We start from the raw sequence: 72,089 nt of genomic DNA on the forward strand, positions 1-72,089 counted from the left end.
GCTCTGGTTCAGGCTCTTCTACTGGCTCAGGCTCTGCTGGTTCAGGCTCTGCGGGCTCAGGCTCTGCTGGTTCAGGCTCTTCTACTGGCTCAGGCTCTGCTGGTTCAGGCTCTGCGGGCTCAGGCTCTGCTGGTTCAGGCTCTTCTATTGGCTCAGGCTCTGCTGGTTCAGGCTCTGCAGGCTCTGCTGGTTTAGGCTCTTCTTCTGGCTCAGGCTCTGCTGGTTCAGGCTCTTCTACTGGCTCAGGCTCTGCTGGTTCAGACTCTTCTACTGGCTCAGGCTCTGCTGGTTCAGGCTCTGCGGGCTCAGGCTCTGCTGGTTCAGGCTCTTCTATTGGCTCAGGCTCTGCTGGTTCAGGCTCTGCAGGCTCAGGCTCTGCTGGTTCAGGCTCTTCTTCTGGCCCAGGCTCTGCTGGTTCAGGCTCTTCTACTGGCTCAGGCTCTGCTGGTTCAGGCTCTTCTACTGGCTCAGGCTCTGCTGGTTCAGGCTCCCCAGGCTCTGCTGGTTCAGGCTCTGCTTGTCCAGGTTCGTCATGTTCTGCTGGTTCAGGTTCTGCTGGTTCAGACTCTACTAGTTCAGGCCCTGCTGGTTCAGGATCTGCTGGTTCAGGATCTGCTGGTTCAGGCTCCCCAGGCTCTGCTGGTTCAGGCCCTGCTTGTCCAGGATCTGCTGGTTCAGGCTCTGTTGGTTCAGGCTCCCCAGGCTCTGCTGGTTCAGACTCTGCTTGTCCAGGTTCGTCATGTTCTGCTGGTTCAGGTTCTGCTGGTTCAGGCTCTACTAGTTCAGGCTCTGCTGGTTCAGGCTCTACTTGTTCAGGCTCTGCTGATTCAGGCTCTACTGGTTTAGGCTCTACTGGTTCAGGCTCTTCAGGTTCTGCGGGTTCAGGCTCTACTGGTTCAGGCTCTACTGGTTCAGGCTCTGCTGGTTCAGGCTCCCCAGGCTCTGCTGGTTCAGACTCTGCTTGTCCAGGTTCGTCATGTTCTGCTGGTTCAGGTTCTGCTGGTTCAGGCTCTACTAGTTCAGGCTCTGCTGGTTCAGGCTCTACTGGTTCAGGCTCTGCTGATTCAGGCTCTACTGGTTCAGGCTCTGCTGGTTCAGGCTCCCCAGGCTCTGCTGGTTCAGACTCTGCTTGTCCAGGTTCGTCATGTTCTGCTGGTTCAGGTTCTGCTGGTTCAAGCTCTACTAGTTCAGGCTCTGCTGGTTCAGGCTCTACTGGTTCAGGCTCTGCTGATTCAGGCTCTACTGGTTCAGGCTCTGCTGGTTCAGACTCTGCTTGTCTAGGTTCGTCATGTTCTGCTGGTTCAGGTTCTGCTGGTTCAGGCTCTACTAGTTCAAGCTCTGCTGGTTCAGGCTCTACTGGTTCAGGCTCTACTGGTTCAGGCTCTTCAGGTTCTGCTGGTTCAGGCTCTGGTTCAAGTTCTGCTGGTTCAGGCTCTTCAGGTTCTGCTGGTTCAGGCTCTGGTTCAAGTTCTGCTGGTTCAGGCTCTACTGGTTGAAGCTGTATTGGTTCAGGCTCTGCTGGTTCAGGCTCTGGTTCAGGCTCTACTAGGTGTTCATATGAACCGCTCCCTGGTTGTCTATTGACCTCAATGATGTTCTGGATGAGGTCCGGACTGGGGAAGTCCATGCTGATTACCCCCAAGCAGTCTGGTTTATCAGAGCCTGTCTTTAGTTTACCCATAAGCTTATTGAGCTGATCATTAACCACTCTGGCCACAGTTTTAGGGCCTTTGAAAAAGCCTGTGGCGGAGGTGTCAGTCAGTGTAATTGCATGAGCACAATTATTTTGAGCTTCTTTTAGATGTTTTGTGATCGTCTTCATCTTGTTTACAACATCTTTGAACCAGTCGTCGAAAGTGACGAAAGTATCATGGTGAAGGGTTCCGACATTGAAATTGGTACTCTGCAAAAAGACGATCTTCCTTCTCGCGTCTCGCATGTGGGGGACCAACGTCTTTGTCCATACTTTATCTTCAGATTTCTTAATCAATTCCTCAATAGATTCTCTAGCTTTCTTGATGCTCATCCCTTGCAGTGTCACTCTCAAAAGCACAGTCTCACTTTCATATTTACCCAAGAACTCCCACAGAAGGTTTAGCACCTCATGGAACTTGGTATGTTTTATATGCCCATCCATGACATCAAGGGTGTTGTAGAAAATACTGGCCTCTATACGTAAATCAAAGTACCGCAATCCTGCTTTCAGCTGGTTGTCCAAGGTCCAAGCCTGACACTGTATAAGTGGTCCACCGTACAGAGTTAGGCTCTCATGAGTTCCAGGAATAGTAACAGCTGAAAGGAGTTGGTCATCAGGTATAGATTCCATCCACTTTTCCTTATAAGAGTTTTCATGAAGCATTGAGTTGTCACTAAAACCTGAACCACAAGCAGTTGTGAAAATCCTGAAAGGGAAGAGACATAAAATCACATTTATATCAACCTACATTAATATTATGTTTATGTCATGTTTATGACGAACTCCATGTGGCAAAAAAATGGTATGCAAGCAGATAACTCTTACTTACAAAGAGAGAAGATATAGGCATAGAGGGAAGCCCATGGTTGTAGTATTCCCAATGAAGCCAGTCTGGGAAAGGAAAGAGTGGATATGGAAATACAGTACACTCATCTCCTTTACTGTAGAACAATGACTACGTACTAAACTCCTTTACTGTAGAACAATGACTACATACTAAACTCCTTTACTGTAGAACAATGACTACGTACTAAACTCCTTTACTGTATAACAATGACTACGTACTAAACTCCTTTACTGTATAACAATGACTACGTACTAAACTCCTTTACTGTATAACAATGACTACGTACTAAACTCCTTTACTGTAGAACAATGACTACGTACTAAACTCCTTTACTGTAGAACAATGACTACGTACTAAACTCCTTTACTGTAGAACAATGACTACGTACTAAACTCCTTTACTGTAGAACAATGACTACGTACTAAACTCCTTTACTGTATAACAATGACTACGTACTAAACTCCTTTACTGTATAACAATGACTACGTACTAAACTCCTTTACTGTATAACAATGACTACGTACTAAACTCCTTTACTGTATAACAATGACTACGTACTAAACTCCTTTACTGTATAACAATGACTACGTACTAAACTCCTTTACTGTAGAACAATGACTACGTACTAAACTCCTTTACTGTAGAACAATGACTACGTACTAAACTCCTTTACTGTATAACAATGACTACGTACTAAACTCCTTTACTGTATAACAATGACTACGTACTAAACTCCTTTACTGTATAACAATGACTACGTACTAAACTCCTTTACTGTATAACAATGACTACGTACTAAACTCCTTTACTGTATAACAATGACTACGTACTAAACTCCTTTACTGTAGAACAATGACTACGTACTAAACTCCTTTACTGTAGAACAATGACTACGTACTAAACTCCTTTACTGTAGAACAATGACTACATACTAAATTTACAAACCCATGGAATGCAATAGCTAAACTCAGATTGTGAGAATTGTTTTAGCTATTTTAAAAACTCAAACCTTATCCTCCCTCAAAAGCCAAATAATCACAGAATTGAAAGTGATCTGAGAGTTAAAAAACAATACATTGAAGATATTTCCTTACCTCTAAAGGTGTTGTATAGTATAGTAGAGGATAGTATTCTAATCCCCCAGTTGGTAGGAGCGGTTAACTATGATCAAGTTCGTGGAACCATCTCTGTGGCTCACAAATTTACATAAAAGATACAGTAGAAGGAATTTGCGTGCTCTACTGTCCCTGTCCTGCCTTAAGTCACACACACACATCCACACACACTAATACATCCCATTCCATGAGACTGTACCCCATGATAAATTAATATAGATTAAAAAATTTACAAAAGATGATGATGATGATGACGATGATGATGAGAGAGTTGTTGAACATTTTGACTTTGGAACGTTTCCTTTCAACATTACAGAAACATTTGCTAGACACAATAATTAAACTGTAATGTGTGATTACTGATTTATCTCCCGTTTTATGGTAACAGAAAAGGAGCAATTCATTAATGTGAATATTTTTCATATTGTTATACAGCCGTCAGTGGCATGACAGAAGCTATTCAAACTCGTATTTACTAATACACAACTGGAAATTAACACCTTCCCACATGGTTATGAACGCAGCATTAGACTACGTTATCATATCCAGCAGTAGGCTAAGTACCAGCCTACAGCCATTGGTACCAGCAGTAAACTGGTTTGGATTTTCTCAAATGGAATTACTTCTGGGAGAGTTGTGGGTGGGCAATGTTGTGGTTCAATTTGTCTGATTGGTTGTGTTCTGCCGTGACACGTGATTTTGAGCGAATCAAGAAGCCACCTGTCATGCGCACCTGTTGCACTTGCACACTGTAACGTAGACACAGGGAGTCTGGAAGCAAGTGCAGTGTGAGTTTAATGAAAACGAACATGGAACAAATACAAAACAAGAGAAGCGTCTAACAAGGAAAACATAACCAGTACTACCTGATGACTGACAGAACAGAGTGCTTGATAAATGGTAAGTAATCAAGGTAGTAATGAAGTCCAGGTGTGACTGATGATGGGTCGCAGGTGTTCGTAATAATGGGTTGCCAGGATCGGTGGTTAATAGACCGGTGACGTCGAGCGCCGGAGGGGGCGAGCGGGAGTAGACGGGACAGTACCCCCCCAACGCACGGCTCCAACAGCAGGACGACACCAGCCAGGGATACGGCCCCGAGGGCGAGGAGCGGGCCCGGTCCGGACGCCGAAGGTGGAAATGTCGGATGATGTTGAGAAGGGAAACATGAAAAGATGGTGAAATCCGGTAATTAGTGGGGAGTTGGCTGGGGGACTGGCTCGCTGGGATGACTCATGGTAGAAGGCCCTCCTGTGGCACCGGACTCCACTAGAGCCGTAGAGACAACATCTGAGGGACAGCCAGCCAGTGAAATAGAAACCAGGAAGGGTTTGGTGGAAATCGATGAAGGAATACTCACGTCTACCCTGGGAGACAGATGACCACGGGGCTGTCCTTCTGCCCCGGTGGACTTCGGGTTAGTGTGCACCAGACACAGCTGTAGCCGGTGCCCCTCCTGGCTGCAATAGGGACACAACCCCAGTCGTCTCCAGCGCCGTCGCTCTGCCGCGGAGAGTTGTGACCTCTATTTCCATAGGTTCAGGCTCTGCCTCAGGACGGCGAGGGACGGGGGGGACCGCCGACGCTCCCGAAGAAGGTTGTCCTCCTCGCGCAGTCCTCTTCGGAATAGGGTGCGGAGCGCCAGCTCATTCCATCCACTGGAGGCTGCCGCGGTCCGGAAGGTGAGGGCGTACTCTGCAGCGGTCTGGGCACCCTGCCGGAGTTGGGGTAGTCGCTGACGTCCCTCTCTGCCCTCCGGCGGATGGTCGAAGACCGCCCTGAACAGAGCCATGAACCCCTTGTAGGAATCCAGCTCCTCCTCTCCTCTCTCCCAGACGGCCGTAGCCCACTCTGACGCCCGCACGGTCAGCAGGGAAATGACCGTAGCAACCTTGGACCTCTCGGTGGTGGGGGCTCCCGTCTGATGAGTGAAATAGAGGGAGCACTGGAGTAGGAAGCCACGGCATTTGGATGGAGTCCCATCATATTTTCCCAGGAGGGACAGTTGGGAATCACCGACCTGGGCGGACTGCTGGGTAGGCTGGGGGACTGGCTCGCTGGGATGACTCGTGGTAGAAGGCCCTCCGCTATTTGAAAGTGAATCCTCTCGGGTGGTGTCGAGGTGGTGGAGGACGTGGAAGACCTCATCCATAGTTGCACGCAGTTGTGCCAGCTGATCGTGGTGTTGGTGGAGAAGGTGTCCCTGTTCGCCGACCGTCTGATATATATACAGTATCTCACAAAAGTGAGTACACCCCTCACATTTTTGTAAATATTTGAGTATATCTTTTCATGTGACAACACTGAAAAAATGACACTTTGCTACAATGTAAAGTAGTGAGTGTACAGCTTGTATAACAGTGTAAATTTGCTGTCCCCTCAAAATAACTCAACACACAGCCATTAATGTCTAAACCGCTGGCAACAAAAGTGAGTACACCCCTAAGTGAAAATGTCTAAATTGGGCCCAATTAGCCTTTTTTTTTTTTTTAACAACACAATACTAATGTTTTATCTTAGGAAGAGTTCAGAAATCAATATTTGGTGGAATAACCCTGATTTTCAATCACAGCTTTCATGTGTCTTGGCATGCTCTCCACCAGTCTTTCACATTGATGTTGGGTGACTTTATGCCACTCCTGGCGCAAAACTTCAAGCAGCTCGGCTTTGTTTGATGGCTTGTGACCATCCATCTTCCTCTTGATCACATTCCAGAAGTTTTCAATGGGGTTCAGGTCTGGAGATTGGGCTGGCCATGACAGGGTCTTGATCTGGTGGTCCTCCATCCACACCTTGATTGACCTGGCTGTGTGGCATGGCGCATTGTCCTGCTGGAAAAAACAATCCTCAGAGTTGGGGAACAATGTCAGAGCAAAAGGAAGCAAGTTTTCTTCCAGGACAACTTTGTACATGGCTTGATTCATGCGTCCTTCACAAAGACAAAGCTGCCCGATTCCAGCCTTGCTGAAGCACCACCAGATCATCACTGATCCTTCACCAAATTTCACAGTGGTGCGAGACACTGTGGCTTAGGCCTCTCCAGGTCTCCGTCTAACCATTAGATGACCAGGTGTTGGGCAAAGCTGAAAATTGGACTCATCAGAGAAGATAGCTAGCTGAATAAACTAAGTTAGAGTCTATTCCTGGAAACATTGAACCACTGTAGATTACAACAATTATAATTTCTAAATTGGAAGTTGAAAGAGTTGTATTTGAGTGTTTCAGTGAAAGGTTAGTGAGGGAGGCCTCGCTTCCCCAGGTGTTTAGTTAATTTCATTCCGATCTCCTTTGCATTAGTGTAGCCTTTTCTGTAGCCTGTCAACTATGTGTCTGTCAATCCCTGTTCTCTCCTCTCCGCACAGGCCATACAAACGCCTCACACCGCGTGGCTGCTGCCACTCTAACCTGGTGGTCCCTGCACGCACGACCCACGTGGAGTTCCAGCCTCTGGAACTGCCTTTCTGCGGCCAACAAGGCAGAGTTCATCTCAGCCTATGCTACCCTCCAGTCCCTCGACTTCTTGGCGCTGACAGAAACATGGATTACCACAGAAAACACTGCTACTCCTACTGCTCTCTCCTCGTCTGACCATGTGTTCTCGCATACCCCGATAGCATCTGGTCAGCGGGGTGGTGGCACAGGAATCCTCATCTCTCCCAAGTGGACATTCTCTCTTTCTCCCCTGACCCATCTGTCTATCTCCTCATTTGAATTCCATGCTGTCACAGTCACTAGCCCATTCAAGCTTAACATCCTTATCATTTATCGCCCTCCAGGTTCCCTTAGAGAGTTCATCATTGAGCTTGACGCCTTGATAAGTTTCTTTCCTGAGGATGGCTCACCCCTAACGGTTCTGGGTGACTTTAACCTCCCTACGTCTACCTTTGACTAATTTCTCTCTGCCTCCTTCTTTCCACTCCTCTCCTCTTTTGACCTCACTCTCTCACCGTCCCCCCCTACTCACAAGGCAGGCAATACGCTTGACCTCATCTTTACTTGATGCTGTTCTTCTACTAATCTCACTGCAACTCCCCTCCAAGTCTCCGACCACTACTTTGGATCCTTTTCTCTCTCGCTCTCCTCCAACACTACTCACTCTGCCCCTACTCAGATGGTAATGCGCCATCGCAACCTTCGCTCTCTCTCTCCCGCTACCCTCTCCTCTTCCATCCTATCTCTTCCATCCTATCATCTCTTCCCTCTGCTCAACCTTCTCCCTCCAATCTCCTGATTCTGCCTCCTTAAACCTCCTCTCCTCCCTTTCTGCATCCTTTGACACTCTATGTCCCCTATCCTCCCAGCCAGCTCGGTCCTCCCCTCCTGCTCCGTGGCTTGACGACACATTGCGAGCTCACAGAACAGGGCTCCGGAAAGCCGAGCGGAAATGGAGGAAAACTAGACTCCCTGCGGACCTGGCATCTTTTCACTCCCTCCTCTCTACATTTTCTTCCTCTGTTTCTGCTGCTAAAGCCACTTTCTATCACTCTAAATTCCAAGCATCTGCCTCTAACCCTAGGAAGCTCTTTGCCACCTTCTCCTCCCTGCTGAATCCCCCCCTCTGTGGATGACTTCGTCAACCATTTTGAAAAGAAGGTTGACGACATCCGATCCTCGTTTGTTAAGTCAAATGACACCGCTGGTCCTGCTTACACTGCCCTACCCTATGCTTTGACTTCTTTCTCCCCCCTCTCTCCAGATGAAATCTTGCGACTTGTGACGGCTGGCCGCCCAACAACCTGCACGCTTGACCCTATCCCCTCCTCTCGTCTCCAGACCATTTCCGGAGACCTTCGCCCTTACCTCACCTCGCTAATCAACTCATCCTTGACCGCTGGCTATGTCCCTTCCGTCTTCAAGAGAGCGAGAGTTGCACCCCTTCTCAAAAAACCTACACTCGATCCCTCCGATGTCAACAACTACAGACCAGTATCCCTTCTTTCTTTTCTCTCCAAAACTCTTGAGCGTGCCGTCTTTAGCCAACTCTCTTGCTATCTCTCTCAGAATGACCTTCTTGATCCAAACAAGTCAGGTTTCAAGACTGGTCATTCAACTGAGACTGCTCTTCTCTGTGTCACGGAGGCTCTCCGCACTGCTAAAGCTAACTCTCTCTCCCCTGCTCTCGTCCTTCTAGACCTATCTGCTGCCTTTGATACTGTGAACCATCAGATCCTCCTCTCCACCCTCTCCGAGTTGGGCATCTCCGGCGCGGCTCACTCTTGGATTGCGTCCTACCTGACAGGTCGCTCCTACCAGGTGGTGTGGCGAAAATCTGTCTCCGCACCACGTGCTCTCACCACTGGTGTTCTAGGCCCTCTCCTATTATCGCTATATACCAAGTCACTTGGCTCTGTCATATCCTCACATGGCCTCTCCTATCATTGCTACGCAGACGACACACAATTAATCTTCTCCTTTCCCCCTTCTGATAACCAGGTGGCGAATCGCATCTCTGTATGTCTGGCAGACATATCAGTGTGGATGACAGATCACCACCTCAAGCTGAACCTCGGCAAGACGGAGCTGCTCTTCCTCCCGGGGAAGGACTGCCCGTTCCATGATCTCGCCATCACGGTTGACAACTCCGTTGTGTCCTCCTACCAGAGTGCAATGAGTCTTGGCGTGACCCTGGACAACACCCTGTCGTTCTCCGCTAACATCAAGGCGGTGACCCGATCCTGTAGGTTCATGCTCTACAACATTCGCAGAGTACGACCCTGCCTTACACAGGAAGCGGCACAGGTCCTAATCCAGGCACTTGTCATCTCCCATCTGGATTACTGCAACTCGCTGTTGGCTGGGCTCCCTGCCTGTGCCATTAAACCCCTACAACTCATCCAGAACGCTGCAGCCCGTCTGGTGTTCAACCTTCCCAAGTTCTCTCACGTCACCCCGCTCCTCCGCACACTCCACTGGCTTCCAGTTGAAGCTCGCATCTGCTACAAGACCATGGTGCATGCCTACAGAGCTGTGAGGGGAACGGCACCTCTGTACCTTCAGGCTCTGATCAGTCCCTACACCCAAACGAGGGCATTGCGTTCATCCACCTCTGGCCTGCTGGCCCCCCTACCTCTGCGGAAGCACAGTTCCCGCTCAGCCCAGTCAAAACTGTTCGCTGCTCTGGCACCCCAATGGTGGAACAAGCTCCCTCACGACGCCAGGACAGCAGAGTCACTCACCACCTTCCGGAGACACTTGAAACCCCACCTCTTTAAGGAATACCTGGGATAGGATAAAGTAATCCTTCTACCCCCCCTTACCTCACCCCCCCCCCCCCAAAAAAAAAAAAATAATAATATTGTAAAGTGGTTATCCCACTGGCTATAAGGTGAATGCACCAATTTGTAAGTCACTCTGGATAAGAACGTCTGCTAAATGACGAAAATGTAAATGTAAATGTAAGATGACCTTACTCCAGTCCTCTACGGTCCAATCCTTATGGTCTTTTGCAAACCTCAGCCTGGCTCTTCTTTGCTTCTCATTGATGAAGGGCTTTTTTCTAGCTTTGCACGACTTCAGCCCTGCCCCTAGGAGCCTGTTTCGAGCCGTCCTCGCCGTGCACTTCACCCCAGCTGCCATTTGCATTCTTTTTGTAGGTCACTTGATGTCATCCTACAGTTGTTGAGTGACATTCTAATGAGTTGGCGGTCATCCCGGTCAGTAGAGAGTCGTTTTCGCCCTCTGCCGGTCTGTATATTTGTTGTCCCCAATGTCTGCTGCTTGACCTTGTTCTTATGAACCGCCGTCTTTGAAATTTTAAGGATGGAAGCAACCTGACACTCACTGTATCCCTCTGCCAGTAAAACCAGAATTGAACCCTTCTTTTCCTCACTCAAAACTTTCCTTTTCAACTCTTTTGGTATGGTCAATAGTTATTTTTTGATTAATATTACTTTTGAGGTACTATTAGCACTGTTTTTGCCATCCAGCTGGTCCTATTACAAGAGGATAGTGATGACCACAGCAGTGGATTTTATACTTTTCCTCGTTAAATAAGATTTGGTTCAGGTGATCACCTAATCAGTACCTAATTCAGTAGAATGAGGTGTGCCTGTGTTGGAATTCAAAAGACACTGGAATGGAATGGCTGTCATACATGTAGAGATGCTGATTTAAGAAAAATTTGCAGTGGTCTCTTAATTTTTTCCAGAGCTGTATATATATATATATGTCTTCTGCTGCTTCCATATTTTTGAGGTAGTATTCTGTAATGTAGACACAGGGAGTCTGGAAGCAAGTGCAGTGTGAGTTTAATGAAAACGAACATGGAACAAATACAAAACAAGAGAAGCGTCTAACAAGGAAAACATAACCAATACTACCTGATGACTGACAGAACAGAGTGCTAGATAAATGGTAAGTAATCAAGGTAGTAATGAAGTCCAGACAACCTTGTGTTCTTGAACGTAGCCCTGTTTCTTTGTGTTCTTGAACGTAGCCCTGTTTCTTTGTGTTCTTGAACGTAGCCCTGTTTCTTTGTGTTCTTGAACGTAGCCCTGTCTTTCATTTTTTCATTTTTGTTCATTGATTTCACCTGTGTTAATTACAGAGCTCTATCATACTATCCAGGTCTGTGCCCAAACAGTTTGAGCTTCTACTTCTAAAAATCCACCTTTCCAGAAATAAGTCTCTCACTGTTGCCGCTTGCTACAGCCCCCTCAGCCCCCAGCTGTGCCCTGGACACCATATGTGAATTGATTGCCCCCCATTTATCCTCAGAGTTTGTACTGCTTGGTGACCTAAATTGGGATATGCTTAATACCCAAGCCATCATACAATCCAAGCTAGATGCCCTCAACCTCACGCAAATTATCAACGAACCTACCAGGTACAACCCTAAATCCGTAAACATGGGTACCCTCATAGATATCATCCTGACTAACATACCCTCTAAATACACCTCAGCTGTCTTCAACCAGGATCTCAGCGATCACTGCCTTATTGCCTGCGTCCGTAACGGGTCCGCGGTCAAACGACCACCCCTCATCACTGTCAAACGCTCCCTAAAACACTTTAGCGAGCAGGCCTTCCTAATTGACCTGGCACAGGTATCCTGGATGGACATAGATCTCATTCCGTCAGTAGAGGATGCCTGGTTGTTCCTTAAAAGTAATTTCCTCGCAATCTTAAATAAACATGCCCCATTCAAAAAATACAGAACTAAGAACCGATATAGCCCCTGGTTCTCCTCAGACTTGACTGCCCTTGACCAGCACAAAAACATCCTGTGGCGTACAGCATTAGCATCAAATAGCCCCCGCGATATGCAACTTTTCAGGGAAGTTAGGAACCAATATACACAAGCAGTCAGGAAAGCAAAGGCTAACTTTTTCAAACAGAAATTTGCATCCTGTAGCACTAACTCCAAAAAGTTTTGGGACACTGTAAAGTCCATGGAGAATAAGAGCACTTCCTCCCAGCTGCCCACTGCACTGAGGCTAGGAAACACTATCACCACCGATAAATCTACAATAATCGAGAATTTCAACAAGCATTTTGCTACAGCTGGCCATGCTTTCCATCTGGCTACCACTACCCCGGCCACCAACTCTGCACCCTCTGCTGCAACTTGCCCATGCCCCCCCCGCTTCTCCTTCAAACAAATTCAGACAGCTGATGTTTTGAAAGCGCTGCAAAATCTGGACCCCTACAAATCAGCTGGGCTAGACAATCTGGACCCTTTCTTTCTAAAACTAGCCGCCGAAATTATCGCAACCCCTATTACTAGTCTGTTCAACCTCTCTTTCATAACGTCTGAGATCCCCAGAGATTGGAAAGCTGCCGCGGTCATCCCCCTCTTCAAAGGGGGTGACACTCTAGATCCAAACTGCTACAGACCTATATCCATCCTGCCCTGCCTTTCGAAAGTATTTGAAAGCCAAGTTAACAAACAGATCACCGACCATTTCGAATACCACCGTACCTTCTCCGCTATGCAATCCGGTTTCCGAGCTGGTCATGGGTGCACTTCAGCCACGCTCAAGGTCCTAAACGATATTATAACCGCGATTGATAATAGACAGTACTGTGCAGCCGTCTTCATTGACCTGGCCAAGGCTTTCGACTCTGTCAACCACCGCATTCTTATTGGCAGACTAAATAGCCTTGGTTTCTCAAATGACTGCCTCGCCTGGTTCACCAACTACTTCTCAGATAGAGTTCAGTGTGTCAAATCGGAGGGCCTGTTGTCTGGACCTATGGCAGTCTCTATGGGGGTGCCACAGGGTTCAATTCTTGGGCCGACACTTTTCTCCGTGTATATCAATGATGTCGCTCTTGCTGCTGGTGACTCTCAGATCCACCTCTACGCAGACGACACCATTTTGTATACATCTGGCCCTTCATTGGACACTGTGTTAACAAACCTCCAAACGAGCTTCAATGCCATACAACAATCCTTCAGTAGCCTCCAACTGCTCTTAAACACTAGTAAAACTAAATGCATGCTTTTCAATCGAACGCTGCTGGCACCCGCCCACCCGACTAGAATCACCACTCTCGACGGGTCTGACCTAGAGTATGTGGACAACTACAAATACCTAGGTGTCTGGTTAGACTGTAAACTCAACTTCCAGACTCACATAAAGAATCTCCAATCCAAAGTTAAATCTAGAATCGGCTTCCTATTTCGCAACAAAGCCTCCTTCACTCATGCTGCCAAACATGCCCTCGTAAAACTGACTATCCTACCGATCCTTGACTTCGGCGATGTCATTTACAAAATAGCCTCCAACACTCTACTCAGCAAATTGGATGTAGTCTATCACAGTGCCATCCGTTTTGTCTCCAAAGCCCCATACACTACCCACCACTGTGACCTGTACGCTCTTGTTGGCTGGTCCTCACTACATGTTCGTCGTCAAACCCACTGGCTCCAGGCCATCTATAAATCACTGCTAGGCAAATCCCTGCCTTATATTAGCTCATTGGTCACCATAGCAGCACCCACCCGTAGTCTGCGCTCCAGCAGGTATATCTCACTGGTCATTCCCAAAGCCAACACCTCCTTTGGCCGCCATTCCTTCCAGTTCTCTGCTGCCAATGACTGGAACTAATTGCAAAAATCTCTGAAGCTGGAGACTCTTATCTCCCTCAATAACTTTAAGCATCAGTTGTCAGAGCACCTTACCGATCACTGCACCTGTACACAGCCCATCTGAAATTAGCCCACCCAACTACCTCATCCCTATATTGTTATTTATTTTGCTCTTTTGCACCCCAGTATCTCTATTTGCACATAATCTCTTGCACATCTAGCATTCCAGTGTTAATACTATTGTAATTATTTTGCACTATAGCCTATTTATTGCCTTACCTCCATAACTTGCTACATTTGCACACACTGTATATATATTTTCTGTTGTATTTTTGACTTTATGTTTTTTACCCCATATGTAACTCTGTGTTGTTTTTATTGCACTGCTTTGCTTTATCTTGGCCAGGTCGCAGTTGTAAATGAGAACCTGTTCTCAACTGGATTACCTGGTTAAATAAAGGTGGGAAAAAAGAAAAAAAAAGAAAAAAAAAACTCACCTGGTCTCATCAGCTCCTTATTTAGTTCAGTTCTTTCTGTTTGTGCCTTGTGAGGTATTGTTCGTTTTGACTCTACTAAGCCTTTTCCTAGCTCGTTTGTGAGAACCTGTTTTAGCCTTCAGTCCTAGTTTTGATTCTCCTGCCTGTTTGCCTACCTGTGTATGACCATTGCCTGCCTGTGACCATGATTCCTGCCTTCTGTGAAGGCGTAATAAACACCTGCCACGCTCTGCGCGTGAATCTACACCTTTTTCTCCCTGAGTGTTCAGAAAGCTTGTCATACAAGACTGCACTGCAATTATAGGCTATTGCATGTTAAACAATCTGATATATCCCGGTAATACTTTTTTTATTTCACTAATGTTGGATATTGGACATACACCACATGACCAAAGTATGTGGACACCTGTTCATCGAATATCTCATTCCAAAATCATGGGCATTAATATGGAGTTGGTCCCCCCTTTGCTGCTATAACAGCCTCCACTCTTCTGGGAAGGCTTTCCACTAGATGTTGGAACATTGCTGAGGGGACTTGCTTCCATTTAGCCACAAGCATTAGTGAGGTCAGGCACTGATGTTGGTCATTAGGCCTGGCTAGCAGTCGGTGTTCCAATTCATCCCAAAGGTGTTCAATGGGGTTGAGGTCAGGGCTCTGTGCAGGCCGGTCAAGTTCTTCCACACTGATCTCGACAAACCATTACTGTATGGACCTCGATTTGTGCACGGGGGCATTCTCATGCTGAAACAGAAAAGGGCCTTCCCCAAACTGTTGCCACAAAGTTGGAAGCACACATTGTATGCTGTAGCGTTAAGATTTCCCTTCACTGGAACTAAGGGCCCTAGCCCGAACCATGAAAAACAGCCCCAGACCATTATTCCTCCTCTACCAAACTTTATAGTTGCCACTTTGCATTGGGGCAGGTAGCGTTCTCCTGGCACACTCCACACCCAGATTCGTCCGTCGGACTGCCAGATGGTGAAGCGTGACTCATCACTCCAGAGAACGCGTTTCCACTGCTCCAGAGTCCAATGACGCCGAGCTTTGGGAAACACTGCGACCTATCCTTTAGCCTTGACCCCTAGGCCCTTCAAGAGGCCCCTCCCAGATATGAACAGAGAGATACCAGTCATGTCATCTTGTATTAGGCCTACATTATTATAATATTATTATTATTATTAACATACTGTCCTTTGTGTTTTCTGTTGTATGTGTAGCTTTTTACGAATGGATGGCGATGGCTTTCAAATACCAACTCCTGCTCTGCCCCACGTCCCAGAGGCCTGCTGCTTATCTTATAGGACCACAGAGACACCATCCGGTAGTTTGTGAGAGACATCCCCAGTGTTCTCAACCAAGTGGATGAGACACACCGAAAGATCATCCGAGGTAGGGAGCCCATCGATGGCACGCTATTGTGCCCTTGTCAAAAGTAGTGCACTATGTAGAGAATTGAGTGCCTTTTGGGACGCAGCCTGATTCTTTGTGAGAGATTACATGAATGCTTTGCCTAAACTACAGAGACAATGGCATTTATCTTCTGCTGCCTCGCCCACAACCTGCTTATGATGCCAAGCTATATTAGTTGAACCATCTTCTCTGCCTGTCTGTTAAAGGTGTACACACCCTTTTTATCTTTATCGGGCTGTTGAAAACTAAAGAATTGCACGCTAATAAAGAGTGAGTTTACCCATTCTGAAAAAACAAAACTGAAAAATATGAATTATTGTCTCTACCAGGTGTCACTTTTCCTCAAGGATAAAGTGCAGAATCCCAACGGACGCTTTGCCCTCTCCACCAGAAGTCCCGAGGTTAATCAGTTACTCATCTGCTTGCCAGTAAAATACGACGCAGAGGTGTTAAACATGTTTGAACAGCTAGTTAGCAGATCAACTCTATCTGGCTCTTGGTTCTCCGTGAGTGAGCGGTCATATAGTAATGCATTGTAAAGGCCAAGAGGAATTGTATTGACTGTCATACATTGCATTTTTAAAGTTAGTAATATTAACTGTAGTAATAGTTTGTTGGTCTATAATGTTGCCTGTTTTTTACCAACAATTGTGTGTACAGTATATACACTAGATTACTGATAGGGGGGCCTTTGTTAAAACCACCGTGCCCCATCTTGGCACTCCCCCACTATTGTCAAAGAAATATTTGGGAAGCTATAGAAATGCATTTATTAATGTCTACATTCGTTTTTGCCACGTTTTATTCTGTTGACCAGAGCCCTATGAGCCCTGATCAAAAATAGTGCACTACATAGGGAATAGGTTGCTATTTGGGATGCAAGCCTCAGACTGCTGCCCTCTTTTATTTATTTGAGGCACTGGCACGTACTCTCCACGTGGGGCAGTAAACCCAAGTAACCCAGTCTGCATCCCAAATGGGACCCTATTGCCTATACCCAATGGGCCCTGGTCAAAAGTAGTGCACTATATATTGAATAGGGTGCCATTTGGGACACATCCCCACTATATTCTCTTTAATCCAGAGGCGAACTCTGAACCCAACCTCCTTGCCAAAGAGGAGCTGAACCTGCTGGCTCGACTGATGGGTGGAATAGAGGTTCAGAACCCAAACACTGATACTGAAACAGGGTTCCGGGTCAACCTCTTTGCCACAGACCAAGAAGAAGAAGAGGTGGTATGCGTTCTCTCTCTCACTACTGGCGCCTTAGTTCTTTGTTTAACAGTGATTGTGATACACATTGCAGCATCTTTGATCCTCTATAATTTGGTTTGATCAGAGCAAGTCATTGGTATGTGAAGGTACGATCTTTATCTTCTACAGTGGAGCCTCAGGAGGGAATGGAGATCAGTCATTTGAAGTGAATCATATTCAAGCAATGCAGGTATCTATGGTGGTATTGTGTGATTTAAAAGCTTTAAGTGATTATAACATATTAGCCAAGCAATAATGTAAACACAACCTGAGCTCTGACTGAGAAACAAGAGACAACCACCATGTGTAATCGGTTTGTATTCTTCCTCAGCTCTCTTACAATCTCCACTAAACCCCTTTAAAGGGGAATGGAAACACTTTAGCTTTACAGTTAGCTAGTGTTCTAAAGTCTAGTGTTTCCCTTCCCCTTTAAGACTATACGGCAGATCTGTGTCAAGCAACAGTTGTACTTTTAATTATCGTGTCTATATGCCTCAAATGACGTGTTTTGTTTTCCTCTCAGGGCGTGAAGGTCAACACAGAACTGACTCGGATCGCTGGAGAGTTTACCAAGGAGCCTGAACAGACTGAAACACTGACTCGGATCGCTGGAGAGTTTACCAAGGAGCCTGAACAGACTGAAACACTGACTCGGATCGCTGGAGAGTTTACCAAGGAGCCTGAACAGACTGAAACACTGACTCGGATCGCTGGAGAGTCTACCAAGGAGCCTGAACAGACTGAAACACTGACTCGGATCGCTGGAGAGTCTACCAAGGAGCCTGAACAGACTGAAACACTGACTCGGATCGCTGGAGAGTTTACCAAGGAGCCTGAACAGACTGAAACACTGACTCGGATCGCTGGAGAGTCTACCAAGGAGCCTGAACAGACTGAAACACTGACTCGGATCGCTGGAGAGTCTACCAAGGAGCCTGAACAGACTGAAACACTGACTCGGATCGCTGGAGAGTTTACCAAGGAGCCTGAACAGACTGAAACACTGACTCGGATCGCTGGAGAGTTTACCAAGGAGCCTGAACAGACTGAAACACTGACTCGGATCGCTGGAGAGTTTACCAAGGAGCCTGAACAGACTGAAACACTGACTCGGATCGCTGGAGAGTCTACCAAGGAGCCTGAACAGACTGAACCACCGGAGGGACCAAGCAGTAAGGGCCGCTTGCCTTGATGGATGAACTTATTGAACTATGACGGTGATGATGGGTGTAGGGTGAAGTTTTCCCCTTGCCGCTGATCTTTGGTCAGTTTTGCATTTCACCCACTATCGGTTAAGGATAGAAATGGGGGAGGGGAAACTGATTCTCGATCAGCACCTAGGGGAACCTTCACCCCGGAGCGTGATGGTGATATTTGGGTGTGAGCTGTACAATCAGTGGTGTAGTTTGGGCAAGTTAACTGGGGCCTAATGTTACTGTGGTTATCCACTACAGTGTAGCTTGTCTTCAATCGATGCTTACACACACCACTCACCATTACCTCTGAGGTCCGTTGGCCAAACCAAGTTTCATTATGTATTACTTCGGTGTTTCTCAATCCTGGTCCTGGGAACCCCAAAAAAAACTGTGCATATATTTATTTATTTTCCCCTATCACTAACACACCTTATTCAACCAGTTAAAGGCTTGATAATCAGTTCATTAGTTGAATCAAGTGTATTGGTGCTGCTAGGGCAAAAAAAAAAAAAAGTGTAGCCCTTTCGGTCCCTAGGATCAGGATTAGGAAACCTTTCTTCAGGTCAAACCTTTCAGCCCTCTGGTGCGGCTATTCTAGCATCTAGATAATATTCCAGTATTATACTTAAGGCACAAGGGGGGGTGTGGTATATGGCCAATATACCACGGCTAAGGGCTGTTCTTACGCACGACGCAACGCGGAGTGCCTGGACATGGCCCTTAGCCGTGGTATATTGGCCATATAACACAAACCCCTGAGGTGCCTTATTGCTATTATAGACTGGTTACCAATGTAATTAGAACAGTAAAAATCAATATTTTGTCATACCCGTGGTATATGGTCTGATATACCACGGCTGTCAGCCAATCAGCATTCAGGGCTCGAACCACCCAGTTTATAATGGATAATATATAGAGTGCAAAACCAAAAATGAAGTATGATTACTGTAAAAAATAAATACATTATTGTAGATATTAAGAGCTCTTATGCTGTACATGTATTTTATATTTGCAATGAAGACGATTCTATTAAGAAAATACATTTATACATATATAGAATATTTAAAGTGTTTATTAAATTAGTTTTTTAGTAAGCAGTGGCACTTCGCAAGTGAGACATTATGAATGTATTTTTGAAAACAGATATTGTAAATATGATTGAGTGTTACAACAAATCATATTTGGGGAAATAATCTACCAGTCATTGAATGTAAGAAGCAGTTGTATTCAATAAACCAACAAATTGTAGCTATCATGCTTTTTTCTGAAAGATCTTCAGATCGCCAGCAGTGGGAGCAGTAATACAACATACCAGCAGAACAATTCATTTCTAAATACATTTTTTTTTTTTAAGTCATGTTCTTATAACACAATTGGTGTTTAATGTCGCAGATTAAGATTCAGCTATAGTACAAAACAGCATTTGTTTCTGTTACAAAAACACCAAAAGGGTGTAAATGTTTAAAATTGTGTTCGCTTGGTGTGGATGTAAAACTAATGAAATGAATGAAGTTACAATAGTGCAATATAAAGAGGAGATACATAGAGGAAGTGCCTGTAACACTTTAAAGTGTGTGTGTGTGTGTGTGAGAGAGAGAGAGAGAGAGAGAGAGAGAGAGAGAGAGAGAGAGAGAGAGACAGAGAGAGAGAGACAGAGAGAGAGAGAGAGAGAGAGAGAGAGAGTGAGAGAGTGAGAGAGAGAGAGAGCGAGAGAGAGAGAGAGAGAGCGAGAGAGAGAGACAGAGAGAGAGAGAGAGAGAGTGATAGAGAGAGAGAGAGTGTGAGAGTGCGTCTGTTCCTGTGAGTCTCAGAGCTCTGAGAGAGTCACTCCACTGAGGTTTTTCCTGGTTTTCCAGACAGTTTAGGGGCCAGGTAGCTTTAACACTGGGTCTGTCCTTCATTACAGTGTAGTACGCTCCCAGTTTGGGGTAACGCTCTGCAGAGAGCTCAGAGCGGAAGGAATAGGCAATGTTGGGGAACACAAGGACATCAGCCAATGAGAAGGCTTTTCCTGCCAGGTAAGAGCCTGCCATCTTCTGAAAGTATCCCTTCCATAGTTTCATTTCAATGGTAAGGTTATCTTCGTACTCTTGATAGCAGAGTAGTGTCTCTCTCTCTCAGGGACGTAATACTCATAGAAGACCACTTTACTGAGTTTCTCGTAGAAGGTTCGGCCCTCAAACATGCATTGGCACATCAGGGCCTGCTCTACCTGACCCCCAGGGGTCCCCTGGGACCTGAACTGGCTCTCCAGATACATGCATGCTCCATAGGACTCATTCACTATGTAGTTCCAGTGTTTGAATGTAGGAAGTTCACCCCGGGGGTTGAGGTCCATGACTATTTTATATTTGTGTTCTTCTTTATCGAAGTCCAACAGCGTCTGGATGTATCCCTGTTCATAACCCGCCAGCACAAAGTGATCTTAACCCACCAGCACGGAGTGATCATAACCCACCAGCAAGTAGCGATCATAACCCGCCAGCACGGAGAGATCATAACCGGCAAGCACGGAGCCGAGAAGGTGCACCATAGAAGTGTCATGTTCTTGGCCATGACTGTAGACTCGACCGCGGAGATAGAAGCGGGGAGTAGTTGGCTTGGTTGTGCATTGTTCAAGACATCTGTAAGTATATTTGTAAATACATACATGGGCTCTGCCTGAGAGGCAAAGCCACACGTTTTTTGTATGGAGGTTAATGAGTGTCGAATTTGGTTAGCAAATAAATGCTTATTTGCTACGTGTGGCTTAATTGATCTAATATACATTTCGTAATAATTAAGTTGTTACAAGTGTACTGATATAAGTAGGACATGTGACATCCCAGCAACTTTAAGAAAAAACACTTTATATCAGAGTTGTGCGTGTGCATGGATGCCCCCCATCGAGCAGCCCATTGGTTCCTTTGGTCCGGCCTGGTTTATCGGAGGCTGGTATCCTACTGCCACAGTTAGAACAATGAGCCAGATATTTCACCAGATGTATAGATATAAAGCATCCGATTGGCGTTTCCACTCACTACAAATATGGTGGTGAGAGAAGCCCAGTCGCCCACAGTGGGATTTTGGCCGACATTCTGCAAATGTTCTCATAGATCAAACATTTGATCTCACTACAGTTTTCTGTTTCCAAAACTAGAATCTGTTACGAACAAAGCCGACGTTTGTAGACTTTACCCTTTGCCAAAGTTTTACAAAATTGCGTTGTTTTTTAGGAGTGCAGGGGCGAGTTGAGTTATTGCACACGCGCACTTCACAGAGTAGGCGTTCCCTAACGTAAATATGCAAATATCTGCTAGAAAGCGCCAATAGGATCTCGCTAGCCCGTGCTTGACTCTGCCCACCTTCTTGCTCGTTCTGTTCACTATGATTAATTTGCTCCCATTGGAAACGACAGGCTGTGGTCTATCTTGGGTTAGTTATACAAATATTTGACTTGCGGTATGGCTCCAGCAGATATGCAAAAGACGATGTGAGGAATACGAGATGAGACAGGATGTCGAATGGTTCCAGATAGGATGGTGCGTTACCGCCACCAACAGCACGGGTGGTGACATTACATATAGAATTGTACTCACGTGTGTACTAGGGAAAAGGCTATAAGGACACGCCTAATGCCCAAACCCGATGCTTCATTTCAGAATTGATTAAAGTTAGGTTTAGGAGTTTGGTTAAGGTTAAGGGTCAGTTTTAGGTTGTGACTAGTCAGTTTAAACATCAGCTGTGTCCTTATAATCTCTCCCCTGTACTAGCTAGCTGCACAAGCAACAGTGGTTAACATAACTCCCTGGACCAGAGCTAATGCGCCATGCACTCCCTGTTCATGCTGAGGTTGAGGGTACAGCCAGTCAGCTACTGGTGACTATGGATGGGGAGGAGGAAAGGGTCTGTGGATAAAATGTAACAAATTGATATTGATGCGTTTCCAAAACATGTCTTGCAAAAATGCCAGTGTGTGTAGACATAATCATCCATGATCAATAGTACATCAGATTATATTTCTAAATAGAAGTATCTTGCTCTGGTCCTCGCGCATGCGTCGGATCTGCACTACGAGCTGATGCCTGCTGGACTGTTCCTTTACACGGTACCCTGTCCTGTTTATTCTGTTTAGCCTCAGCCCAAACTTTATCGCTATTACCAGTTGTTGTCTTAGCTCTCTCTAATAACACCTGTGATTGCTTTATGCCTCTCTCCCTTGTCAATATGCCTTGCCTATTGCTGTTTGGGTTAGTTCTTATTATACAATTTCACTGTAGAACCCCTAGTCCCTCTCAAACTGCCTCAAATAGTTCCTTTGTTCCACCCCCCATACACGCCGAGACCGGCTCAATCGGTGCCTCCAGTGATGCTATCTCTTTCATTGTTACCCAACGCTTAGGTTTACCTCAACTGTACTCATATCCTTCCATATCCTTTTCTGTACATAATGCCCTGAATCTTTTCTACAACGCCCGGAGAACTGCCCCCTTTATTCTATGTACCCAACGCACTAGAAGACCAGTTCTTAAAGCCTTTAGTCGTATCCTTATTCTAGTCCTCCTCTGTTCCTCTGGTGATGTAGAGGCTAACCCAGGCCCTGCAGCCCCCAGTATCACTCCTACTCCCCAGGAGCTATCATTTGTTGACTTCTGTAACCGTAAAAGCCTTCGTTTTCTGCACGTAAATATCAGAAGCCTCCTTCCTAAGTTTGAGTTATTCACTGCGTTAGCACACTCCGCCAACCCTGATGTTCTAGCAGTGTCTGAATCCTGGCTTAGGAAGGCCACCAAAAATTCTGAAATTTCCATCCCCAACTATAACATTATCTGTCTAGATAGAACTGCCAAAGGGGGTGGAGTTGCAATCTACTGTAGAGATAGCCTGCAGAGCTCTATCATACTATGCAGGTCTGTGCCCAAACAGTTTGAGCTTCTACTTCTAAAAATCCACCTTTCCAGAAATAAATCTCTCACTGTTGCCACTTGCTACAGACCCCCCTCAGCCCCCAGCTGTGCCCTGGACACCATATGTGAATTGATTGCCCCCCATCTATCCTCAGAGTTCGTACTGCTTGGTGACCTAAATTGGGATATGCTTAACACCCCGGCCATCCTACAATCTAAACTAGATGCCCTCAATCTCACACAAATTATCAACGAACCTACCAGGTACAACCCTAAATCCGTAAACATGGGTACCCTCATAGATATCATCCTGACTAACTTACCCTCTAAATACACCTCCGCTGTCTTCAACCAGGATCTCAGCGATCACTGCCTTATTGCCTGCGTCCGTAACGGGTCCGCGGTCAAATGACCACCCCTCATCACTGTCAAACGTTCCCAAAAACACTTCAGCGAGCAGGCTTTCCTAATTGACCTGGCCCAGGTATCCTGGATGGATATAGATCTCATTCCGTCAGTAGAGGATGCCTGGTTGTTCTTTAAAAGTAATTTCCTCTCAATCTTAAATAAACATGCCCCATTCAAAAAATACAGAACTAAGAACAGATATAGCCCCTGGTTCTCCTCAGACTTGACTGCCCTTGACCAGCACAAAAACATCCTGTGGCGTACTGCATTAGCATCAAATAGCCCCCGCGATATGCAACTTTTCAGGGAAGTTAGGAACCAATATACACAAGCAGTTAGGAAAGCAAAGGCTAACTTTTTCAAACAGAAATTTGCATCCTGTAGCACTAACTCCAAAAAGTTTTGGGACACTGTAAAGTCCATGGAGAATAAGAGCACTTCCTCCCAGCTGCCCACTGCACTGAGGCTAGGAAACACTATCACCACCGATAAATCTACAATAATCGAGAATTTCAACAAGCATTTTGCTACGGCTGGCCATGCTTTCCACCTGGCTACCACTACCCCGGCCACCAGCTCTGCACCCTCCGCTGCAACTTGCCCATGCCCCCCCCCGCTTCTCCTTCACACAAATCCAGACAGCTGATGTTCTGAAAGAGCTGCAAAATCTGGACCCCTACAAATAATCTGGGCTAGACAATCTGGACCCTTTCTTTCTAAAACTAGCCGCCGAAATTGTCGCAACCCCTATTACTAGCCTGTTCAACCTCTCTTTCGTAACATCTGAGATCCCCAGAGATTGGAAAGCTGCTGCGGTCATCCCCCTCTTCAAAGGGGGTGACACTCTAGATCCAAACTGTTACAGACCCATATCCATCCTGCCCTGCCTTTCAAAAGTTTTTGAAAGCCAAATTAACAAACAGATCACCGACCATTTCGAATCCCACCGTACCTTCTCCGCTATGCAATCCGGTTTCCGAGCTGGTCATGGGTGCACTTCAGCCACGCTCAAGGTCCTAAACGATATTATAACCGCGATCGATAATAGACAGTACTGTGCAGCCGTTTTCATTGACCTGGCCAAGGCTTTCGACTCTGTCAACCACCGCATTCTTATTGGCAGACTAAATAGCCTTGGTTTCTCAAATGACTGCCTCGCCTGGTTCACCAACTACTTCTCAGATAGAGTTCAATGTGTCAAATCGGAGGGCCTGTTGTCTGGACCTATGGCAGTCTCTATGGGGGTGCCACAGGGTTCAATTCTTGGGCCGACTCTTTTCTCTGTGTATATCAATGATGTCGCTCTTGCTGCTGGTGACTCTCAGATCCACCTCTACGCAGACGACACCATTTTGTATACATCTGGCCCTTCATTGGACACTGTGTTAACAAACCTCCAAACGAGCTTCAATGCCATACAACACTCCTTCAGTAGCCTCCAACTGCTCTTAAACACTAGTAAAACTAAATGCATGCTCTTCAATCGAACGCTGCTTGCACCCGCCCACCCGACTAGAATCACTACTCTCGACGGGTCTAACCTAGAGTATGTGGACAACTACAAATACCTAGGTGTCTGGTTAGACTGTAAACTCTCCTTCCAGACTCACATTAAGAATCTCCAATCCAAAGTTAAATCTAGAATCGGTTTCCTATTTCGCAACAAAGCCTCCTTCACTCATGCTGCCAAACATGCCCTCGTTGACTCCTGAGTGGCGCAGTGGTCTAAGGCACTATATCGCAGTGCTAACTGTGCCACTAGAGATCCTGGTTCGAATCCAGGCTCTGTTGCAGCCGGCCGCGACCGGGAGACTCATGGGCGGTGCACAATTGGCCCAGCGTCGTCCAGGGTAGGGGAGGGAATGGCCGGCAGGGATGTAGCTCAGTTGATAGAGCATGGCGTTTGCAACGCCAGGGTTGTGGGTTTGATTCCCACGGGGGGCCAGTATAAAAAAATAAAAAATATGTATTCACTAACTGTAAGTCGCTCTGGATAAGAGCGTCTGCTAAATGACGTAAATGTAAAACTGACTATCCTACCGATCCTTAACTTTGGCGATGTCATTTACAAAATAGCCTCCAACACTCTACTCAGCAAATTGGATGTAGTCTATCACAGTGCCATCCGTTTTGTCACCAAAGCCCCATATACTACCCACCACTGTGACCTGTACGCTCTTGTTGGCTGGTCCTCACTACATATTCGTCGCCAAACCCACTGGCTCCAGGCCATCTATAAATCACTGCTAGGCAAATCCCCGCCTTATCTTAGCTCATTGGTCACCATAGCAACACCCACCCTTAGTATGCGCTCCAGCAGGTATATCTCACTGGTCATCCCCAAAGCCAACACCTCCTTTGGCCGCCATTCCTTCCAGTTCTCTGCTGCCAATGACTGGAACAAATTGCAAAAATCTCTGAAGCTGGAGACACTTATCTCCCTCACTAACTTTAAGCATCAGTTGTCAAAGCACCTTACCGATCACTGCACCTGTACACAGTCCATCTGAAATTAGCCCGCCCAACTACCTCATCCCTATATTGTTATTTATTTTGCTCATTTGTACCCCAGTATCTCTATTTGCACATCATCTCTTGCACATCTATCATTCCAGTGTTAATACTAATTGTAATTATTTTGCACTATAGCCTATTTATTGCCTTACCTCCATAACTTGCTACATTTGCACACACTGTATCTTTGTTTCTGTTGTATTTTTGACTTTGTTTTGTTTTACCCCATATGTATCTCTGTGTTGTTGTTTTTATCGCACTGCTTTGCTTTATCTTGGCCAGGTCGCAGTTGTAAATGAGAACTTGTTCTCAACTGGCTTACCTGGTTAAATAAAGGTGAAAAATTTTTTTTTTAAAAACTGAGAGCTGAAGCCGTGTGATCTGTGAACCTCAAAGCGCATGCGCTTGCGTCTGGTATTTTTGCGTCTCAAATGGTATGTCCACGCGCGTAGGGTTTCCACTACTTCCGAATTCGTCAGACGAAGTCCCACCCCCATTCATTTTTAACGTGAGCACTCGGAGCAATGCGCAGGGGATCGTGGGAAGGTGAGCGGCGCGAACCCTCCTAGCGGAGTGACATAAAAAGTTGAGCTTTGGTTTATGCACATTTCACACGGCCACCGCTGCGGTTAACCAATCAGGTGAGGAGCAGATGTTTGCTTGAAAATTCTGTTCGTGAAACATAGTTCCGCCTGTCATTAGTTCCGGGCAAGCACAACCAAAAAAGATGGAGGAAAGCCAATCATTGCTGTGTCTGGTTTTCCAATTCTACACTGAACAAAAATATAAACACAACATGTAAAGTGTTGGTCCCATGTTTCATGAGCTGAAATAAAAGATCCCAGAAATGTTACATACTCACAAAAAGCTTATTTTAGTCATTTAGCAGACGCTCTTATCCAGAGCAACTTACAGTTAGTGAGTGCATACATTTTCATACTGGTCCCCCGTGAGAATCGAACCCACAACCCTGGCGTTGCAAGCGCCATGCTCTATCAACTGAGCTACACGGGACATACAACAGTATTAACATTAACATACACTGTAGGAACTCCGGAGGACATTTCGGTGGGTGCTTGAAATCATTGTTCTTCCTCTGTTAACCATGGTTACCTGCAAGGAAACACGTGCTGTCATCATTGCTTTGCACAAAAAGGGCTTCACAGGCAAGGATATTGCTGCTAGTAAGATTGCACCTAAATCAACCATTTATCGGATCATAAAGAACTTCAAGGAGAGAGGTTCAATTGTTGTCAAGAAGGCTTCAGGGCGCCCAAGAAAGTCCAGCAATCGCCAGGACCGTCTCCTAAAGTTGATTCAGCTGCGGGATCTGGGCACCACCAGTGCAGAGCTTGCTCAGGAATGGCAGCAGGCAGGTGTGAGTGCATCTGCACGCACAGTGCGGCGAAGACTTTTGGAGGATGGCCTGGTGTCAAGAAGGGCAGCGAGGAAGCCACTTCTCTCCAGGAAAAACATCAGGGACAGACTGATATTCTGCAAAAGGTACAGGGATTAGACTGCTGAGGACTGGGGTAAAGTCATTTTCTCTGATGAATCCCCTTTCCAATTGTTTGGGCCATCCGGAAAAAAAACTTGTCCGGAGAAGACAAGGTGAGCGCTACCATCAGTCTTGTGTCATGCCAACAGTAAAGCATCCTGAGACCATTCATGTGTGGGGTTGCTTCTCAGCCAAGGGAGTGGGCTCACTCACAATTCTGCCTAAGAACACAGCCATGAATAAAGACTGGTACCAACACATCCTCCGAGAGCAACTTCTCCCAACCATCCAAGAACAGTTTGGTGACGAACAATGCCTTTTCCAGCATGATGGAGCACCTTGCCATAAGGCAAAAGTGATAACTAAGTGGCTCTGGGAACAAAACATCAACATTTTGGGTCCATGGCCAGGAAACTCCCCAGACCTTAATCCCATTGAGAACTTGTGGTCAATCCTAAAGAGGCAGGTGGACAAACAAAAACCCACAAATTCTGACAAACTGCAAGCATTGATTATACAAGAATGGGCTGCCATCAGTCAGGATGTGGCCCAGAAGTTAATTGACAGCATGCCAGGGCGGATTGCAGAGATCTTGAAAAAGAAGGGTCAACACTGCAAATATTGACTCTTTGCATAAACTTAATGTAATTGTCAATAAAAGCCTTTGACACTTATGGAATGCTTGTAATTATACTTCAGTATACCATAGTAACATCTGACAAAAATATCTAAAAACACTGAAGCAGCAAACTTTGTGAAGACCAATACTTGTGTCATTCTCAAAACCTTTAACCACGACTGTATAGAGTGTAGTACAATGCCTAGCTGAATACAGCCGGGGTCAATTTTTCCTTCCAGAATGTGGTAAATAAAGAATATAACTACGCCACTGGCTCTCTGGTATTTCCCTTTGCTGTTCCAACATTGTTAGTCAGGGACCTGTGGTGTGATTTTGGTTTGAGGCTTCTTTTTAAAAAAACAAATGTTTTTCTCTAAGACTAACCTTGAGAACCTCTCGGTGACAACAACCACATAATAACTGATTTTGAAGCAATTAGAATGACTGCCACATCAACACAGTACCTCAGAATAGCTCTTCAGAGGAATTCAAAAAATCAGTTTTTGGTTGTAAAAGCCCATTTAGAAAAATAAGAAACAACGGTTGTTCACTGATCTCAGTGGTTTATGTCTACGGTTTGCACCGCAAACACAATATAACCGCATAAACAACTTTTATGATTTACACTGACAACCAGCTTTTAGATTTTCTGTCTCAGACTGCACCTGCTGGTGTGAAACAGTTTATTTAGACCTTGCTAGAGACATATTGTTGAATCCCCAAAACCCGGTCTCCCTCCCAAATGGCACCCTATTCCCTACATAGTGCACTACTTTTGACCAGGGTCCATAGGGCTCTGGTCAAAAGTAGTGCACTGTATAGGGAGTAGGATGCCATTTGGAACGTAACCCCTGAGATCACAACACAGAGGTTGATTAATCCCCAGTCAGTCCCTCCCAGAGCAGCAGAACACCAGAGCCCTGTGCCGACGGCAGTCTACTAGCTATTTCCTGTTCCACCCTCCTTGCTAAACACTGAACAGAGCTACCGCACTGTGGCACGGTCCACAGCAGCAGAGCAGAGATCACCATTCACCGGACAGTCACAGGCCCATGTTTTGGTGAGCAGTGAGACCCCGACAAACAGGGACCACTTTAACAAGACACTCACTACAGCACAAGCCTACCTCAGAGTAAGTACTGTATGAGGATTTGGGAAAGACAATTTAGGGTGTTTTGGAGTTTATTCACAATACATTTTATGGGGTGTTTTGGTTTTAGTTGTGTGTTTGTTTAATAGAGTTGTCAGGGGTAAATGCTAATCAGGCCCCACCCACCCACCCTCTCTCTCTCTCTCTCTCTCTCTCTCTCTCTCTCTCTCTCTCTCTCTCTCTCTCTCTCTCTCTCTCTCTCTCTCTCTCTCTCTCTCTCTCTCTCTCTCTCTCTCTCTCTCTCTCTCTCTCTCTCTCTCTCTCTCGAAACACCTCCCTATTGACAGCCTCTCTCGGGCCTGGGTTTGGCTGGTCCTCTCTCTAGTGATGTTGAGGAGAGAGGCAGCACGTGTGAAGGCTTTTCTCTATCTGATTCTGTCTCCAGCTCCACAGAGAGGCCATGTCAAGCACCCCTGACTGATTGAGCCTTGGATCTGCAGTTCAACAGTCTGACGACTACTACTCCTCTACACCTCAGGGATCCTCAGGTTTCTCCTCCACTTTTTTTAAAGTCTGTGACGATATTTGCTTTACCCGTAGATCGATGGACAGCTGCTCGTCCTAGACTTGGAATCATTGTTGGATCTTTTATCAAGATTAAGGCGAGTGTGTGAGATTAATTTAGTTTGCGTTCACTTGTCACTTTTATTTCCCTCTGTAGGTCCTCCTGTTGATGCGTTATCATCTCATCATGTGATGAGGATTTTATTCTCTTGCCTTTGTACATGTGATGTTTTCCATGGAAAATATTGGTTTCCTAACAATTTCGGGAAATAACAGCTTACGTTATAAAGTGAACCTGTACACTGGAAGTAACAAGATGACATGGAGGTTTATTAGTAGACTGTTCCTCATATTAATGTCTGTACTTTATAATGACACAGACTATAAAACTCTTTATAGGCACAGTAGCAACAACAGAAGCAGAGAGCCACACCGCCTCAACATCCTCTAGACACTCTTTAACACAGTAACAGGATGAGAGCCGTCCGTCTCCCGGCCCGACACACATGGATGTTGTTAAACACCACATGAGCTTTTGGCGGTTTTGTTGTCACTGTGTGTGTGTTGTATTGTGACAACACAACATAACCACCTCATCCCTCCAAGTTACTATGTTGTAAGATGATATCTGTTTCAAGGCACCAATGATAAAGAATAATACTTGTAAATTCAAAGGTTTAAGAATTTCATCGTTTGAATCCGATTGGATTATCTAAGCAGGAAATGTGTCGGGTTGAAGGCAGAGCACTTTATGAGGCATATAAACAGTCACAGATGCTGACGCTGTGCAAGTTATTGGGAGGTTTTAAAGAACTGTGTAACTAAAGAGACATATGCCTTCTATCATCAGTTACCATTGGTATGTTGCCTCCAGATATTTTGAGACTTTGAGAGAAACTTTTATCACAGTACTGTTTCTTGTTGGCTGTGACAAAGTTTTATGGTTGTTTGTGATAAAAAACTGTCTGGAGAGTGTGCCTTGGTGGGAAGAAAGAGAGGGACAGGAAGGGTAATTCACAGGAAGTAGAATGTGCTTATAAGGGATTACATTTCAAGATGCCAACACATGCCCTCAAGTACAGAAAAGTTTATAAAATATGCAATGAAAGAAATGTGAAAAGGAAGAGAGCGGCTGTGCATCTTTTAACTCAGACCCTTCCAAACCTGGACCTTTTTCAATCTGCCTGAGTCATAGGAAGGAAACACTACCTTGGTAAATTTTAGGATTTGGGAAATGAAAACTGAGGCCAAGCAAGGCTTAATTAAATGAAAACATTGTTTGTCTTTGAATGAACTGAACTCAAAACAAAATTACTCACAGCACTTATGTCATTAAAGCCTGGGGGGAAAAACAAGGATGGATTTTGGTGAGATATTTCAAAAGTCAAATCAGTTATCCAGCCAAAAGAACTAAGTAGATAACTCAGTGCTCTGATAGGGCAAAGCAAGTATGGGCAACTGCATATGTGGAGTGTCTGAAAGTAGGTTTTGCGAAACAAGTGGGAGAATCAACACCAGTGGGTGTGTCAACCTAACAGCTAATTGGGCAGATTGGTTGTCACTCAAGACTGTTTTGCGTGGCTGCTTCCTGCTTCCTTGTAGCATTTTAGCTAAGCCGGTTAGGCAGGTTAGGATCATTAACGTGGCAGGTTAGGAGAACTAACGTAGCAGGTTAGGATCATTAACGTGGCAGGTTAGGAGAATTAATGTGGCAGGTTAGGATAATTAACATGGCAGTTTATGAGAACTAACGTAGCAGGTTAGGATCATTAACGTGGCAGGTTAGGAGAATTAATGTGGCAGGTTAGGAGAATTAATGTGGCAGGATAGGATAATTAACGTGGCAGGTTTGGATAATTAACCTAGCAGGTTAGGAGAATGAGGTTAAGGAAAAGGGTTAGGTTTAGCTAAAACGCTACAAGGAAGTAGCAAGCAGCCACACAAAACGGTCTTGATTGGCAACCAATCTGCCCAATTAGCTGTTAGGTTTCAATACACTCACTGGTGTTGATCCTCCCACTTCCAGACACACTCATATGCAGTTAATTATGGGCTTGTTCGACATTGCAGCCGGCAGTGCAGGCGACTTCCGACTGACTGATCTACAAATCACCTTGCATCATAAATAACTACTCATTATTATTTGTAGATCAGTCAGTCAGTCACCATTTACCCACAATGCATCATGGATTTGATGCTCTCGAACACGGCCCATGACTCGGGCAAGGCGGCAAGACCCATCATCTCCCATGGGTCTGCAGGCCAACAAAAGCAGCACCGCTGCCATGGCGACCACCATTTAATTGGCTAAATGTGCTTTTGAGATTTAACAGAGTCAGGTTTGCTGCCAAGAGTGGGCAGGATAAAGATCAGGGTGGGAAAACACAGGGTCCTGATGGGCATGATTTTAAACTCCGCAGAGAAAGAAAAGAACAGCATTCTGCCAGTGCACCCACTGTTGTTGAATTGCATGCAAGCGACTGACTGTTATGAGGGTGGAAAAAGTACCCAGCTGTCATACTTGAGTAAAAGTAAAGATACCTTAATAGAAAATGACTCAAGTAAAATTGAAAGTCACCCAGTAAAATACTACTTGAGTAAAAGTCTAAAAGTATTTGGTTTTAAATATACTTAAGTATCAAAGTAAAAGTAATTGCTAAAATATACTTAAGTATCAAAAGTAAAATGATAAATAATTTCACATTCCTTATATTAAGCAAACCAGACGACACCATTTTTTTGTTATTTTTTTAATTTACAGATAGCCAGGGGCACATTCCAACACTCAGACATAATTTACAAACAAGCATTTGTGTTTAGTGAGTCTGCCAGATAAGAGGCAGTAGGGATGACCAGGGATGTTCTCTTGATAAGTGTGTGAATTGGACCATTGTCCTGTCCTGTTAAGCATTTAAATTGTAACGAGTGTCAGGGAAAATATATGGAGTAAAAAGGATATTATTTTCTTTAGGAATGTAAAAGTAAAAGTTGTCCAAAATACAAATAGTAAAGTACAGATACCCCCCAAAAAACGACTTAAAGTACTTTACACCACTGAGCAGTCATTGGATGTATGATTGAAACCATAGGGTTTCATCAACGCTTGGGGTTTCATCCTATTCCCTCCCCAAGTCCCCAATTTCACCCCCAATCTCTGTCTGAAGCCTATGTTTATTTGTCTTTTAGATCTCTCCTTCTCTCTTTGGCTCTCCTCTCTGGAGGATGACATAAGCATCGGTTCTTTCGCATTTCCCAGAGGAGACCCCACACAGTTCTTCTTAGCATGCATGTGTGTTTCTGTGGGAAAAGTGAAACCCCCGCCCTGGGTACACAAGAAAGGGTCAGCCAGGTCACTGCTACAGAAATACCATAAATACAAACAGATTAACAGATAACTGGACACAGCACTCGGTTAGGAAAGCAAGCTAACTGACTCTGTGTCCTCAGTGGGGATTATGGTGTCCTCAGTGGGGACTATGGTGTCCTCAGTGGGGACTATGGTGTCCTCAGTGGGGACTATGGTGTCCTCAGTGGGGACTATGGTGTCCTCAGTGGGGACTATGGTGTCCTCAGTGGGGATTATGGTGTCCTCAGTGGGGATTATGGTGTCCTCAGTGGGGATTATGGTGTCCTCGGTGGGGAGTATCCCAGATAGCACACATATATCGCGCCGACGTCGGACCGATGTAGTATGGAGAGCGTTTTCACATTTGCAAGATGTCGCTGAGACGTCGGCATTAGATGGCATTCGCCCTCCAGCCGCTGTCAGGATGATGCATGTCAAAGCTGCATGCTGCCTAGCCGCTCTAAGGATGACATTAAAAATACCTTTATTTGAGGTCGGAGCCAACAGCAAATAATGTTTCGCTACACGATTTGAATTACCCTTACCAAATGAGTGTAAACATCGAATTTGAATAGAAAATATAAGAAAGATTATTAGCTAAATTATACTGGCAATAATAAAAACTAATATGCTTTACTAGACTATAGGTGATTTTGTTTGTGGGTAAAATGAAGAGAGAAGATTCAAGTTAATGTCAAGTTTATACCATCAAGTTCTTAAAACAACTCCAGCACAGAGAGAGAAACAAGGCACAGAGAAACAGAAACATCACATTTAACAAAAATATAGCTCATGCAGAGGGTGTGCAGTTAGTTCCATAAAGATGGAATTAAGGTTTTATTACAGGCTAAGAGTAGTGAATATGTGATGAATATATTTACAAAAAAAGGTAATGTTTGAGCCACATGGTGAAAAGAATGCATGGGACAAGTCCTGTAATCAGAAAATGCGCTTTTATTCATTTACTTAAGCCTATAGGCTTTATACATATTTTCTGATAAAAGTATTGCCAACCATGAACTGAAAATGTTTGACTGTCCATGGGTAGGATATGCCTAAAAGATGTGAAACGTGCCCCACGTGGGTGAGGAATGATTATGCATCGAGAGAAGGCAGCCATTCAAGCATTGTGACACTCGTCTTAATTTCAATGTCTACACGATCTACGGCCGACTCTGTGATGCTGAGCGGCCATGTTACGGTGCATTTCGACCTCTCACACTCACAGCCGACGTCGGCGAGATATATGTGTGCTGTCTGGTTATGGTGTCCTCAATGGGGATTATGGTGTCCTCAGTGGGGATTATGAGTCCTCAGTGGGGATTATGGTGTCCTCAGTGGGGATTATGGTGTCCTCAGTGGGGATTATGGTGTCCTCAATGGGGATTATGGTGTCCTCAATGGGGATTATGGTGTCCTCAGTGGGGATTATAGTGTCCTCAGTGGGGATTATGGTGTCCTCAGTGGGGATTATGGTGTCCTCAATGGGGATTATGGTGTCCTCAGTGTGGATTATGGTGTCCTCAATGGGGATTATGGTGTCCTCAGTGGGGCCGTAGTGAAGAAATTTACCAGGAACACAATGTCCCCATCACAATGACCTCCGACACTTCATTGGACTGTAGTGGTGATGGCTGGGTGGGGATGGGGAATACGTGGCGGTATTCTGTTACATTCTCCTCGCTAAGCCTTCTGAGACTCAGTGGAAGAGAGAGTGGAATCAGACAGTGAGACACTGAGCTGGCCGTTAGTAAATGGCACAGTTCCTCCCATTGGAGATGACACACAGAGTCATAGTAGAAGAGAACATGTTGATTATTTCCTGTCTATGGGGGAAGTTCTAATACATTCATTATTTTTGAACCACAGGACTTCGTATTGGAGACAGGCTGGTGAATGGTTGTCAACAAACAAGCAGAGAGGTCAAAATGGAACCAATTAGGAAAGACATGGAACTGCTAAGTAACAGCATGGCGACCTATGCTCACATCAAAGGTAAGACCCCCTTGTTATTTCTGCTTATAGTTCCAGGATAAAAGGACCCTTTGTTCATTCTTTTTTTATATAAAATTGTCTTATTCTTTATCTTTCATTTTGATGCTTTGAGAATTCCTTCCCGAACGAGCTGCAACCTTTTGAGTTTAACCACAATCCGTTCCAGGGACTTATACGTCCTGTTTGCTTTGTCTTGACCCCCCCTGAACTGTGAAAGTGTCTACATGCTTACCCTTAGGCCCTCACTTCCTGCACCCCCTATTACAGCTAAAGGAAAGTGGCTTTTTATACAGTCAGAATAAAAAGACACGGGGCCTTTTCCGCTCGTGCTCATTGTGAAGACATTAGACAGGAAACGGATACCCAACAAGGCATTCTCAAAGCACGGACAATTCACACGCTGTTGTTGTATTTAGTATGAACGAGACTGCGAATGGCCCTATTGAACCCCTGTCAATGTGGGTGATAGCCTCTAAACGCGCCTGATCTCACAAGCTCACAGTCAGTGTGGTTTCACGAGGCTTTGTAGGTGAGGGATCTAACAACCTGTTTTTCCCATCCAGCAAACCCAGAGAGCTTTGCTCTGTATTTCATGATGGGTGTGTGTTTTGGCCTGCTCCTGGCCCTGTGCCTCCTGGTCACCGGCATCACCTGTAGGACCCGCCGCGCCAAGAAGCCAGCCCCCTCCCCAGAGAGGAGACAACTGAAGGAGTCCAGCGAAGAAGAGGAGGAGGAGGAGGAGGAGGAGAGTGTGGATGTGGAAGAAGGGGAGGAGGCAGAGATCCCTAAAGTGACGGTTGCGCCCATGAGCGACCGCAGCAGCCAATCAAACGGTACTTTGAGGAGCGTGAACGTGTTTGCGTCGGCGGAGGAGCTGGAGAGGGCGAGACGACTGGAAGACAGGGAGCGCATCGTCAGGGAGATCTGGAGGAACGGACAGCCAGATATACTGACCACTGGGACGGGGACCATCGGACGGGTACACTATCATTAACAGACTAATGTGACTTAAGGACCTAAAACATATAGTCTTAACCCTGAACTAATAAGGGTTTATCTACTCCAGGCAGAGACTGTAGAGGACTACTTCATTGGGCACAGATTCCCCTTCATCTTTTAATTAAACGTTTTAGTGTTTTTTTTTTTTTTTAGAAACGTATTTCATTATCATTCATGTACAGGCCTATGACAAAAGTGTGTTGCACAATACAATGTAAGCTTTAACGTTTAATTCTTCAATGAGAATTCCGATTTTTTCTTCTTCTTCTGGTAATAAAAAATTGAACGTCATAACCACTGCTCCCAATGGACATACATAATAATCGACATGAAAAATACCCCACAATTGATTTACAATGCAGACAGCTTGAAGAAACAACCACCAACATTGCTGCCTCTTCTTGTATAATGTCAACATTTGCTTATTGACTCTTCTGTGGTTGTAACGCTGCTCCCACACAGTCCAACCCTCCAAGCTCCAACCCTCCAGGCTAATCTTAGCCGGCTAGAAGTCTTCCCACAGAATCCGCCCAGCCTTTAACCCAGCGTTAGCCGCCACCTCTGACCCCATCACTTCCTGTGTTGCCCTTTCCAGGCCTAGCAGCCTCGCTGTAACAGCCAGCAGCTCTATCCTCATGGGAAGGATTGTCGAGGACTTTATGAAAAGGCCACAGATACCTGTCCTGCGGCCCAAATGGAACCCTATTCCCTATAAAGTATCACAGGAGGTTGGTGGCACCTTAACTCGGGGAGGAAGGGCTCGTGGTAATGGCTGGAGCGGAATCAGTGGAATGGTATCAAAACACATGGTTTCTATGTGTTTGATACCATGAACTCCGTTCCAGTCATTATTATGAGCCGTACTCCCCTCAGCAGCCTCCACTGACTACCATATATGGAATAGGGTGCCATTTGGGACTCATCCCTTGGTGATTCTTTGCTTTTGACTTGAGAGGTTATGTAACTTCAGTCTGCACACAGTTGCATATTGAGTGTGATCATTGCCAAATGCTTTATTTGAAATTGGCCCGGTAAAGAATATTTCAGTCCACAGCTAATCACATTGTCCTAAGCAGACTTTTCTTTGGCCTTCATGTCTAAAATAATGTAAGTCGCTCTGGATAAGAGCGTCTGCTAAATGACGTAAATGTAAATGTAAAATGGGTTAGAAATGTTGCAAAATATCCTGTTGAATCCAAAGAACTTCAGATACCACAGCTTTGGATGTGTACAACTTCAAGGGTTAGTTCAGTATTTTGCCAACGAAGCCCTTTATCTACTTCCCCAGAGTCAGATGAACTCATGGACACCATTGTTATGTCTCTGCATACAGTATGAAGGAAGTTAGAGGTAGTTTCGTGAGCCAAAGCTAACTAGTGTTAGCGCAATGACTGGAAGTGTATGGTCTATACCAGCATGACTGGAAGTGTATGGTCTCTACCAGCATGACTGGAAGTGTATGGTCTCTACCAGCATGACTGGAAGTGTATGGTCTCTACCAGCATGACTGGAAGTGTATGGTCTCTACCAGCATGACTGGAAGTGTATGGTCTCTACCAGCATGACTGGAAGTGTATGGTCTCTACCAGCATGACTGGAAGTGTATGGTCTCTACCAGCATGACTGGAAGTGTATGGTCTCTACCAGCATGACTGGAAGTGTATGGTCTCTACCAGCATGCTAGCAGTTACTCTGTAGTTAATCAATTTCATCCAACTTGGATCAAATACAAATCTTTCAAATTTTGGCAATGAGTCCCTTTATCTACTTCCCCAGAGTGAGATGAACTCGTGGATACCATCTTTTATGTCTCTGTATGCAGTTTGAAGGAAGTTGCTAACTAGTGTTATTGCAACCATTGGAAGTCTATGCAACTCAGTACAACAGATTATTGTGAAATAAACATAAAATTGCTTATTGGAAATTTGTGACAGGCACACGAAAAAGTAAATTTTTTTTGAATGTGCAGTACACGATTTTGTATACCGTGCATTTCAATCACAGATAAAGACAGTAGGTTATTTAGGAGGGGAGTTGGTAGGGAGGATGGATGGGTGTATAACACGAACGTCTAGCGACCCAAAGGTTACGTGTTCGAATCTCAACACCTACAACTTCATAATTTTAGCAACTTTGCAACTACTTTTTAGCTACTTGGCTAACCCTTTAACCTAAGGTTAACCCTTTAACTACTTAGCTAGCACGTTACCTTCCCTTAACCCTAGCCTAGCTAACGTTAGCCACAACAAATTGGAATTTGTGTAATTTACACCGTGTTAAAAAAATCGTTGTGAAAATGGTGTAACGTACACGAAAAGGTAGACCGTTTGTCTGTCACAAATTTCGAATAGGTGATTTGCGTACATTTCACAATATGCGGTGATAGTGTGTTGGAACAGAGAAGCCTTAGCTTGCAAATCTACCTACAAACTTCCTTCACAATGGACATAGAAACATAAAAATGGTTTCCACAAGTTCATCTAATAAAGGGCGATCATTTTAATACTAGATCTAATGACTTTTATAGATCAGGGGTTTTATATCACAGGTCAAGCTTAAGAATGTGTAAAACTCTAACAAAACTTTAAGTGCTGAAGGAAAAGGTCAGTAATAATTGACAAAATTCAAGTGAACTGGAGAACAGATTTATTGAACATTTAAGAGAAGTAGTTCAAAGCTCTGAAGTAACAGTAGAAAATGTCAGCTTGTTTCAAATGTAGCATAAAAACCACAATTAGAATCTGTCCTACAGTTATGTTCGATACATACAGTATGGACACAGGTTAGACCAAACAAAGCAGCACTGTACCTCACCTGTTTAAACTCCACCAACAATTATACTTTGACAGTATTTATTTGCCACATACAGGGAAATGTTCTGTACTTCACTTATCTTGTGCCATACACCTCCATAATACAGGTTTACCTTTTGAAAAAGAACATTACTGAAGGACTAAGACTCAAGCCCATTAACTGCTCCATTGTCAAAAATGTTGGGGAAAACAGTGTTCTATTTAAACACTTAAACTCCCAAGATACAAAAGGCCTCAATAACAATAATTTACTTTTGTACATTACGACTTATTTTTCCTCTGTAATTATATTCAATTTTAAAACCTATAGTTATTTGCCTAAAATGATATGGAAGAGGCAAACATACAGCTACTGTTTGTCAGCTCTGAAACAAACAAAAAACGTTGTCGCAGTCCTTTCATTTTACACAGTGAAAATCCCTTTGATGCTTTAAAAACAGAAAACATCTAGTATCACTGGGGGGGGAACACCACACACAAAACAACCTCAACCCCCCCAAAGAAGTAGGAGAGCAGAGGTATTGGCGGTAATGAGAACGCTTAGGATATATGATAAAGAATTCTCAATGGGGCAGGACATACTGTTGTATGTGAGAAACTCTAATGGAGAGTATTCCCAGTACCCACAGTAGATTGGTCCCATGGGGTGGGGAGGTTAGAGTCCAAACTGTTATGCAAATACCATCAAAAACCTATCATTGCCCAAAACAACTGTTTAGCTAAAGGCTTGCGTTAGCTAGTACAGCAGATCTGTACAAAAATATAGAGCAATGCACATACAGTTGAAGTCGGAAGTTTACATACACTTAAGTTGGAGTCATTAAAACTCGTTTTCCAGCCACTCCACACATTTCTTGTTAACAAACTATAGTTTTGGCAAGTCGGTTAGGACATTATTTTGTGCATGACAAGTAATTTTTCCAACAATTATTTACAGACAGATTATTTCACTTATAACTCACTGTATCACAATTCCAGTGGGTCAGAAGTTTACATACACTAAGTTGACTGTGCCTATAAACAGCTTGGAAAATTCAAGAAAATGATGTCATGGCTTTAGAAGCTTCTGATAGGCTGATTGACATCATTTGAGTCAATTGGAGGTGTACCTGTGGATGTATTTCAAAGCCTACCTTCAAACGCAGTGCCTCTTTGCTTGACATCATGGGAAAATCAAAAGAAATCAGTCAAGACCTCAAAAATAATTGTAGACCTCCACAAGTCTGGTTCATCCTTGGGAGCAATTTCCCAACACCTGAAGGTACCACGTAAATCCGTACAAACAATAGTACGCAAGTATAAACACCATGGGACCACGCAGCCGTCATACCGCTCAGGAAGGAGACGCATTCTGTCTCCTAGAGATGAACGTACATTGGTGCGAAAAGTGCAAATCAATCCCAGAACAGCAGCAAAGGACCTTGTGAATATGCTGGAGGAAACAGGTACAAAAGTATCTATATCCAGAGTAAAACGCGTCCTATATCGACATAACCTGAAAGACCGCTCAGCTTGGAAGAAGCCACTGCTCCAAAACCGCCATAAAAAAGCCAGACTACGGTTTGCAACTGCACATGGGGACAAAGATCGTACTTTTTGGAGAAATGTCCTCTGGTCTGATGAAACAAAAATAGAACTGTTTGGCCATAATGACCATCGTTATGTTTGGAGGAAAAAGGGGGTGCTTGCAAGCCGAAGAACACCATCCCAACCGTGAAGCACGGGGGTGGCAGCATCATGCTGTGGGGGTGCTTTGCTGCAGGATGGACTGGTGCACTTCACAAAATAGATGGCATCATGAGGAAGGAAAATTATGAGGATATATTGAAGCAACATCTCATGACATCAGTCAGGAAGTTAAAGCTTGGTCGCAAATGGGTCTTCCAAATGGACAATGACCCCAAGCATACTTCCAAAGTTGTGGCACAATGGCTTAAGGACAACAAAGTCAAGGTATTGGAGTGGCCATCACAAAGCCCTGACCTCAATCATATAGAACATTTGTGGGCAGAACTGAAAAGGCGTGTGCGAGCAAGGAGGCCTGCAAACCTGACTCAGTTACACCATCTCTGTCAGGAGGAATGGGACAAAATTCACCCAACTTATTGTGGGAAGCTTGTGGAAGGCTACCCAAAATGTTTGACCCAAGTTAAACAATTTAAAGGCAATGCTACCAAATACTAATTGAGTGTATGTAAACTTCTGACCCACTGGGAATGTGATGAAATAAATAAAAGCTGAAATAAATCATTCTCTCTACTATCATTTTGACATTTCACATTCTTACAATGAAGTGGTGATCCTAACTGACCTAAGACAGGGAATTATTACTAGGATTAAATGTCAGGAATTGTGAAAAACTGAGTTTAAATGTATTTGGCTAAGGTGTATGTAAACTTCCGACTTCAACTGTATATCACCATGTATGAATATAAACTTTAAGGCACAAATGCATTTGTCATTTCAATGTCTTAAGAGGGAAAATACTTTGTCCTTTAAGTTTTAAATCAACGTGGCTGCAATACCGTCACCATTGCAGAGGACCCAGAAGACGACTGAAAACCAGTCTCTTGTTCGCAAAACAAACAAGCAAATACAGACAAACAAAGACATTACTGGTAGTAATTCAACACCCAGAAACAAAGACAAATGACTGGTAGTAATTCAAATAAAATGTCAAATACAAAAGTATTGCTCTTAATTAAAGTTCAATTCAACATCGCTTTCACAACTTACTGAAAGTGGCACTGGCTCAACAATACAAAAACAACTATCATGTACATTCTGATGTGACTGTGTGCAGGGCCAGGCAGGTAACCAGGGTTCAGGCTCCTATAGCCTACACAGAGATGATCTCAGAGGATCAGATGACCTCTCACAAATGGACAGAAAGCTCTGGTGGTTGAGGATGGAGGAGGAGCAAGAGGAGGAAAAGGTCCTCTACTATTTATTTATTTATTTTTTGTCGCAAATGGTCTCTACTACAGTTTGGAGGAAGCGGAGGGATCTCCGGCGGCCTGGTTGTCGTCTTTCTGGTCCATCTCGGTGTGGTGCTCCTCCCTGTGCTCGGCCCCCTCCTCCCCAGTGTGGAACATGTCATGAGTCCACTTGTTGGGGCTGCTGCTGCCCTTGCGGTAGATGAAGCGACCCCTGCTGTGGGGGAAGGCTCCTCGGCCACAGCTCTCCAGCCATGTCTTCTCATCCTCACGGTCATCATGCTGTAAGGTGGATGGCCAGAGAGAGGTCAGTGAAAAGGACATACAGTACCAGTCAAAAGATTGGACACACCTACTCATTCCAGGGTTTTTATTTTTTACTCTTTTCTACATTGTAGAATAATAGTGAAGACATCAAAACTATGGAATAACAAATATGGAATCATGTAGTAACCAAAAAAGTGTTAAACAAATTAAAATGTATTGCCTTGATGACAGCTTTGCACACTCTTGGCATTCTCTCAACTAGCTTCATGAGGTAGTCACCTGTAATGCATTTCAATTAACAGGTGTGCCTTGTTAAAAGTTAATTTGTGGAATTTCTTTCCTTCTTAATGCGTTTGAGCCAATCAGTTGTGTTGTGACAAGGTAGGGGTGGTATACAGAAGATAGCCCTATTTGGTAAAAGACCAAGTCCATATTATGGCAAGAACAGCTCAAATAAGCAAACAGAAATGACAGTCCATCATTACTTTAAGACATGAAGGTCAGTCAATATGGAACATTTCAAGAACTTTGAAAGTTTCTTCAAGTGCAGTCGCAAAAACCATCAAGCGCTATGATGAAACTGGCTCTCATGAGGACCACCACAGGAACGGAAGACCCAGAGTTCCCTCTGCTGCAGAGGAGACTGTGTGAATCAGGCCTTCATGGTTGAATTCCAGCAAAGAAACCACTACTAAAGGACACCAATAAGAAGAAGAGACTTACTTGGTCCAACAAACACAAGCAATGGACATTAGACCGGTGGAAATCTGTCCTTTGGTTTGATGAGTCCAAATTCGAGATTTTTGGTTCCAACCGCCATGTCTTTGTGAGACGCAGAGCAGATGAACGGATTATCTCCGCATGTGTGGTTCCCACCGTGAAGCATGGAGGAGGAGGTGTGATGGTGTGGGGGTGTTTTGCTGGTGACACTGTCTGTGATTTATTTAGAATTCAAGGCACACTTAACCAGCATGGCTACCACAGCATTCAGCAGCGATACGCCATCCCATCTGGTATGCGCTTAGTGGGACTATCATTTGTTTTTCAACAGGACAATGACCCAACTCACCTCCAGGCTGTGTAAAGTCTATTTGACCAAGAAGGAGAGTGATGGAGTGCTGCATCAGATGACCTGGCCTCCAATCACCTGACCTCAACCCAATTGAGATGGTTTGGGATGAGTTGGACCGCAGAGTGAAGGAAAAGCAGCCAACAAGTGCTCAGTATATGTGGGAACTCATTCAAGACTGTTGGAAAAGCATTCCAGGTGAAACTAGTTGAGAGAATGCCAAGAGTGTGCAAAGCTGTCATCAAGGCAAAGGGTGGCTACTTTGAAGAATCTAAAATCTAAAATACACTTCTCAAAAAAATAAAGGGAACACTTTGTAACTTCAAGTCAATAAAGGAGTGGTTCTGCAGGTGGTGACCACAGACCACTTCTCAGTTCCTATGCTTCCTGGCTGATGTTTTGGTCACTTTTGAATACTGGCGGTGCTTTCACTCTAGTGGTAGCATGAGACGGAGTCTACAACCCACACAAGTGGCTCAGGTAGTGCAGCTCATCCAGGATGGCACATCAATGCGAGCTGTGGCAAGAAGGTTTGCTGTGTCTGTCAGCGTAGTGTCCAGAGCATGGAGGCGCTACCAGGAGACAGGCCAGTACATCAGGAGACGTGGAGGAGGCCGTAGGAGGGCAACAACCCAGCAGCAGGACCGCTACCTCCGCCTTTGTGCAAGGAGGAGCAGGAGGAGCACTGCCAGAGCCCTGCAAAATGACCTTCAGCAGGCCACAAATGTGCATGTGTCTGCTCAAACAGTCAGAAACAGACTCCATGAGGGTGGTATGAGTGCCCGACATCCACAGGTGGGGGTTGTGCTTACAGCCCAACACCGTGCAGGACGTTTGGCATTTGCCAGAGAACACCAAGATTGGCAAATTTGCCACTGGCGCCCTGTGCTCTTCACAAATGAAAGCAGGTTCACACTGAGCACATGTGACAGACATGACAGAGTCTGGAGACGCCGTGGAGAACGTTCTGCTGCCTGCAACATCCTCCAGCATGACCGGTTTGGCGGTGGGTCAGTCATGGTGTGGGGTGGCATTTCTTTGGGGGGGCCGCACAGCCCTCCATGTGCTCGCCAGAGGTAGCCTGACTGCCATTAGGTACCGAGATGAGATCCTCAGACCCCTTGTGAGACCATATGCTGGTGCGGTTGGCCCTGGCTTCCTCCTAATGCAAGACAATGCTGGACCTCATGTGGCTGGAGTGTGTCAGCAGTTCCTGCAAGAGGAAGGCATTGATGCTATGGACTGGCCCGCCCGTTCCCCAGACCTGAATCCAATTGAGCACATCTGGGACATCATGTCTCGCTCCATCCACCAACGCCACGTTGCACCACAGACTGTCCAGGAGTCTGCGGATGCTTTAGTCCAGGTCTGGGAGGAGATTCCTCAGGAGACCATCCGCCATCTCATCAGGAGCATGCCCAGGCGTTATAAGGAGGTCATACAGGCACGTGGAGGCCACACACACTACTGAGCCTCATTTTGACTTGTTTTAAGGACATTACATCAAAGTTGGATCAGCCTGTAGTGTGGTTTTCCACTTTAATTTTGAGTGTGACTCCAAATCCAGACCTCCATGGGTTGATACATTTGATTTCCATTGATAATTTGTGTGTGATTTTGTTGTCAGCACATTCAACTATGTAAAGAAAAAAGTATTTAATAAGATTATTTCATTGATTCAGATCTAGGATGTGATATTTTAGTGTTCCCTTTATTTTTTTGAGCAGTGTATATTTGTATTTGTTTAACACTTTTTTGGTTACTACATGATTCCATATGTGTTCTTTCATAGTTTTGATGTCTTCACTATTATTCTACAATGTAGAAAATAGTAAAAAATAAAGAAAAACCCTGAGTAATGAGTAGGTGTGTCCAAACTTTTGACTGGTACTGTTTCCATGTTCTATTAAAATGTCACTAAGAGCGAAGATTATCAACTATCACAATACTGAAACACAATTAAGACCAGGTTTCCATATTCAAATCAAGATCATCTCTGGTCAAAAGTAGTGTACTATAAAGGCAAAAAGGTGCCATTTAGGACAAAGCAATAATTTCCAGTGCCTTCGGAAAGTATTCAGACCCCTTGACTTTTTCCACATTTTGTTACGTTACAGCCTTATACTAAAATGGATTAAATAAAACATTTCCCTCAGCAAATCTACACACAATACCCCATTAATGACAAAGCAACAAATGTTTGTTTTAAAATTTTTTGTACGTTTTAAAAATAAACAGAAATACCTTATTTACATAAGTATTCAGACCCTTTGCTATGAGACTCGAAATTGAGCTCAGGTGCATCCTGTTTCCATTGATCATCCTTGAGATGTTTCTACAACTTGATTGGAGTCCACCTGTGGTAAATTCAATTGATTGGAGATGATTTGGAAAGGCACACACCTGTCTATATAAGGTCCCACATTTGACAGTGCATGTCAGAGCAGAAGCAATGAGGTCGAAGGAATTGTCCGTAGCACACCGAGAAAGGATTGTGTCAAGGCACAGATCTGATGAAAGGTACCAAAAAATGTATTCAGTATTGAAGGTCCCCAAGAACATGGTGGCCTCAATCATTCTTAAATGGAAGAAGTTTGGAACCACCAAGACTCTTCCTAGAGCTGGCCGCCCGGCCAAACTGAGCAATCGGGGGAGAAGGGCCTTGGTCAGGGAGGTGACCAAGAACCCGATGATCACTCTGACAGAGCTCAAGAGTTCCTCTGAGATGGGAGACCCCTTCCAGAAGGACAACAATCTCTGCAGCACTCCACCAATCAGGCCTTGATGATAGAGTGGCCAGACGGAAGCCACTCCTCAGTAAAAGGCACATGACAGCCCACTTGGAGTTTGCCAAAAGGCACCTAAAGACCAGATTCTCTGGTCTGATGAAACCAAGATTGAACTTTTTGGCCTGAATGCCAAACGTCACATCTGAAGGAAACCTAGCACCATCCCTACGGTGAAGCATGGTGGTGGCAGCATCATACTGTGGGGATGTTTTTCAGCGGCAGGCAGGGACTGGGAGACTAGTCAGGATGAAGGCAAAGATGAACGGAGCAAAGTACAGAAAGATCCTTGATGAAAACCTGCGCACCTTCCAACAGGACAATGACCCTAAGCAGACAGCCAAGACAATGCAGGAGTGGCTTCGGGACAAGTCTCTGAATGTCCTTGAGGGGCCCAGCCAGAGCCCGGACTTGAAAGACCTGAAAATAGCTGTGCAGCGACGCTCCCCATCCAACCTGACAGAGCTTGGATCTGGATCTGGATCTGCAAAGAAGAAATGGGAGAAACTCCCCAAATACAGGTGTGCCAAGCTTGTAGCGTGATACCCAAGAAGACTCGAGGCTGTAATTTCTGCCAAAGGTGCTTCAACAAAGTACTGAGTAAAGGGTCTGAATACTTATGTAAATGTAATATTTCCAGGGGGTTTCTATATATACATTTGCAATAAAAAAAAAAAATGTATAACAGTTTTTGCTTAGTCATTATGGGGTATTGTGTCCATATGCTCCATCTCCTTGAAGAGAAAGAAACAACAATTTAATCCATTTTAGAATAAGGCTGTAACGTAACAAAATGTGGAAAAAGTCAAGAGGTCTGAATACTTTCTGAATGCACTGTATGTGCTAAAAGAGCAGATGGTGAAACTCACAAAGTAGTATTTCCTACTCTTGGGGGTGTACTCTGGGTCCCACTCCTCATCTGGGGGGCGCTCTGGGGGGGCGGTGTTCATATTAGGAGGAGGAGGGTTGCCATTGCTGCTGTTTCCTTGGTAATTGCCCCTGTTCCAGCCCCTTCCTCCTCTGACTCTGGGGAGCTGAAACCACAACAACAACAATAAACTGGGTCAGAATGGGGATGTAGAGTGAAGTTGCCCCTAGATGCTGATCCTGGGTCAGTTTTGCATTTCCCCACTAACAGTTAAGGTTAGGATTGGGGGAGGGGAAGCTGATCCTAGAGATAAAGATCAAAGACATCGGAGAGAGAGAGGGAGGGAAAGAGAGGGTATGAGAGAGAGGGAAAGAGAGGGTATGGGAGAGAGAAAAAGAGAGGGAGGGAAAGAGTGAGGGAAAGAGAGAAGGATAGAGAGAGCGAGAGACCAGGAGGGAAAAAGAGAGAAGGAGAGAGAGGGAACGAGAGAACACTAGGGGCTCTCAGTTGGCTGTGGAGAGAAGAGGATTCAGGCCTATTGTGGTAGTGTTCTGTTTCTGAATGTCACTGATGTATATTACAAGACAATCAATCACATCATTCCAGTTGTGCCAGTCTAGTTTATAAAGTTACGTTAGGCTACGCCACACAGAGAACAGAACTTACAAATCCTCCACCACTTCCACGTCCTCGGCCCCTATCCACGTGGCCCTCATAATCCCGGGGAGGACCCCTATCGATGTGGCCCTCATAATCCCGGGGGGGACCCCTATCGATGTGGCCCTCATAATCCCGGGGGGGACCCCTATCTATGGGGCCTCCGTAGTCCCGGGGCCCGATGCGAGGCTTACTGTAGCCTTGGTCCGTATGCTCCATCATGTGGTCTTTACCTCTGAACCCTCTGAAAGGAGAGGGAGAGGAGGAAGAGGAGGAGGAGGACGGAGAGCGATCACGATTCTTCTTGGTTTTTCTGGGAGTGAGAGGGGTAAAAGAGCAATCAGTCTCCGTTTTGACTGCCTCTATAGTTGGACTGCAAAACAGGAAATCATCAAGGGTGAAAATGTCATACATATAGCTTGTATCACTAAATTTTAAATGAAAGATACAATTTAGGGATGAAACATTGTCTTCAGGCAGACGGTTTCATTCTAACGCTACCGGCTCATTGTGCTGTCTGACGTACGACAAATGGGAAACGACTATGGGGAGGTGATTTCACATTAAGATATAATAAACCTACTTTGATTTCTTGCGGTGTTTGGAAGATTTCTCTGATGACCTCTCTTGGCTGGGTCCCTGGGAGCCTCCGGAGCCCTTGCCCCCGTCCCATTGGTGCAGCCCAGGCTCCTTCCCAGAAAACCTTTTACGGCGCTCTATATCCAGACGCAGGTCCATTGGGTCACCTTTAGCTGTTCTACCCTGATCCTGTAGAGATATAGGAAGTGCTGTCTATGTTAGTGGGCGCTTTCGCTTTGGATACCACAACTTCTAACTTACCATCCTACCACTTTACAAATTGACAAAATATAATGAAGTAATGATACAATACATAAGAAATACAAAAAAATAGTTAAAAAGTCAGTAAATGCCAGAACTTGTTAAACAGTTTTAGATCTGCTGGTGATGACACACAATGCATCCCTCCTGAGATCTAAGGAGGACTTGATGCTTACAGCTTTTCTTTCAAATAACTTGTGTTCTATATCAAAGTATTTTGTATGTATGTTCTGAAGTAAACAAATCAAATCTCATGTATGTTAATGTAGACTAAGTTAATCTTCTATTCAATTAGTAATTTGGCCAAGTGAAAAAACACACATTTACAGACAAACATCTACACACTCACAGTAAACAGCAGCTTTTAACATAGATTTTCAAAACAAAATCATTTGTACTGAACTTGAATACATTTTGCTTGTTTGTTTAAAGAAAAATACTTACAATGGCATTGCTTAGGGTCCCTTGAGAGGCTCGGACACAGCATCTTAAGTCACTTCCTGTTAGCCTTTGCTTGGGTACGTACGTACGTACATAACAGCTCAATAACCATATGATCTCTTAGGCTGGGGGGCTCGCTTGGCATTACAATACACAATTGGCCTCTTTTGATTTAGACTTATGCATCTCCTTTAAAAGAAAAGCACAAAGCTCAACACTGCTGCTTTGGACCGTCTCAATTCCCTTCAATTTTTTTTACTTCAAATGCCAAAAAGGCCGTTCACCTTGTAGCTGCAGTCCTCCAGCTCTTCCAGCAGGTGAGAGTGTCTCTTAAACGCACTGGGGGAGACATCGATTCTCCTGGAGGGGGGACGCAAAACAAAGGAGAGTTGGATACAGCTACACTGAAGCGTGTACTTATCGCACAACGGTCTCAAAAGAAAATGTTAAATATTTCTCAAATACCATAAATATGAACGGTAACGTCAACACACAACTTTATAATGCATAGCCACATGGAATGCTTGATTCGTGTTACATAAATCTTATGTCAGTCAAAAAGGCAGACCTACAGGTAACTTCCAAAATAAAGGAAACACCAACATAAAAAGTGTCAATAGAGCGTTGGGTCACCACGAGCTTCCAGAACAGCTTCAATGCACCTTGGAATAGATTCCACAAGTGTCTGGAACTCTATTGGGAGGGATTCCAAGATTCTTCCAAGATAAATTCCATCATTTGGTGTTTTGGTGATGGTAGTGGCAAACACCGTTTCAGGCGCCGTTCCAGAATCTCCCATAAGTGTCCAATTGGGTTGAGATCTGGTGACTGAGACAGCCATGGCATATTCTTCACATAATTTACATGCGCATGAAAACATTCAGTGACCACTCGTGCCCTGTGGATGGGGGCATTGTCATCCTATGGGGGCATAGCCATGAATAAAATGGGCAAATAATGGCCTGCCCAGCATTTTTATACATGACCCTAAGCTTGATGGGATGTTAATTGCTTAATTAACTCAGGAACCACACCTGTGTGGAAGCACCTGCTTTCAATATACCTTTGTATCCCTCATTTACTCAAGTGTTGCCTTTATTCTGGCAGTTATCTGTACTTTCCACAATGTTGGTTGAGAATGATTTACCTGTGGATTTCTGGACTCTTCCTTTGTTTAATCAATTCCATCTCAGCGGCTTTTCTTTGGTACATGGCAAATCGCTCACTTAAAGTCATGCCTGAAGATTGGAAGTGTTGTGCTGGAGGACAGATACAATATTTATATACAGCCCGTCTTAATGAACACCTCTAATACAGACAATATTTACATATAGTGCCTTCAGAAAGTATTCATACCCATTGACTTAGTCCACATTTTGTTGTGTTGCAGCCTGAATTCTAAATTGATTAAAATAGATGTTCTCTCTCTCACCCATCTAAAAACACAACACCTCATAATGACAGTGAAAACATGTTCAGACATTTTTGCAAATTTGTTGAAAATGAAATACATACATCTCATTTACATCAGTATTCAAACCCCTTTGCAATGACACTCCAAATTGAGCTCAGGTGCATCCCGATTTTCTTTGATCATCCTTGAGACGTCGCTTCAACTTGATTGGAGTCCACCTGCAGCTAGTTCAATTGTTTGGACGTGATTTAGAAAGAAACATCTATTCATCCATCTATAATAGCCCCCACAGTTGACACGTCGGAGCCGAAACGACACCATGAAGTCCAAGGAACTGTCCGTAGACCTACGAGATAGACTAGAAAAACTATTTCTGTAGTGTTGAAAGTTTCCAAGAGCACAGTGGTCTCCATCATTGGGGAAACTGAACAAAAAAATATATGGAACTGCCCAGACTGCCAACCTAACTGAGCAACCGGGCAAGAAGGACCTTGGTCAGGGAGGTGACCAACAACCCAATGACAGAACTAAGGTGCTTCTACAAAGTATTGACTCAGGGGTATGAATACTTATGCAAATGAGATATTTTATGTATTTAAAATGTTAAATACATTTGCTAACATTTCTAAAAACACGTCTTCAACTTTGTCATTATGGACATCCCAAAACCATTTTTAAGCAATGAGGCTAACGCAACAGATCAGAACGTTCAGCTTTAAAATGTTGATAAATTATTAGGCTATTTCTTCACATTGTAAGCGCAGCAATGCGCACACGGCAGTAGGCTATAAGCGCGAATGTTCCAAAATGCAATCAATTAGCGGGAAAACCCCATTCTCAAAAGTGACCGCAAATGCGATGATGCATGTAATGCTTTTATTATAAAGGTTCATTTTTCTGGTGAAAATTATCTTCCCCAAACTTGAAACTCACGCGCCGCCTATGTATGCCAGTTAGGCTCTACACCGGTTGTAAAGCGGATTAATGTGCTTCATTTTAAGAAGTTATTTGGACACTTTAGTTGTGATACAAACCTTATCAAAACATATAGGCCTATGGGCTAGGCTACATGAGGTGTGCGACTATGATTTGAAAGTATGTGCCCTTGAGCAAGGCACTTAACCCTAATTGCTCCTGTAAATCGCTCTGGATAAGAGCGTCTGCTAAATGACTAAAATGTAAAATGTAAATGTAAAGTCGCAAAAAAAGGCATGCGCTGTTTCTTGCCTTAGAGCACACACTGGGCATCATTCACACGAGATAATACATCATTCACAAGTGATAATACATCATTCACAAGTGATAATACATCATTCACAAGTGATAATATATCATTCACAAGTGATAGGCTAGTAGTCACCCATCAGACTGTTCTTGATATAATCTTGTCTTTACATACAGTATACTAAAATATAATATAATATGCCATTTAGCAGACGCTTTTATCCAAAGCGACTTAGTCATGCATGCATACATTTTTGTGTATGGGTGGTCCCGGGGATCGAACCCACTACCTTGGCGTTAATATATGTGTGAAATCAGTTTTTATTTAGAATGGACCATTATCATGCACCTGTCTCGAAAAACAGGGGCAGGGGGAAAAAAATACATGTCATCTAAGCGCTTTAATAGCGAATGGAGGGTGCTTTTCCCATGGTTCATTTTCATGCCAGCCAGGTAGGCTATACTACTGTAAAGATAGGCCATGTGCTGAATATTAGGAAAGCTGAGAAATAAATATAGTAGGCCTAGCCTATAGAAAGCTGATGGGATCCTCCTCTTTTTAATAGAGGCCATCAACTGTTTTCTCACGCAATTGCATAATCTATACAAATGTTGTGCAACATGAGCTCATGGGCTCTCATGAAGTGTTTGATTTGATTTTATAACACTTGCATTGACGTCAGAGTGATTAGAGGGACAGCAGAGAGCTGAGTACCAGGCAGTTAGCATGTTTGGTAGGCTACTAATGACCACCAGCAGCATCAGAGCTTGGAGAAGCCTAATTACCATGACTAAACGGTCATGTGGAATTTGACTGCCGTCATGACTCGTGACCGCCGGTGTGGCGGTAATACGGTCACCGTAACAGCCCTTACCTTTGATGTAGTGCACAATGGTGACAATATGCTGCGCAAACAGCTCGGAGGGGCTGCGTCGGAGCTGAGCAGCCTGTATGTGTTGGAAGATGGAGCGGAACTGTCCGTGATCTTTCTTAGTGGGATGCGCCAGATCCCTGGACATGCCACGCTCCTTGGTCAGACCTCCGGAGGAGCTGAGAAGAGGAAGACAAGCTGATACAAAACTGTTGTGTTCAAGACCGTGACCTAGTTCCATAAAAATGTTAACCCCTCAAGCATATCCAAAACTCAACGCAGTGTTCAGAATTAGGACCGTTTCAGAAACGATTAACCCTCCAAGAGATCTGCTGATGGACACCATTGGTGATGGTTACCTGGGCATTTCATCAGAGGTGTTGATACTGAGCTCCAGGCCATCCCTCTTCCCAGAGGGCCTGGGTAGGGGTGACTCCAACCTAGTGACGGGGAACAGGGCCAGGGGCCTGTCCTTCTCCCCGCTGCCTGAAACCCCAGGGGGCACTGCTGCGGTGACGGGAGATGGAAACCGCTTACTTCTCTTTTCCTTCTTCTTCTTCTTCTCTTCTTTCTTGGAGGTCTGCTTGCGGCTGCGGTAGAGCTCCTCCTCCATGAGCTCCAGGTCTTCCTCCGCGTCGTCGGCCGTGTCTCTCAGTCTCTCCTCGTCCTTCCCCGGGGGGTAGTAATGGGGCTGGTCTTCCCACTTCCCAAACACGTCCCGTGTCGTCAGGGTGGCTCCTTCGGGCTTGGCCTCCTCCTCCCGCTCTCTCTCAGCAGCCTGAGACTTGAGGAATGCCTCTTCGGCTCGGTCTAGGAAGGGCAGGGACTTATCGGCCTTGGCGCTGAAGGAGGCGGATGTTATGTTGAAGAGGTTGTTCCCTTTCTCTCTGCTGTCTCCGTCCTGGCCAGTCGCCCACTCTGCCGCCTGCTGCTGCTTTTTGCTCTTGTTTTCTGCCAAGAACCTGGCCAATCAGACAGAGAAGCAAATGGACATTTACATTTACGTCATTTAGAAGACGCTCTTATCCAGAGCGACTTACAAATTGGTGCATTCACCTTATAGCCAGTGGGATAACCACTTTACAATATGTTTTTTTAAATTTATTAATTTTTGGGGGGTGGGGTAAGGGGGGGTAGAATGATTACTTTATCCTATCCCAGGTATTCCTTAAAGAGGTGGGGTTTCAAGTGTCTCCGGAAGGTGGTGAGTGACTCCGCTGTCCTGGCGTCGTGAGGGAGCTTTTACAATGTGTTATACAAATGGACCTTTTACAATGTGTTATACAAAGGAGAATGTTGATTCAAATCTATTACTGTTACAGAATCCATTGCTGCTGGAAGTAGGAGGCACTCTTTCCTCTGGTCCCCCCCCCAAAAAAAGAAGATTCCAATGCTTCCCCAGCGCAGTGATTGGGGACATCACCCTGTGTAGGGTACCGTCTTTCAGATGGAACGTTAAAACGGGTGTCCTGACTCTCTGTGGTCACTAAAGATCCCATGCCACTTATTGTAAGAGTGTTAACCCCCGTGTCCTGGCTAAATTCCCAATCTGGCCCTCATGCCACTTTAACATGTACGTATTACCTCAACTAACCTGTGCCCTCGCACATTGACTCTGTACACAGCCTCCCTACTGTTATTTTACTGCTGCTCTTTCATTATTTTTATTTTTATTAAAACTGCATTGTTGGTTTAGGGCTTGTCAGTAAGCATTTCACTGTAAGGTCTACACGTGTTGTATTCGGCACATGTGGCAAATACAATTTGATACCATCATGGCCACCTAATCATCCCCAGTTTCCAATTGACTCATTCATCCCCGATCCTCTACCCTGTAACTATTCCCCAGGTCGATGCTGTAAATGAGAATGTGTTCTCAGTCAACTAACCTGGTAAAATAAGGGTTGAATAAAAAAATGCAGAGGACAACAGCCAGTGACTTTTCCAATTTTGTTGTATGCATTTAAAATTGAGAAGAGTGCCAATGGCATCCATTTTGTAAATATATTCTACCAAGGATCTTTGTAGCTGTGCACAGACTGAACAAGCTTAAAGTAATTACAATCACATACTGGGAAGAAATATAAAAAACACGATGAAAGAAGGGGAACATACTTTTTGAAAGCAGAGGAAATAGCAGTGTTATCTGCCCTGGTGGGATCCTCCTTGCCAAAGAAGCCAAACCCGCTGGCGGAGGCGGTCGGCCCGGCCTTGGTGGAGCCTGGCGGGCTCTTGGTAGAGGTAACACTGCCAGTGCTGCCCATGGTTCTACACAACGACCCTTTGGGGTCCGACTTCCCCTGTTTGGCACCAACAGCCGGACTGCTGCGTTTGGGGCTGGTGTTATAGTCACTCAGACCCTGCCATTTCCCAGCAGAGGCCTTATCATGGCTGCTGCCCTCTCCCCCTGGTCCTCCTGCCTGCTCCCCAACCTCCCCCCTCTCCTCCTTGGCCTCTGCTGGCATAGTCCTGGCCTGTACGTCTTTAGAGCCAGGCTTCCCTGAGCTGGGGCTGCTGCGACGACGCCGCGGGGACGAGGAGCGGGAAGAGGAGCTGTGGCGCCGCCGGGACTGTCGGGAACCCCTGGAGGATGAACGGTCGGAGTATCGAGACCGGGAGTGGTTGCGGCTGTCGGAGCGTTTCCGGGGTGTGCGGGACCGAGACCTCCCTCTCCTGGGGCTGTGAGGACCGTGGTGGTCCTGGTCGTGGGGCGGCTCGTCCCGGTAGCCACCCCCCTGCCAGTTGTTGGCTCTGTAGCCGTAGCTGTTCCCTCCTCTCTGGTAACCATGGCGAGGGTAGAAGCCCCGGGTTCTACCGCGGAAGTAAAAGGGTCTGCGGAAGCCACGGTTGTAGCCCCTCTGGTAACCCCGGTTGTTCTGGTAGTCTCTGGTGGGATAGTTCCTGCCGTGGGACGGAGAGTGAGATCTGGAGCGGGAACGCGACCTAGAACTAGGAGAGAGAAGTCTGTTGAAGATACTGTGTAACAAGTCCAATGTTGGTACACTTTTCAGAAGGTCGCCTAAACATTATGAAAACAGTAAACATATGTACATCTTGAGAAAATCCAGTCTGGTTTAGTTGGATTGAGTAGGAGAATACACTCAGAGAGTAAAAGAAGATATGTTTTTGTTCCGCCAGCCTGCACCTCGCCAACTCAGGTGTGCCTTTTTCATTCCCCAGACAATTCACTCAGACAGAACCCTAATTCACTCAGACAGAACCCTAATTCACTCAGACAGAACCCTAATTCACTCAGACAGAACCCTAATTCACTCAGACAGAACCCTAATTCACTCAGACAGAACCCTAATTCACTCAGACAGAACCCTAATTCACTCAGACAGAACCCTAATTCACTCAGACAGAACCCTAATTCACTCAGACAGAACCCTAATTCACTCAGACAGAACCCTAATTCACTCAGACAGAACCCTAATTCACTCAGAGAGAAAAGACTGTCAGGCTAAATAACAAACCGATGTGTACGTTAACTGGCAGTGGTCCCAGCGGATGGGACTCAAGGACTGCATTAGAGTATTCTGTCCACTTGGAGGAGCTCCTAAACCACACACTAGCGCCTATTAAAACCCAACCAGGATCCTCCTCCTGCCCTTGTCCTCTGAAGACACTCAACATTCAAACAACTTCACTTCAAGGTGCCCTTTGAGTAACATGATGGACAGAGCAGGAGAAATCCCCAAATCTAGCATTATATGGAATAAAACATGTTTATCCTGCTTACCCTCTGTCATTCTCAACCAACAAATGAAGACGTAGCCAGTGTATTTGGTTAAAATGCTGGGGACTTTAGGTTTTAGACATGAAGACTATTACCTGTTACACACAGAGATTATTCTAACATCATCTGTCCCTAAATCCATGGAAATAATGTACAAATAATGTGTAGCAGAAACACCGATAGCGTTGTACTATAAATAATAAATAAATAAATATGCCATTTAGCAGACGCTTTTATCCAAAGCGACTTACAGTCATGCGTGCATACATTTTTTTTGTGTATGGGTGGTCCCGGGGATCGAACCCACTACCTTGGCGTTACAAGCGCCGTGCTCTACCAGCTGAGCTACAGAGGACCACAACTACTATTGCTGCTACTAACAGTGAAAGGTACCGTCCTTACACACTACTCCTACAAATCCAGGAAAACGCAAAGTAGCAGGCACATTTTAGAAGGACAATTGCAAATTGGTGACTTACAATAAAACCCAAAACGCCAACACAGGCAGCAAGCAAACAGGATTTTGGTTTCTACCCATGTACCGCAGGGGGGGAAAACTTCCAAAACAGCCAAATCCATCACGCAAACCTCTAATAAAAAATCCCCCATAACTTACCGCTTGCCCTTTTTCATTGGAATAGTCTGGAGGTGGTGTTCCGAGCTGTGCTCTACATAGCATACTCACAGTAAGGGGACTCCCTTTGTCTGGAGAGTGTGTGTGTGTGTGTGGAGGGACTGGAGCAGTGGGAAGAGGCGATACGCGTTGGGCCAAAATGGGAAAGCATTTTTACATTTTAATCCTTGTAGGAGGAGGGAGTGGGAAGGGGGGGGGTTGGCCTGGCTAGGGCTCCCCTCCTTTTCTTCTGACAAGCTCTTCCAGCCATTACTTTCCTTTTGGACAAGTCATTGATTATGTATGTCACTTGTCTTATGCATTGCTGACCATTTTACTGAAAGAAAGAGAGGTCCCGAGCGTCCTGTTTTCAAGCATCTGTACGTCAGAGGGGAATCAAACTTTAACAATAGCCTACTTAATATCAATATAAAAAATAAAAAAAACTTAACTCAGTCATATAAATATAACTAGGCTGAGATGTAACTAACACTTGGCCCATAATTCCTCATGAAAGTCATTACAGACGAACGCAGAGCACAAAGTGCTGAATGCTGTCTGACAGCCCTTCTCTCCAGGGGAAAGAACTCAAATTAAAATGATTTAAGTATTCCTTTGGAACAAAAGGATGATTCAATAATTAATAAAACTGATGGGTCGATGACTGCATGTTATGTACAGTTGATGTCGGATGTTTTTGATCCCCTGCTGATTTTGTATGTTTGCCCACTGACAAAGACATGATCAGTCTATAGTTTTAATGGTAGGTTTGAACAGTGAGAGACAGAATGACAACAAAAAAATCCAGAAAAACGCATGTCAAAAATGTTATAAATTGATTTGCATTTTAATGAGGGAAATAATTATTTGACCCCCTCTCAATCAGAAAGATTTCTGGCTCCCAGGTGTCTTTTATACAGGTAACGAGGTGAGATTAGGAGCACACTCTTAAAGGGAGTGCTCCTAATCTCAGCTTGTTACCTGTATGAAAAGACACCTGTCCACAGAAGCAATCAGATTCCAAACTCTCCACCATGGCCAAGACCAAAGAGCTCTCCAAGGATGTCAGGGACAAGATTGTAGACCTACACAAGGCTGGAATGGGCTACAAGACCATCACCAAGCAGCTTGGTGAGAAGGTGACAACAGTTGAAGCGATTATTCGCAAATAGAAGAAACACAAAAGACTGTCAGTTTCCCTCGGCCTGGGGCTCCATGCAAGATCTCACCTCGTGGAGTTGCAATGATCATGAGAACGGTGAGGAATCAGACCAGATCTAGTCAATGATCTCAAGGCAGCTGGGACCATAGTCACCAAGAAAACAATTGGTAACACACTACGCCGTGAAGGACTGAAATCCTGCAGCGCCCGCAAGGTCCCCCTGCTCAAGAAAGCACATATACAGGCCCGTCTGAAGTTTGCCAATGAACATCTGAATGATTCAGAGGAGAACTGGGTGAAAGTGTTGTGGTCAGATGAGACCAAAATCGAGCTCTTTGGCATCAACTCAACTCGCCGTGTTTGGAGGAGGAATGCTGCCTATGACCCCAAGAACACCATCCCCACCGTCAAACATGGAGGTGGAAACATTATGCTTTGGGGGTGTTTTTCTGCTAAGGGGACAGGACAATTTCACCGCATCAAAGGGACGATGGACGGGGCCATGTACCGTCAAATCTTGGGTGAGAACCTCCTTCCCTCAGCCAGGGCATTGAAAATGGGTCGTGGATGGGTATTCCAGCATGACAATGACCCAAAACACACGGCCAAGGCAACAAAGGAGTGGCTCAAGAAGAAGCACATTAAGGTCCTGGAGTGGCCTAGCCAGTCTCCAGACCTTAATCCCATAGAAAATCTGTGGAGGGAGCTGAAGGTTCGAGTTGCCAAACGTCAGCCTCGAAACCTTAATGCAAAGAGGAGTGGGACAAAATCCCTCCTGAGATGTGTGCAAACCTGGTGGCCAACTACAAGAAACGTCTGACCTCTGTGATTGCCAACAAGGGTTTTGCCACCAAGTACTAGGTCATGTTTTGCAGAGGGGTCAAATACTTATTTCCCTCATTAAAAAGCAAATCAATTTATAATATTTTTGACATGCATTTTTCTCGATTTTGTTGTTGTTATTCTGTCTCTCACTGTTCAAATAAACCTACCATTAAAATTATAGACTGATAATGTCTTTGTCAGTGGGCAAACGTACAAAATCAGCAGGGGATCAAATACATACATACATACATACAGTGAGGGGAAGAAAGTATGTATGTATGTATATATATCACACACTACCGTTCAAAAGTTTGGGGTCACTTAGAACTTATTGTTTTCGAAAGAAAAGCAAACAAAATTGTCCATTAAAATAACAGCAAATTGATCAGAAATACAGTGTAGACATTGTTAATGTTGTAAATGGCTATTGTAGCTGGAAACGGCTGATTTTTTAATAGAATATCTACATAGGCGTACAGAGGCCCATTATCAGCAACCATCAGTCCTGTGTTCCAATGGCACGTTGTGTCTGCTAATCCAAGTTTATCATTTAAAAAAGGCTAATTGAGCATTAGAAAACCCTTTTGCAATTATGTTAGCACAGCTGAAAACTGTTGTGCTGATTAAAGAAGCAATAAAACTGGCCTTCCTGAGACTAGTTGAGTATCTGGAGCATCAGCAATTGTGGGTTCGATTACAGGATCAAAATGGCCAGAAACAAATAGCTTTCTTCTGAAACTCGTCAGTCTATTCTTGTTCTGAGAAATTAAGGCTATTCCATGCGAGAAATTGCCAAGAAACTGAAGATCTCGTACAACGCTGTGTACTACTCCCTTCACAGAACAGCGCAAACTGGCTCTAACCAGAATAGAAAGAGGAGTGGGAGGCCCCGGTGCACAACTGAGCAAGAGGACAAATACATTAGTGTCTAGTTTGAGAAACAGACGCCTCACAGGTCCTCAACTAGCAGCTTCATTAAATAGTACCTGCAAAACACCAGTCTCAACTTCAACAGTGAAGAGGCGACTCCGGGATGCTGACCTAGGCAGAGTTGCAAATAGCCACTTAAGCTTTCCACTAGATAACACAGCCACAAAGTCAGAACAGCTTTCCCAGTTTGACAACAGATGCCGCTCAGGCGGGAGAAATCAATAGGCGAATATCACAGCCAAATCACATCACTGGTGGGTAATTAATACTGTGAAACTAATCATTGCACTATTAGAACCAGATATATTATGGACATTCTGAAATTACAATGCAAAAATAATCCTACGTGTAGCACCATTAAAACAAGTCTCAATAACAGGCACATTCCCATGGTAGGCATTTATGGGAAGTACATGTCCTAGTAATCAATGGAAAGCTAGGCTTGCTGACAAGGCTCCATATAGTAGAGGAAGGAAGTAGTAATAAAGTTCACCTGTATCGGTGCTTCCTGGATCTGGAGCGGCTTCTGGAGCGAGACCGTGTGCAAGACCTAGATCTGGACCGGGACTTTGATCTGGAGCGGGTCCTTGCGGGGCAATCTGGCGCTTTGGACATCTCTACTGTCAGGCCTGTCTAGAAGTTCACCTGCCCAACAACAAGAGGGATTAGTGATGTTGGTATTTACTGGCAATACACTTGGGGTGTTTCATAAAACTAACAGTTGCCAACCTGCTTGTTGACCAAACTAAGTAGAACAAGAGACCATAAAAGCAAATATTTTTTATAACTAAACCAAGCAATTTTTTTGAAACTTTTGCAAAGGATAAAGTCTACAAAACGCAGTCAACTCTGTTTCAGATTCTAGTTTTGCAAACAGAGAACTGTATGGAGATCAAATGTTTCATCGATGAGAAAATTAGCAGAATGTCGGCCAAAATCCACCTCCCTCCATATTTGGTATGTGTGGAAACACCAACCGGATGCTTCACATTTATACATCCGGTGAAATATCTGACTCTGTCATAAGGCTCTGACATAGAACCAGGATATGTATACTGAATAAAAATATAAACTCAACATGCAACAATTTAAACTATTTTACTGAGTTACAGTTCATAGAAGGAAATCAGTCAATGGAAATAAATTAATTAGGCCCTAATCTATGGATTTCACATGACTGGGCAGGGGGGCAGCCACTTGGGAGCCAGGCCCAGCCAATCAGATTGAGTTTTTCCGCACAAAAGGGCTTTATTACGGACAGAAATTCTCAACACCCCCCCCCCCTCCCCCTCAGACATTCCCACAGGTGCAGAAGCCGGATGTGGAGGTCCTGGGCTGGCGTGGTTACTAGTGGCCTGCGATTGTGAGGGCGGTTGGACGTACCTCCAAATTCTCTAAAACGGTGTTGGAGGCGGCTTATGGCAGAGAAATTAACATTTAATTATCTGGCAACAGCTCGTGGACATTACTGCAGTCAGCATGCCAATTGCATGCTCCCTCAAAACTTGAGACATCTGTGGCATTGTGTTGTGTGACAAAATTGCACATTTTAGAGTGGCCTTTTATTGTCCACAGCACAAGGTGCACCTGTGTAATGATCATGCTGTTTAATCAACTTCTTGACATGCCACACCTGTCAGGTGGATGGATTATCTTGGCAAAGGAGAAATGTTCACTAACAGGGATGGAAACAAACTTGTGCACATAATAATTTGAGAGAAATAAGCTTTTTGTGCATATGGAACATTTCTGGGAACTTTTATTTCTGCTAATGGAAAACGCCACCAACACTTTATATATTGCGTTTATATTTTTGTTCAGTATAGATGTAGGACCATTACATTTAGTTAAGGAGGAAATCAAAGCTTTTGCAGCCTGAATGGAGAATGTTTTATGTACAAACCGGTCGCCAGGGGACACGAGTGTACTACTGGCTGTGTACATCAAGCCTAGATTAATTATTTTGCACATAACTTGCTACATTTGCACACACTGTATATATATTTTCTGTTGTATTTTTGACTTTATGTTTTGTTTTACCCCATATGTAACTCTGTTGTCGTTGTTTTTAAATCGCACTGCTTTGCTTTATCTTGGCCAGGTCGCAGTTGTAAATGAGAACTTGTTCTCAACTGGCATACCTGGTTAAATAAAAAATAAAATAGACGACAGTGGAAAAAATAAAGCCCACTAGCGGCTGCACAGGCTACTCTGAGGTAGAACCAGACACCATATAAGGCTCTGAGGTAGAACCAGGAAGTGGTCATCCTTGAAATAAAGACAAATATAAAACTAGAATTACCTGTCCAACAACAAGAGGGACGGGGTGATTAAAGTATACACAAGGGTAATAAACGTGTTTCATATAGTTCTCAACCTTCATGCAGGTTGACAAAAGTAGACGAGCCCTAGAACGAGGAAGTAGACGAGCCCTAGAACAAGGAAGTTATCAGCATCAAATTAGCCTGAGCACAAATCTACAATAAAAATGTTTATTTGCTAAAGAAATAAAAACACATTACTACACAATTTCACACACTGTCCAAGAAAATAACATCACTACAAAATGTCCAACACAACGAAGAAAATCATCTCTACAGTCACAATCGTGGCCCCCAGAGATTTCTTGGAGCCTATCAGCAACCAGGGACCAAAAGGGGGCCCATCAGTAACTAGGGGCCAAAAGGGGGCCCATCAGTAACCAGGGGCCAAAAGGGGGCCTGCTGCTCTGTTGGCTTGTCCTCTGGAGACCTCATCATCACTCTGACTGACTGTATCCCAAATGGCACACTATTCCCAACCTGAGTCCTACGGGCCCTGATCAAACGTAGTGCACTATATAGTGAATTGGGTGCCATTTGGCACACACGCTATTTCTAGAACTGTTGAGACCTCAGGTCTGGGACAACAACTTGTCCCCTGTCAACAAGACCCACCGCCCTCGCCTGCTTGACCCCTTGGCTGTCACCAGTATCCCCAAAAGCCCCCCACGACCTTCACGGTGCTTGTGCAAAATGTCAAAACCAGGCTAAAAATAGAAGCTACACACTGTCAGAAGCTATAACAAGACGGGTTGAGAGAATGGCCCGGAATGCTTTTAGCAACGGCTTGCCTTTATTCTGCAGCCATACCCGTAACGCGTGGTAGTGTGGGCGGGGAGAGAAGAGAGACTATAGCACCATTCAGGACAAGATACACAGCCTGTGGAAACTCCATGGGTGGTAATATCTGGCTCTGCTTCAGAGAGACAAAATATCAAAATATTTCACCCAAAGGGCAGCTGCCTTCACAGCAGCTAGGAGGGATGGTGGCAGGGGGGGGGGGGGGGGTCAGACATAACCTCAAGGATGTGAACATATATTTTAAAAGCCTGATACAAATCTGGCACCCATCCCAAACAGCGTTCTTCTGAAAAGACAGCAGCCCTCTTCAGATTATCAGGCACCACATTTCTATTGTTTTTATTTTTCTTGTAAAGTCACTCCTTCCTACCTTCCAGCCACACGTCAATCACTCATCTAGGACAAGTCAAAGACAACAGCCACCATCCTCCTCACACGAGCTTCAATATAAATTGGACACAGTGTACCATCATTTAACAGTGCGGTCTTCTCAGGAATAGCACAGGAGGAATGTTGAAAACGGGGCTTTCTCCATCGTAGAGTCAGGAGGACATTTGTTATTCATATAAAAATGTGTATTTCTTCAATTTTAAACCAACTCACCTAAAACTCAGGACCACTTAAAACAAAAAGGTTGAGTGAAGAAATACAAAATCTATTTTTCCAATAACACTAGTCACTTAGAAATGTCCTTGTTTTCCATGAAAACATACATGAAATAGAAATAATGATTTTTAATTGAAATAAGTGTCCTTCAAACTTTGCTTTCGTCAAATAATCCTCCATTTGCAGCAATTACAGCCTTGCAGACCTTTGGCATTCTAGTTGTCAATTTGTTGAGGTAATCTGAAGAGATTTCACCCCATGCTTCCTGAAGCACCTCCCACAAGTTGGATTGGCTTGATGGGCACTTCTTACGTACCATACGGTCAAGCTGCTCCCACAACAGCTCAATAGGGTTGAGATCCGGTGAATGTGCTGGCCACTCCATTATAGACAGAATACCAGCTGACTGCTTCTTCCCTAAATAGTTATTGCATAGTTTGGAGCTGTGCATTGGGTCATTGTCCTGTTGTAGGAGGAAAATGGCTCCAATCAAGCGCCGTCCTCAGGGTATGGCATGGCATTGTAAAAATGGAGTGATAGCCTTCCTTCTTCAAGATCCCTTTTACCCTGTACAAATCTCCCACTTTACCACCACCAAAGCACCCCCAGACCATCACATTGCCTCCCCCATGCTTGACAGATGGCATCAAGCACTCATCCAGCATCTTTTCATTTGGTCTGCGTCTCACAAATGTTCTTCTTTGTGATCCAAACACCTCAAACTTCGATTAGTCTGTCCATAACACTTTTTTCCAATCTTCCTCTGTCCAGTGTGTGTTCTTTTGCCCATCTTAATCTTTTATTTTTATTGGCCAGTCTGAGATATGCATTTTTCTTTGCAACTCTGCCTAGAAGGTCAGCATTACGGAGTCGCCTCTTCACTGTTAACGTTGAGACTGGTGTTTTGCGGGTACTATTTAATGAAGCTGCCAGTTGAGGACCTGTGAGGCGCCTGTTTCTCAAACTAGACACTAATGTATTTGTCCTCTTGCTCAGTTGTGCACCGGGGCCTCCCACTCCTCTTTCTATTCTGGTTAGAGCCAGTTTGCGCTGTTCTGTAAAGGGAGTAGTACACAGCGTTGTACGAGATCTTCAGTTTCTTGGCAATTTCTCGCATGGAACAGCCTTCATTTCTCAGAACAAGAATAGACTGACGAGTTTCAGAAGAAAGTTATTTGTTTCTGGCCATTTTGATCCTGTAATCAAACCCACAATTACTGATGCTCCAGATATTGCTTCTTTAAATCAGCACAACAGTTTTCAGCTGTGCCAACATAATTGCAAAAGGGTTTTCGAATGATCAATTAGCCTTTTAAAATTATAAACTTGGATTAGCAAACAATGTGCCATTGGAACACAGGACTGATGGTTGCTGATAATGTGCCTCTGTACGCCTATGTAGATATTCCTTTTTATTTATTTTTTTAAAATCAGCTGTTTCCAGCTACAATAGCCATTTACAACATTACCAATGTATACGCTGTATTTCTGATCAATTTGTTGTTATTATAATGGAATTTTTTTTTTATTGTTATTTCTAAGTGCCCCCAAACTTTTGAACGGTAGATATAGATATATATATATATATATATATATATATATATACACAGTGAGGGAAAAAAGTATTTGATCCCCTGCTGATTTTGTACGTTTGCCCACTGACAAAGAAATTATCTGTCTATAATTTTAATGGAAGGTTTATTTGAACAGTGAGACAGAATAACAACAAAATTCAGAAAAACGCATGTCAAAAATGTTATAAATTGATTTGCATTTTAATGAGGGACATAAGTATTTGACCCCCTCTCAATCAGAAAGATTTCTGGCTCCCAGGTGTCTTTTATACCGGTAACGAGGTGAGATTAGGAGCACACTCTTAAAGGGAGTGCTCCTAATCTCAGCTTGTTACCTGTATAAAAGACACTGTCCACAGAAGCAATCAATCAGATTCCAAACTCTACACCATGGCCAAGTCCAAAGAGCTCTCCAAGGATGTCAGGGACAAGATTATAGACCTACACAAGGCTGGAATGGGCTACAAGACCATCGCCAAGCAGCTTGGTGAGAAGGTGACAACAGTTGGTGCGATTATTCGCAAATGGAAGAAACACAAAAGAACTGTCAATCTCCCTCGGCCTGGGGCTCCATGCAAGATCTCACCTCGTGGAGTTGCAATGATCATGAGAACGGTGAGGAATCAGCCCAGAACTACACAGGAGGATCTTGTCAATGATCAAGGCAGCTGGGACCATAGTCACCAAGAAAATAATTGGTAACACACTACGCCGTGAAGGACTGAAATCCTGCAGCACCCGCAAGGTCCCCCTGCTCAAGAAAGCACATATACAGGCCCGTCTGAAGTTTGACAATGAACATTGAATGATTCAGAGGAGAACTGGGTGAAAGTGTTGTGGTCAGATGAGACCAAAATGGAGCTCTTTGGCATCAACTCAACTTGCCGTGTTTGGAGGAATGGTGCCTATGACCCCAAGAACACCACCCCCACCGTCAAACATGGAGGTGGAAACATTATGCTTTGGGGGTGTTTTTCTGCTAAGGGGACAGGACAACTTCACCGCATCAAAGGGACGACGGACGGGGCCATGTACCGTCAAATCTTGGTTGAGAACCTCCTTCCCTCAGCCAGGGCATTGAAAATGGGTCGTGGATGGGTATTCCAGCATGACAATGACCCAAAACACACGGCCAAGGCAACAAAGGAGTGGCTCAAGAAGAAGCACATTAAGGTCCTGGAGTGGCCTAGCCAGTCTCCAGACCTTAATCCCATAGAAAATCTGTGGAGGGGGCTGATGGTTCGAGTTGCCAAACGTCAGCTTCGAAACTTTAATGACTTGGAGAAGATCTGCAAAGAGGAGTGGGACAAAATCCCTCCTGAGATGTGTGCAAACCTGGTGGCCAACTACAAGAAACGTCTGACCTCTGTGATTGCCAACAAGGGTTTTGCCACCAAGTACTAAGTCATGTTTTGCAGAGGGGTCAAATACTTATTTCCCTCATTAAAATGCAAATCAATTTATAACATTTTTAACCTGCGTTTTTCTGGATTTTTTTGTTTTTATTCTGTCTCACTGTTCAAATAAACCTACCATTAAAATTATAGACTGATCATGTCTTTGTCAGTGGGCAAACGTACAAAAACAGCAGGGGATCAAATACTTGTTTCCCCTCACTGTGTGTGTGTGTGTGTATATATATATATAGACACAGTGGGGGAAAAAAGTATTTAGTCAGCCACCAATTGTGCAAGTTCTCCCACTTAAAAAGATGAGGCCTGTAATTTTCATCATACGTACATGTCAACTATGACAGACAAAATGAGAGAAAAAATTGTTTTATTTGCAGATTATGGTGGAAAATAAGTATTTGGTCAATAACAAAAGTTTCTCAATACTTTGTTATATACCCTTTGTTGGCAATGACACAGGTCAAACGTTTTCTGTAAGTCTTCACAAGGTTTTCACACACTGTTGCTGGTATTTTGGCCCATTCCTCCATGCAGATCTCCTCTAGAGCAGTGATGTTTTGGGGCTGTCGCTGGGCAACACGGACTTTCAACTCCCTCCAAAGATTTTCTATGGGGTTGAGATCTGGAGACTGGCTAGGCCACTCCAGGACCTTGAAATGCTTCTTACGAAGCCACTCCTTCGTTGCCCGGGCGGTGTGTTTGGGATCATTGTCATGCTGAAAGACCCAGCCACGTTTCATCTTCAATGCCCTTGCTGATGGAAGGAGGTTTTCACTCAAAATCTCACGATACATGGCCCCATTCATTCTTTCCTTTACACGGATCAGTCGTCCTGGTCCCTTTGCAGAAAAACAGCCCCAAAGCATGATGTTTCCACCCCCATGCTTCACAGTAGGTATGGTGTTCTTTGGATGCAACTCAGCATTCTTTGTCCTCCAAACACGACGAGTTGAGTTTTTACCAAAAAGTTCTATTTTGGTTTCATCTGACCATATGACATTCTCCCAATCCTCTTCTGGATCATCCAAATGCACTCTAGCAAACTTCAGACGGGCCTGGACATGTACTGGCTTAAGCAGGGGGACACGTCTGGCACTGCAGGATTTGAGTCCCTGGCGGCGTAGTGTGTTACTGATGGTAGGCTTTGTTACTTTGGTGCCAGCTCTCTGCAGGTCATTCACTAGTTCCCCCCGTGTGGTTCTGGGATTTTTGCTCACCGTTCTTGTGATCATTTTGACCCCACGGGGTGAGATCTTGCGTGGAGCCCCAGGTCGAGGGAGATTATCAGTGGTCTTGTATGTCTTCCATTTCCTAATAATTGCTCCCACAGTTGATTTCTTCAAACCAAGCTGCTTACCTATTGCAGATTCAGTCTTCCCAGCCTGGTGCAGGTCTACAATTTTGTTTCTGGTGTCCTTTGACAGCTCTTTGGTCTTGGCCATAGTGGAGTTTGGAGTGTGACTGTTTGAGGTTGTGGACAGGTGTCTTTTATACTGATAACAAGTTCAAACAGGTGCCATTAATACAGGTAACAAGTGGAGGACAGAGGAGCCTCTTAAAGAAGAAGTTACAGGTCTGTGAGAGCCAGAAATCTTGCTTGTTTGTAGGTGACCAAATACTTATTTTCCACCATAATTTGCAAATAAATTCATTAAAAATCCTACAATGTGATTTTCTGGAAAAAATTCTCAATTTGTCTGTCATAGTTGACGTGTACCTATGATGAAAATTACAGGCCTCTCATCTTTTTAAGTGGGAGAACTTGCACAATTGGTGGCTGACTAAATACTTTTTTCCCCCACTGTGTAATATATATATATATATATATATACACACATACATACACTAGCACTGGTATCCAAAGACTTGGCAATGGATAAATATTGACAGTAGATTGGACACTATGCCCAAATGGGGCCAAGAGAGTGTCAGGGGTCAAGTGCTCTGCGTTTTCTATTTTATTGCTAAGAAAACAAGATTATTTCAAATATTTTGAGGGGTTAACTTTAAGGTAGCCTGCATGCAGTCCCTTCAGAAAGCATTCACACCTCTTTCCTTTCCACATTCACACCTCTTTCCTTTCCACATTCACACCTCTTTCCTTTCCACATTCACACCTCTTTCCTTTCCACATTCACACCTCTTTCCTTTCCACATTCACACCTCTTTCCTTTCCACATTCACACCTCTTTCCTTTCCACATTCACACCTCTTTACTTTCCACATTCACACCTCTTTACTTTCCACATTCACACCTCTTTACTTTCCACATTCACACCTCTTTACTTTCCACATTCACACCTCTTTACTTTCCACATTCACACCTCTTTACTTACCACATTCACACCTCTTTACTTACCACATTCACACCTCTTTACTTTACACATTTTGTTGTGTTATAGCCAGAATTTTAAAATTAGTAAATTTAGATTTTGTGTCACTGATCTACACACAATATCCCATAATGTGAACGTGGAATTTCTTTGTAGAAAATTAAAGAAATAAAACATGTAAAGCTGAAATGTCTTGAGTCAATAAGTATGCAAACCCCTTTGTTATGGCAAGCCTAAATGTGTGCTTAACAAATCGCATAATAAGTTGCACAGACTCATTCCATGTTCAATAATAGTGGTTAACGTGATTTTTTAATAACTACTCCATCTCTATACCCCACACATACAATGATCTGTAAGGTCCCTCAGTTGAGCAGTGAATTTCAAGCACAGATTCAACCACAAAGACCAGAGAGGTTTTTCAATGCCTCACAAAGAACGGCACCGATTGGTAGATGTATCAAAATAAAAAAAGCTGATGCTGAATATCCCTTTTAACATGGGGAAGTTATTAAATCAGGCTTTGGATGGTGTATTAATACACCCAGCCACTACAAATATACAGGTGTCCTGCCTAACTCAGTTGCCGGAGAGGAAGGAAACTGCTCAGGGATTTCACCATGAGGCCAAGGGTGATTTTAAAGCAGTTTAATGGTTGTGATATGATAAAACTGAGGATGGATAAACAACCTTGTAATTACTCCACAATACTAACCTAAATGACCGAGTGAAAAGAAAGTACAGAATAAAAATATTCCAAAACATGCATCTTGTTTGCAACAAGGCACTTAAAGCTACAATATTTAACTTTTTGGGCGACCCAACCAAATTCACATAGAAATGCAAGTCTAAGAAGCTGTAGATCTGTTCTATGCGCTCTATTTCTATGCTTCCTGTGCCTAAGTTTTGTTTTTGCGTCTTTTACTTTCTGTTTGTACACCAGCTTCAAACAGCTGGAAAAACAATATTGTTGGTTATGGAAAAATATTTTTCACAGTTCAGATGTTACAATCATACTCTACACAATGACTGCTGGTTTTGTCACAAACTTTACTATTAGAAATGTAGTAACTAGGAAACGGCGGAGCGATTTCTGCATATTGCACCTTTAAGTAATACTGCAAACGATGTGGCAAAGAAACACTTTTTGTCCTGAATACAAAGAGTTATGTTTGGGTCAAATTCCAACACAAGCATGTTGGTGGCTGCATCATATCACTCTTCATATTTTCAAGCATGTTGGTGGCTGCTTTATGTTATAAGTATGCTTGTCATCGGCAAGGACTATGGAGTTTTTTGGGGATGAAAAGAAACGGAATACAGCTATGAGCACAGGCAAAATTCTAGATGAAAACCTGGTTCAGTCTGCTTTCCAACAGACACTGGGAGGTTAATTCACCAGGCCAACTCTACACTGGAGACATTGAATGTTCCCGAGTGGCCTAGTTACAGTTTTGATTTAAATCGGCTTGGAAATCTACGGCAAGACTTAAAAATGTCTGTCTAGCAATGATCAACAAATCAACTTGACAGAGCTTGAATAATTTGTCTGTAACAAAAAAAAGAAAAAAAGTGGACTAAGCCAAGGGGCATGAATACTTTCTGAAGGCACTGTAAAAGAACACTAACTAGCATAACGCATACGGACGCCGCTGAGCAATTCATCTTTGTACAAACCAGCAAACGATAGGCGCTGTAGGTCACGCGTCAGAGAAGCGCCTTTATGACACAGGAATGTAGCCTAGTGTAGGCAGTCCCATGACCTGTTCAGTTATAAAGTGATATTTCCTGTCCAAGGAACCACAAATATGTTGCGCTTTTTTTTAATAAATCAACTGACTAAATAGGATTGACTTGCTCTCACAGTTCTAATTTCCTCTCGATCTTAAATAAACATGCCCCATTCAAAAAATACAGAACTAAGAACAAATATAGCCCCTGGTTCTCCTCAGACTTGACTGCCCTTGACCAGCACAAAAACATCCTGTGGCGTACTGCATTAGCATCAAATAGCCCCCGCGATATGCAACTTTTCAGGGAAGTTAGGAACCAATATACACAAGCAGTTAGGAAAACAAAGGCTAACTTTTTCAAACAGAAATTTGCATTCTGTAGCACTAACTCCAAAAAGTTTTGGAACACTGTAAAGTCCATGGAGAATAAGAGCACTTCCTCCCAGCTGCCCACTGCACTGAGGCTAGGAAACACTATCACCACCGATAAATCTACAATAATCGAGAATTTCAACAAGCATTTTGCTACAGCTGGCCATGCTTTCCACCTGGCTACCACTACCCCGGCCACCAGCTCTGCACCCTCCGCTGCAACTTACCCCCCCCCCCCCCCTCCCCCTTCTCCTTCACACAAATCCAGACAGCTGATGTTCTGAAAGAGCTGCAAAATCTGGACCCATACAAATCATCTGGGCTAGACAATCTGGACCCTTTCTTTCTAAAACTAGCCGCCGAAATTGTCGCAACCCCTATTACTAGCCTGTTCAACCTCTCTTTCGTAACGTCTGAGATCCCCAGAGATTGGAAAGCTGCCGCGGTCATCCCCCTCTTCAAAGGGGGTGACACTCTAGATCCAAACTGTTACAGACCTATATCCATCCTGCCCTGCCTTTCGAAAGTTTTTGAAAGCCAAGTTAACAAACAGATCACCGACCATTTTGAATACCACCGTACCTTCTCCGCTATGCAATCCGGATTCCGAGCTGGTCATGGGTGCACTTCAGCCACGCTCAAGGTCCTAAACGATATTATAACCGCGATCGATAATAGACAGTACTGTGCAGCCGTCTTCATCGACCTGGCCAAGGCTTTCGACTCTGTCAACCACCGCATTCTTATTGGCAGACTAAATAGCCTTGTTTTCTCAAATGACTGCCTCGCCTGGTTCACCAACTACTTCTCAGATAAGAGTTCAATGTGTCAAATCGGAGGGCCTGTTGTCTGGACCTATGGCAGTCTCTATGGGGGTGCCACAGGGTTCAATTCTTGGGCCGACTCTTTTCTCTGTGTATATCAATGATGTCGCTCTTGCTGCTGGTGACTCTCAGATCCACCTCTACGCAGACGACACCATTTTGTATACATCTGGCCCTTCATTGGACACTGTGTTAACAAACCTCCAAACGAGCTTCAATGCCATACAACACTCCTTCAGTAGCCTCCAACTGCTCTTAAACACTAGTAAAACTAAATGCATGCTCTTCAATCGAACGCTGCTGGCACCCGGCCACCCGACTAGAATCACTACTCTCGACGGGTCTGACCTAGAGTATGTGGACAACTACAAATACCTAGGTGTCTGGTTAGACTGTAAACTCTCCTTCCAGACTCACATTAAGAATCTCCAATCCAAAGTTAAATCTAGAATCGGTTTCCTATTTTGCAACAAAGCCTCCTTCACTCATGCTGCCAAACAAGCCCTCGTAAAACTGACTATCCTACCGATCCTTGACTTCGGCGATGTCATTTACAAAATAGCCTCCAACACTCTACTCAGCAAATTGGATGTAGTCTATCACAGTGCCATCCGTTTAGTCTCCAAAGCCCCATATACTACCCACCACTGTGACCTGTACGCTCTTGTTGGCTGGTCCTCACTACATAT

The 72,089-nt window shown here is 44.5% G+C and overlaps 2 protein-coding genes and 1 pseudogene across 7 annotated transcripts in view; 1 reads left to right on the plus strand and 2 right to left on the minus strand.

The window, feature by feature from the left end:
* Nucleotides 1-19,442: 19,442 nt before the first annotated feature.
* Nucleotides 19,443-33,376, minus strand: LOC311119234 (glutathione S-transferase A-like; annotated as a pseudogene). Its single transcript has 3 exons — nt 33,059-33,376; nt 19,878-20,444; nt 19,443-19,453 (listed from the first exon to the last, which is right to left on the minus strand). The product of its transcript is annotated as a glutathione S-transferase A-like (transcript).
* On the plus strand, nt 28,951-37,024 carry LOC311114983 (protein eva-1 homolog B-like). Of its 4 annotated transcripts, none has more exons than XM_084157256.1 (4): nt 28,951-29,106; nt 29,412-29,726; nt 34,844-34,969; nt 35,533-37,024. In XM_084157256.1, the coding sequence occupies exons 3-4, from the start codon at nt 34,903-34,905 to the stop codon at nt 35,961-35,963; spliced, it is 498 nt and encodes a 165-aa protein (XP_084013382.1). In that variant the 5' UTR covers nt 28,951-29,106; nt 29,412-29,726; nt 34,844-34,902; the 3' UTR covers nt 35,964-37,024. The 4 variants fall into 4 exon arrangements, with proteins under 4 accessions (XP_084013382.1, XP_084013384.1, XP_084013383.1 ...); XM_084157258.1 differs by having other exon boundaries at nt 29,510-29,612; XM_084157257.1 differs by having other exon boundaries at nt 28,966-29,106; nt 29,412-29,612.
* A 4,637-nt stretch (nt 37,025-41,661) lies between these two features.
* The window catches only part of LOC311117374 (uncharacterized protein), a 32,192-nt gene continuing 1,764 nt past the window's right edge, over nt 41,662-72,089 (minus strand). For both annotated transcript variants that reach the window (XM_084157514.1, XM_084157515.1), the window contains exons 2-11: nt 59,918-60,069; nt 54,271-55,104; nt 52,515-53,117; nt 52,159-52,334; nt 49,793-49,904; nt 48,930-49,005; nt 47,948-48,132; nt 47,374-47,677; nt 46,709-46,873; nt 41,662-41,999 (exon numbers count right to left, since the gene is read on the minus strand). In XM_084157514.1, the coding sequence (XP_084013640.1) occupies nt 41,763-41,999; nt 46,709-46,873; nt 47,374-47,677; nt 47,948-48,132; nt 48,930-49,005; nt 49,793-49,904; nt 52,159-52,334; nt 52,515-53,117; nt 54,271-55,104; nt 59,918-60,039 (2,814 nt within the window). In that variant the 5' untranslated portion in view covers nt 60,040-60,069 and the 3' untranslated portion in view covers nt 41,662-41,762. The remainder of the gene's footprint in view (nt 42,000-46,708; nt 46,874-47,373; nt 47,678-47,947; nt 48,133-48,929; nt 49,006-49,792; nt 49,905-52,158; nt 52,335-52,514; nt 53,118-54,270; nt 55,105-59,917; nt 60,070-72,089) is intronic.

The sequence above is a fragment of the Coregonus lavaretus genome (genome assembly GCF_964263955.1).
Source record: "Coregonus lavaretus genome assembly, chromosome: 3".
Lineage (NCBI taxonomy): Eukaryota > Metazoa > Chordata > Actinopteri > Salmoniformes > Salmonidae > Coregonus > Coregonus lavaretus.

What these genes read in the sequence shown, in the direction of transcription:
- LOC311114983 (XM_084157256.1), top strand. Translation starts at nt 34,903, where the DNA reads ATGGAACCAATTAGGAAAGACATGGAACTGCTAAGTAACAGCATGGCG. An exon ending in GACCTATGCTCACATCAAAG is followed by an intron (nt 34,970 to 35,532) that starts GTAAGACCCCCT and finishes TTTCCCATCCAG; the next exon opens with CAAACCCAGAGAGCTTTGCT.